We start from the raw sequence: 72,089 nt of genomic DNA, 5'->3' as shown, positions 1-72,089 counted from the left end.
AATCGCTTGAACTCGGGAGGCAGAGGTTGCAGTGAGCCGAGATTGCACCACTGCACTCCAGCCTGGGCAACAGAGCAAGACTCTGTCTCAAAAATAAAATAAAATAAAATGAAATAAAATAAAATAAAATAAAATAAAAAGAGAAACAGGGGAGATGGAGGAATTGCTAATGATATTTAGCGTGGGATGATAGGTGCTACCAAACATTTTAGAGTGCTCAGGACAGCACCGCACAATACAGAATGATCTGGCCCATAATGTCAGCAGTATCAAGGGTGAGAAACCCTGTTCTGGAAGTTTGATGTGATGATTAAATGAGTCAATCCACTGACGTGCTTAGCCGTGGCCCTAACACACAGTAGGTGCTTAATAAACTGATCTTTATCCTGGGCTCCTTCAAAGCCTGACCTTTGAGCCCTGGTGGGTCCCTCCCACCACACTTTTGTTTCCTGGTTGTGTTTCCCCAACTTAAATTGCTGTGGTACGGTGGAAATAGATATGTTGATAACTCTTTCCAGGTAAGTTGTGTCTCAAATTCCTAAAAGTGGAATAGGCAGGGTGTGTCCGTGCACTGTCTGAGGAAGGGAACTGGACTTCCGGGTACTTGCCTGTCCCCAGAGGGTAGCCTTAGGATGCTGAAGATTCAGCAAAATCCGGATAGAAAACATTAGAGCAAGGTACTGTGCAAGGTGCCACTCTCTAATCATTGGGAGAGAACTAAAAGCAGTTTGTGAGAGTAGTTTCCACTAACTGATCACTTTCCCCTTAAGCTGTAAACGAGGCTTAACATTTTTAACTGTGTATGATAGCAAAATTCCCATACTTCCTTTGGTCCATTCAGCAGAACATTCTAATGGATTCATGATCATAATTATAAAAATAAATGATCACTCTGAGCATAGCCCCCAGCCCTGTGAAGGAGGAAAATGTTATTTGCCCCTTCACCAAATGGTTTCATTCTATTGTAGTTTTTTGAGTTCTTGTGTCTATCTGGTACTCACAATCCACTATATTAAGTTACTCCAGATGGGAAAACCAGATGACTGAGTTAATTTGAATTATGTCTAAATCCATGAGCATTAAATAGGTTCTTGGAGAAAGCCCCTCTTCATGGATTTTGTGCATAGACTTGTGACATCAATTCTGACTGTTTTGATGGTTTTTTTTTTTTTTTTTTTGCCACACTTCAGATTGTACAGGTTGTTGAGAAATTGCTTCCAGATGACTAGGGTACACTTAGAGTGTGTACATTTTGTAAACCAAAAAGTATCTGAGACAAGTCGCAATCCGTTTAGGAGTTTATTTTGCCAAGGCTAAGGACCTGTGCATGAAACAGCCTCAGGAGGTCCTGAGAACATGTGTCCAAGGTGGTCAGGCTACAGCTTGGTTTTGTACATTTTAGGGAGACATAAGACATCAATCAATACATGTAAGAGGTACGTTGGTTCAGTCCAGAAAGATGGGGCAGCTGGAAGCAGGGACTGGGGAGCGTGTGGGGTGACTTCCAGGTCTTAGGTGGATTCAAAGACTGGCAATTGGTTATTATCTAAAGACCTGAAATCAATGTCTAAATTACAATAAAGGGTTGTAGACACTCAGGTTTTATCATGCAGATAAAACCTCTAGGTAGCAGGCTTCAGAGAGAATAGATTGTAAATGTTTCTTATCAGACTTAAAGAGTCTTTTCTGGTTGGGCACAATGGCTCACATCTGTAATCCCTGCACTTTGAGAGGCCAAGGCGGGAAGATCACTTGAGCTCAGGAGTTAGAGACCAGCCTGAGCAACATGGTGAAACCCCATCTCTACCGAAAGTACCAAAAAAAAAAAAAAAAAAAAAAAAAAAATCCAGGCATAGTGGTGTGCACCTGTGGTCCCAGTTACTTGGGAAGCTGAGGTAGAAGGATCACTTGAGCCTGGGAGGCAGAGGTTGCAGTGACCTGAGATCATGCCACCGCACCTGGGTAACAGAGCGAGACCTTGTCTCAAAAAATAAAAAAAAGAAAAGAAAAAAAAAGAATTAGTTCTATCAGTCTTAAGATCTGTCTTGATGTTAATGGTGGCATGTCTGACTTCCCCTTCCCATCACAGCCTGAACTACCTTTTCAGGTCACCTTTGGAATGCCCTTGGCCAAGAGGAGAGGTCCATTCAGATGGTTAGGGGGCTTAGAATTGTATTTTTGGCTTACAATATCCAGAAATACATTAGTGACTACATTAAAAGGAGTCCCCCATAACCATCAGTAGGAATATTTGGTGGCAGTACTTTACAACAAAATTTTTAGTTATGGATGTTTCTAAAGAGAACGAATTTAGGAATGTGATTATAAGGAATTGGTTTCATTCACAGGTTATTAAATACTGCAAATTTTATCACCAATTAGCTATGTGACTTTGTTTCCTTACTTATAACATGGAGAGGGCTGGGTTATCTGATCCACTGTCCCTACGCCCCTTTCTGGATTCTACATGTTTAGTCTTTAAAAAAGAAATCTGTAGAAACAGGGTCTTGCTATGTTGCCCAAGCTGGTCTCAAATTCTTGGGTTCAAGCGATCCTCCCACCTTGACCTTCCAAAGTGCTGGAATTACAGGTGTGAGCCACTGCACCTGGCCCCTGACATGTCTAGTTTTAATTCTCTATGTTCTCCAACACACTTCTTAGAATTTACAGTGATGGCAATCTTGATATTCTCCCAGGCAACTTTTCTAATAGAAGTCATGAGTTATCTTCAGCTTCACTTTATTATAATTTGCATTTAGTTTTTTTTAAGACTGTTAAGATTGCCATAACTTTACCAAGTGATTTGCAAGTTCCAGTGCCTGCTAATTAACTCAGATGGCCATGGCAGAAACTGCCTCCCATCAGAAAGGCTGAATCACTCAAGCGCTCCCATCTTTCAAGGGCCAAGTGATTCACCAGCCAAGTTACTCTACAAATTGGGATGAGGAGCGTAGGATATTAGACTTCCTTTTAGTTTTCGTCCCTTCTGGCGACTTACATGTGGATTCTCTAATGGTGACTTATTTTTCCTTTGTTTTCTTTCCAAACTAATATGTACTTGCTGTAAGAAGTTCAAACTGTACATACTTATATGATACAGAAAGTGGAAATTTTCCTCTGTTTCCCCCTTCCCAGACAGAGCCACTCTAAACAGTGTGGTGAACATCCAGATATTGTTTTCTTTACGTATATTAACATTCTTTTTAACAAAAAGATTGTGCTTACATATACTGTTTTGTAATGTGCTTTTGTCTCCTAGCAATATGTCTTGGAGATTTTTCCATTTCACATAGATAAGTCTGTCTCATTTTTAAAGGCAACATGGATTTCCGTGGTATTATTACTTCAGAAGTTACTTAATTTGTTTCCTCCAGTCTTATTCTAGGTAACTCCCAAAGACAAACTTAATGACTTGAGCTCAAGTAGGCTACTAGGAGGTGACCTCAGGAAGCTTGAGTAAGGGAATGGCAAATGAGACAGGAAAAGGAGGAAAACGAATCAAGGACGTTTGACGAGTGGATATCTGCAGTATGGGGGTCTTCAAAATCACCCTCAGGTTCAATGATTCACCACAGAACTTGCAACCATTCTCATGGTTACAGTTTATTACAGAAAGAGCATACAGATTAAAATCAGCAAAGTGAAAGATTGCTGCTATGGTCTGAATGTGTTGTTCCCCCCAAAGTCTTATGTTGGATCCTAATCCCCATGTGGAAGGTGATTAGACCATGAAGGCTCTGCCCTCATGAATGTGGTTGGTGCCCTTATAAGAGAAACCCAAGAGAACTGCCTTGCTGCTTCTATTGCATGAGAAGGCACCACCTATGAAGGAGAGCAAGCCCTCACCAGACACCGAATCTGCTGGTACCTTGATCTTGGACTTCCTAGCTTCTGGAACCATTAGGAAATCAATTCCTGTTGTTTATAAGTCTCCCTGTTTATGGTAATTTGTTATAGCAGCCCAGCAGACTAAGAAAGGGGAAAGAGTCCTCTTTGTCATAGGAAAGAGTCCAAGAGAGACAGGTGCAAACTTCCAGTTGTTCTCCTCAACTGGAGTTATATGAGCAGTGCCTGATTCTCCTTGCAAGGATGTGTGACAACAGACTCAGGGTATTGCCACCCAAAGAAGGTCACCCGAGCATTGGTTTCCAGCATAGTTAGAGGAGGTCGGTCATATAGTCATGGCTGACTATCTGGGTAGCTGAGCCTAGTCTCCAGCTCCTGCAGAGGTCAAGCTAATGTTGAGTGGCCCAAGGTCCTCACCATAAATCACAGTTAGCATAGACAAGCTGGCGTGGCTCAGGCAGGAAGCTGCAGGTGCTTGAGGTAGGACACTATGCACAGAAAACATGAGCAGCCTCCAAGGTGGGCTGAGGGGTAGGCAGGGCACCACCAGCTCCAGCTACACTCCCTCAGGGACAGTCTTGTCATTTCCAGTTTTTCTTTCTTATAAACAATGCCCTGGTGCAGGGGTCAGCAAACTTCTCTATAAGGAGCAGTTTTTTTTTTAATTGACATAAAATTCACATAACTTAAAACTCACCCTTTTGGTGTATATGATTCAGTGCTTTTTAGTATATTTTCAAGGTTGTGCAACCAACACCACTATCTAATTCCAGAACATTTTTATCACCCCAAAAAGGAGCTCTGTGCCAATTAGCTATCACTCCCCATTCCCTCTTTCCTCTATCCTTGATAACCACTAATGGTAATTTCTGTCTCTAAAGATCTGCCTATTCTGAACATTTCATATAAATGGATCATAATGTATGACTTTAAAAAGTTGGTACATAGGCCAGCCATGGTGACTCATGCCTGTAATCCCAGCATTTTGGAAGGTTGAGGTGGGCGGATCACCTGAGGACAGGAGTTCGAGACCAGGCTGGTCAATGTGGCAAAACCCCATGTCTTCCAAAAAATACAAAAATTAGCTGGGTGTGGTGATGGGCGCCTGTAATCCCAGCTACTTGGGAGTCTGAGGCAGGAGAATCACTTGAACCCAGGAGGCGGAGGTTGCAGTGAGCCAAGATCGTGCCACTGCACCCCAGCCTGGGTGACAAGAGTGAAATTCCCACTCAAAAATAAAAAGAAAAGAAAAAAAAAAACTTGTTCATAAATGTTTACGGTAGCATTATCCATAATAATAGTTAAAAGGTGGAAACAACCCAAATATTCATCATCTGATGAATAGATAAGCAAAACATGGCATATCCATACAACAGAATGTTAGCTGGCCGTAAAAAGTAACACTACAACATGGATGAACTGGACAGATAGCAGATATGTGAGGCTTTGAGGGCCACATGGCCTCCAAATTACTCAGCTGCTGTGGTCAGTCTGAATAGTTGTCCCCCACCCTGCCAAATTTATATGTTGAAATCCTAACCCACAAAGTGATGACATTAGGAGGTGGGACCTTTGGGAGATGATTAGGTCATGAAGGTTGGAGCCCTCATAATTGGGATTAGTGCCCTTATAAAAGATGCCGCAGAGAACTAGTCTGTCCCTTCCACCATGTGGGGACTCAGTGAGAAGATACCACCTGTGAGGAAGCAGCTTCTCACCAGACACCGAATTTGCTAGTGTCTTGATCTTGAACTTCCCAGCCTCCAGAACTGTGAGCAATAAGTTTTTGTTGTTTATAAGCCACCCAGTTTATGGCATTTTGTTACAGCGGCCTGAATGGACTAAGACATCAACTCTGCCCTTTTTGCACAAAAGCAGCATTATGTAAACAAATGGGTTTGACTGTGTCCCAATAAAACTTTATTTACAAAAACAGGTAGTAGTCTACATTTGACTTGGAGGCTCTAGTTTGCCTACTCCTGCTATATAAAATATCCTTGTATGTATATTTTTGTCCAGTTGTGCAGAAAATTCTATGGAATCAATTCCTAGAAGTGAAATACTGAGTTATGAATTATGATGTATTTATTTTGAACGGATGTTGTAAACCACCCCAAAATTTGATCTAACTTGCTTTTCCACCAGCAGCACATGAGAGGACTTGAGACTGAGTTTCTCTTTTTTTTTTTTTTTTTTTGAGACAAGCAAGGTCACTTTGCTACCCAGGCTAGATCCAAGGCAGTGGCACCATCACTGCAGCCTTGACTTCCCCAGGTTCAGGTGATCCTCCCACCTCAGCCTCCCGAGTAGCTGGGACTACAGGCATGCACCACTACATCTGGCTGATTTTTTTGTATTTTTTAGTAAAGGTGGGGTTTCTCCATGTTGCCCAGACTAGTCTCAGACTCCTGGGCTCAAGCGATCCACCTGCCTCAGCCTCCCAAAGTGCTGGGATTACAGATGGGAGCCACCGTGCCCAGTCAGAATTTCCTCTCTTAAATCCCTTTCACAAAGAAGTAGAACCCATACCCATTTACAAGGGAAGTTTCTGTATTGTCTTGAACTTTGGAGAGGAAGAAGAAGATAGAACATTTTGCCCCCAAAGAAGAAAACCAAATGGGACCTAAAGTGGCCTCATGATAGTATCTGATTTTAGATTTGAGGCTTGCAGGGAAGGGGACTTTGGTAACTTGTCCTCGTTTGGTGAGATCAAACCTTACACTGGCCACTGAGTGTCATTCCAAAAAGCCTTGAGTGTTATCTATTCATTTTTTTTTTCAAAGGCCGAGAGCTCCTTAGCAATTTCATTTATTAAGCAAAGCTTCCAGTCCTATTATTTCTTTTTATAAGTAATTTGCATGTAAATGAGGTCCACCTATGCATACTGAACATGTTACCAAATGTACAAAAAGTATACACGGTCCATTTTTTCTCCACAGAGCTGACAGGTACCCACCCCTCTTGATGAAGATGACATAGTATTTCACGTAGCCTGGTTTTCCCTAAGTCTTTTTGGCTTTTGGACGATGGATGGAGTTTTTGTTTTTATTTTTCCATTTTTCTTTTTCTCCCTCATTTTCACCATTTGGAATTCGTGGTGTGAAATCCACAGGGGAGAACAGAGGCTTGTTAGCATTCAAGCTCTGTTTTTGGATGCATATTTTAGTTGGTTTATATGATATTCGGCATCCCTCCTGGGATCTAGCCCGCCTTTGCTCGGCTCACGCTGGGTGAATCTGTGATATTCCCCATTCTGTAGCCCTTCCTTTATAACACAGGCGTAGCCTGCTTTCCCATTAGTGAGATGGCATGCCTGGACTACCCACACACAGATACAGAATTAGGCGGAACTTGGCCAGGAAACTAAATCAAGTTAACCATCTCATTAGGCTTGAAAGACACAAATTAAGCTTAAGTTGGGATTAACAGAGAAGCCTTTCAAAGAGACATGCAGCACAACAAGGGGTGGAAGAAACTGCCATAGCCATTACTCTCAGCAAACTTCCACCATTTAATGGAACAGAGGAGACATGAGGTCTCTTTTATAAAAGGTCAACAGACAGAAATTTAGGATCGAAATAGCAGTGTAACATTTGTTGAGCTCTTACCACTTGCTTGGCACTGTGTGCTGAGAGCTTTACACATATTTCATAGCAATTGCACATTGACCTATGAGAGAAGCACTACTAAAATTCCTGTTTAACTAACAAAGAAACTGAGGCTCAGAGAGGTTACTTCGCCTGCCTCGGAGTCCCAGAGCTTGGTCAAATGACAGAGCCAGGATTCGCGCCCAGGATATTTGGCCCCATGGACCATGGCTTAACCTAGTGGTTCCCATTTGGGATGCACTGGTCTCCCCAGGGGACATTTGGCTATGTCTGAAGACATTTTGGGTTGTCACAGCTGTAGAGAGAGCTGCTATCAGCATCTAGTAGGTAGGTACCAGGGATGCTGCTAAACATCCTACAATGCACAGGACAGTTACAGCAAAGGATTATCCCGCCCATAATGTCAACAGTTCCGTGATTGAGAAACCCTTGTTTAATCGCTCAACTGGACTACATTGACAGGCTCACTGTTCCACTAGAACTATCCACTTACAGAGCTCTATATGCAGTGTGGTGATGCTGTGGGACATACGTTTAAGGCTGCATATTGCAGGCGGTGCAGCTATCTGGCAGAAGGAACAGCCAATGCCAAGGCTGAGAGGTAAGAATCTGGCTGGCATGGGATGGCAGGAAGCCAGGTGCAGCTGTTGCAGAGACTCGCAGGAGGATGAGATGAGGGAGTTGGAGTTCTCACCGAGGAAAGGAAAAAGACAACGTGCCCTAAATGATGACCGCCAAGTTTGCACTTGACGAATGTGTAGACTAATGGCCTCTGTCTTCTCTCTGCCTTTCTGTTCTGTTCCCCTCCTTTCTCTTGCCTTTCTCCTGCCCTCGACCCTCTGACTCCCTAGTTTTCGGCCATAACATGAAGAGCAGCAATGACTTCATCGGGAGGATCGTCATTGGCCAGTACTCTTCAGGCCCCTCTGAGTCCAACCACTGGAGGCGCATGCTCAACACGCACCGCACAGCCGTGGAGCAGTGGCACAGCCTGAGGTCTCGAGCTGAGTGTGACCGCGTGTCTCCTGCCTCCCTGGAGGTGACCTGAGGGCTGCAGGGAAGGCAGCTTTCATTCGTTTAAAAAAAAAAAAAAAGATGGAAAAAAATGTGTCACATACTATTACATCCACACCTGCATACACACTCACAACATGTCTACACATGTCCACACACACAGACACACAGACTCCCCAAGTCCTCTCAGAACTGAGAGGAAGCAGACTATTGGTCACAAAATAGCCGCCCTCAGTCAGTGAGGCCTGGGAACTTTCCAGAAGCCCCATCCGTAGTAGATCACAAGCTCAGTGGGCTCTGCCGTCGGACTTATTGGCACTGCCCGTTCTTGTCAATATTCCTGCCCCAAAATGCACTTTCAACCCTCAGGCCAGAGAAAGGACCTCCCAAAGGGTGCCAACCTCCATCAAGACTGTATTATTTACCAAGAGTTTGGCCAGTGTGTGGGAGACCTGACCACTCCCCACTCCCAAAACACACGCCCACTGGGTAACTTCTGAACAGGCTGCTGTTCCCTGGGGTTCTTCAAACCTGATACTTTTCTCTAAAGGTGTAAGTATCTTTGTCTTCTCCTTAGTAAATGTGATAACTAGATTATGGACCATTTGGAGAAGCCAAATGGCAACCAAAACCATGCCAGTGTCAGAAGCCTCTCCTGGCTTAATGGAATTGTCCTTGTGTTAGCTCATCCCAGGAAACTCCCTGTGGGTATATATGTGTATGTCTTCGTGCATGTGCCCTCACAGGCGAAGACGTGTGTGCCTATGTGTCCTCTTGGAGAGCATGGCGATGGGCTGGGACCTCAGCCCTGAGCACTGCCTTCTCTCTGTCTCTCCTGTCCAGTGAGAGTCCAACCAGTGTCCTCCTGTCTGTCAGAGACCCCACCTTGGATAACAGTAATGTGTGTGTCAAGTAAATAGGATATGATAGAGCAAAAGTAACATTTTTTGACCGAATCATGGTGATTGTGACCCACAAAAGACATACAAAGGACCTGATACATGGATTAAAATGGCTATCACACCCCATCCATGATGATCTTCTTCCTTAGTCATACTCTGAGGATACTTCTGTGTTTGTCTGTGAACCAATGTCATGTCTCTCGTGCTAAGGAATTAGTGTAGTTAGAATAGGTCTTCTCTCTCTCTCTCTTTCCTCTCTCTCTGTTGGATGCTTCTGTATCTTTTCCCACAGCATAATGGCTGGTGTGATGGGGAGCTATTTATTGAAATTAAAGATTATTTATTTGTGCCATGCATTCGAGTTATCTTTTTCTTCATGAACGCAGGACATAGAAGGTGGGAGGGCATTGCAGCTAGTACTGCTGTGTACCAAACCATACTGAACAAGTCAAAACAATGATTTTTTTTTTTTTTTTTTTTTTTGAGACAAAATCTCACGCTGTTGTCCAGGCCAGAGTGCAGTGGTGCAGTCTCTGCTCACTGGTGCAGTCTCTGCTCACTGCAACCTCTACCTCCTGCATTCAAGCAATTCTCCTGCCTCAGCCTGTCGAGTGACTGGGATTACAGGTGTGCACCACCATGCCTGGCTAATTTTTGTATTTTTAGTAGAGACAGGGTTTCACCACGTTGGCCAGGCTGGAACTGAACTCCTGGCCTCAAGTGATCCGCCTACCTCAGCCTCCAAAAGTGCTGGAATTACAGGCATGAGCCACCACACCCAGCCTCAAAACAACGATATTTATTATACTCATAGATTTTGAGGATCAAGAATGTTGAGTATTTGCAATACATCTGTTTGACTTGAGCAGTGTACTAATGCCAATTATTCCAGCTTTGCTCTTCTCTATAAAACGTTTCACATCCTCAGGGCAAGATTCACAGTTTATTTAGCTTTTTATTGGGCAGGCCCTGCTAAGGGCTTGACTCAGGTAACTGCTCCAAGGGCCAAAATGGCTTCACCCCTCGGGCTACATTGGGTATTGCAGAGAGAACCTCATGGGGTCTCCCATTCTGGAGTGGAAGTGTTGTGGCGGTCAAGGGGGAGAAGCAGGAAGGCTAGGTTAGGTTGATGTGTTCATCCATTTTGCATTGCTGTAAAGGAGTACCTGAGACTAGGTAACTTATAAAGAGGTTTATTTGGCTCATGGTTCTGCAGGCTATACAGGAAGCACAGTGCTGGCATCTGTGTGGCTTCTGTTGAGGCCTCAGGAAGCTTACAATCATGGTAGAGGGCAAAGGGCGAACAGGTGTGTCACTTGGCAAGAGAGGAAGTGAGAGTGAAAGAGGAGGAGGTGCCAGGCTCATTTAAACAACCAGCTCTATTTAATAGAGTGAGAACTCACTCGTCACCAAGCCATTCATGAGGGATCCACCCCCATTACCCAAATACCTCCCACCAGGCCCCACCTCCAACACTGGAGATCACGTTTCAACATGAGATTGGAGGGGAAGAAACATCCAAACGATATCAGTTAAGTTTTCAGAAAAGAAAAGGAGAAGTGTTTTCCTTCTCTATGAAATGGCTTCATTACTGTGGTTTACAGAAGAAGATAAAAGCATAAAAGAACAAACAAAATTAGTGAATATAGGTACATAATAAGCATTTAGAACTAGAGGTAGAGTCATTGGTGATGAGGCCCAAGAGCTCTGGGCCTAAGAAACCATAGTTCAAATCCCGGGCCCACCACTCCTTAACTGTGTACTGGGGCACAAACCATGTAAATCTTCTGAGCCTCAATTTCCTCGTTGTTCTAGGGTGCCTCAAAAACAGACCTTGACATGAGGACTTGGGTGCAGACCACCCCGGCAAGCATAAGTGAAGAATAAGGGAAAGGAGAAAAGCAAAAGGCTTCATGAATTAGTACTGTGAGCTCAGTCATGTTGAGGACCCCTGTAGAAAACACTAAAGAATGATCATTATGCAGAAGCTGGAGTATTTAATTACTGGCCCTTGTCCCTCCTCATGGCTTAAAGGCTGCCCTGAAAGCATTAAATGTTGGCACTTCAGGATTGTCCAGCGTGGTCCGTATAAGCTCCCATAACATCAGAGAAATCTCTGGGCAGAGGAAGAGGCACATGTGCTTGATGTGGTCAGCTGTGTATGTGCACAACACAGCTCTCTACAGCCACAGGGGAGCCAGGTGGACTGAGGGATATGAGGCAGGGCATCCCCAGCATTTGCCACCTTCATTAGTAATAACAAGAGGGCCGACTAGCACCACTCAAGGTGCCAAACATCACATTTAAGCCTCATGCAGCAACCTTCAGGGGTGTAAAAGAGATGTTAATCTCCTTTTATAAATGGGGAGGCCAAGAATTTTTTCATTTTGCTTTGTCTCTGAGGCAAGGACTTGCTCCATCTCCCAGGTTGGAGTGCAGTGGTGGGATCACGGCTCACAGCACTGGGCGCAATCCTCCCACCTCAGCTCCCCCCGTAGCTGGGATCATAGACCTGGCTAACTTCTTAATTTTTTGTAGAGATGAGCTCTCATTATGTTGTACAGGCTGGCCTTGAATTCCTGGGCTCAAGTGATCCTTCTGCCTCGGCCTCCCATAATTCCAGCCACTGCGCCCAGCTGGAATTCAAGACTTAGTAAGTTTAAGTGTCAAGTAACTGCAATAGAGATAAAAAGCCAGCCCAGGGCCAGCTGCCTACCCTGTTACGGGTTGATGATTTGCTGGATTCCTAACCTCAGAATGTGGCGTTATTTGGAGAGAGGGTCTTTACAGAGGTGATCAGGTTGAAGTGAGGTCATGAGGTGAGCCCTCATCTGATATGACTGGAGTCCTTATAAGAAGAGGAAATTTGGCCAGGCGCGGTGGCTCATGCCTGTAATCCCAGCACTTTGGGAGGCCAAGGCAGGAAGATCACTTGAGGTCAGGAGTTCGAGACCAGCCTGGCCAACATGGTGAAACCCTGCCTCCACTAAAAATACAAAAAATTAGCCAGGCATGGTGGCACATGTTTGTAATCTCAGCTACTTGGGAGGCTGAGGCAGGAGAATAGCACGAACCCAGGAGGCGAAGGTTGCAGTAAGCTGAGATCGTAGCCTGGGCAACAGAGTGAGACTCTGTCTCAAAAAAAGAAAGAAAAAACAAGAGGAAATTTGAATGCAGAGACAGACACAGAGGGAAGAAGATGTGAAGAGACAGGGAGAAGAAAGTCATCTACAAGCCAAGGAGAGAGGACTGGAACAAATCTTCCCTCACAGCCCTCAGAAGGAACCCACCCTGTTGACACCTCAATCTCAGACTTCCAGCCTCCAGAACTGTGACACAATGAATTTCTGTTGTTTAAGTCCCAGTCTGTGGCACTTTATTAAGGCAGCCCTAGCAAACTAAGTCAGAGTCAGTGTAAACTAAACACTGCGCTGGGCTGTGTCATCTAAAAATAGGATGACAATTCTGTTTTTTTTTTGTCTTATTTTGAGACAGAATCTCACTATGTTCCCAATCTGGTCTCGAACTCCTGGGCTCAATCGATCCTCCTGCCTCAGCTCCCCAAGTAGCCGGAACCACAGGCACTCACCACCATGTCCGGAAATAGGGTGACAGTTGTTACCCCTTAGGGTTGATTAGCTGGGAAAATGCCTGCGGAGGATTTGTTTGTTTAGTTGTTTTTGTTTTGTTTTCTGTTTTTTGCCTGCAAAGTTTTACCATAACCCTTGGCACACTGCATGATGGTGATGATTGCTAGCACACATCAGGCAGTGTTTGCTGGATGATCAGAGGTAACAGTGGTGGACAGATCAGAGCCTTTCACATCTCCAGGAATAGAGCTCCTCAGGAGATGAGACGGATGTGTTGAAAGGTGAAGGAAGGACCGAGTTTCTGTAGAAACCTGCGCCCAAGGTGCCCTGTTGTGGGCTGCCCACTCGTTTTCATTGGCTTCCTCCCCCTCTTCAGGTAGGAAGTGGGAAAAGAGATACACAGTCCACTTAAACACCCTCTTTGGAATGGGAACTTGAGTTCAAAGAAAAAAAGCTGGGTTGGGGATTTTTAAACTCACTTCTACTTTCCCAGGACCATCCAAGAGTCCGCTCACCTTCTTGGGTGAGGCAACATCCCCCTCTCCCTCCTTGGCAGTGACTCCGAGCTCATGGCTGACTCCAGGGCACCCCAGGATTCCAGCCCACACCTTGGACTTGGTAGAAGCTAATGACCCCTGCCCAGCTCTGCTCACATAGGGTGGGTCCCAGGGTGCTGGGAGTAGCTATTTCCTGGGCACTGATATTTCACTCCTAGAAAGCTGGGAATCACTGCAAGAAAATTCCTCTCCTCTCCCCTTCCCTCCCCTCCCCTCCTCTCCCCTCCCCTCTCCTCCCTTCCCCTCCCCTCCCTTCCTTTCCCTTCCTTTCCCTTCCTTTCCCTTCCTTTCCCTTCCTTTCCTTTCCTTTCCTTTCCTTTCCTCTCCTCTCCTCTCCTCTCCTCTCCTCTCCAGGTGGACTGTCATCCACTGGCAGTGGGATATCTGCCCTTTTTATGATCAAAAATACCATTTAAAAATAACTCTGGAATGATTTGTAGGTAAAAACCGAAAACTTACGCCTAGAAAAAAGACTGGATGGCAGTGCCCTATAGGTTGGCAGCAGCGGTCCTTTGGGTCATTATTTTACTATCTAACTGTATTAGGGCTCCCAGAGAGACAGTACCAGTAGGAAATATGGAAGGGGATTTAATTAGGGGGAATTGGCTCACATCATCAGAGAGGCAGAGAAATCTCAGGATAGGCCAACTGCAAGCTGGAGAACCGGAGAAGCTAGGAGCGTGGCTCTATCCCAGTCCAAAGCCTCATAACCAGGGAAGCCAATAGTGCAGCCCCTAGTTAGACCCAAAGGGCCCCTGAATGATGCTGGTGCAAGTCCCAGAGTCCAAAAACCGAAGAACCTGGAGTCTGATGTCCCTTTAAAGGCAAAAAGAGGAAAAGTGTCCCACTCTGGAAGGGAGAAAGAGATCAGAAAGGGCCAATCCCCCTTCTGCCCATTTGTTCCAGCCAGACCACCAGTCAATCGGATGGCGCCCACCACGCTGAGGGCATCTCCCTCTCTCAGCCCACTGAGTCACACGTCAATATTCTCTGTAAACGATCCCCAAGACATACCCAGAAACAATGCTTCCCCACCTGTGTAGGGATCCCTCAACCCGGTCAAGCTGACACCTAAAATTAACCCTCATAAGCCTATCCCTTGTCAACCTGGCACCCTCGCATGTCTCCTTCAACCATACTTAATCTCCAAATAAAGACAATTACAGAGTCATGCTTCCACCTAACATGATACAGCTATCCAAAGTACAACCAAAAATGCATGAATCCCATCCCCAGAAGAGGAGGTAAAGTTCTTGAGTGATGTTTACTCTTCTCCCAATAGTCCATAACTGAAATACTAGGATGTAAAATTGACAATGCTTAAATGCTGATATAAAGTTGATAAATCTGGCTGGGCAGGGTGGCTCACGCCTGTGATCCTAGCACTTTGGGAGTCTGAGGTGGGCTGATCAGTTGAGGCCGGGAGTTTGAGACCAGCCTGGCCAACATAGCAAAGCCCTGTCTCTACTAAAAGATACAAAAATTAGCCGGGCATGGTGGTGCACGCCTGTAGTCCCAGCTACTCAGGAGGCTGAGGCAGGAGAATTGCTTGAACCCGGGAGGCGGAGGTTGCAATGAGCTGAGATGGTGCCACTGCGCTCCAGCCTGGGAACACAGCGAGACTCTGTCTCAAAAATAAATAAATAAAAATAAAGTTGATAAATCTTATATTAAATGATAAAAGAATTAGACAGAAGAGAAAACAAAGATATTTGCTTAATATATGTGTACATATGCACAGGGGATTGAGAGATGCCCTGTATATATAGTGGTTTCTTAACCAAGTAGGGAGGAAATGCTCATATAATTATAACCCTCATTTCTGTAACTGGTGCAGGTCATAGCTGATGTTCATAACTACCTTCTACTACCCATTCTGTATTCCCTTTGCTTTCAGCAAACACCTCAGCTGGTCAAGATTTTTTCATTTTTGTTTCTGTTTTGTTTTTATAGAGACAGGGTCTCCCTGTGTTGCCCAGGCTGGTCTTGAACTCTAGGGCTCAAGCGATCCTTCCACCTCGGCCTCCCAAAGTGCTGGGTTATAAGTGTGAGCCACTGTGTCAGCCTGCTCTTGGTTTGTTATGAAGCAAGGTGACCCAAACTTTCATTTCTGAAGGGTCTGGGCCATTCATACTTCTGCCTAGACTGTGTTATTGTAGTTTCCCATCGTCCTTAATTACAAGGCATGGTAATACTACAAGACATCCTATGGGATCTCCTGTATTCTGGACATATTTTCCCTTTTCTCCATTGTAGAGTAGTATAAAGTTTCCCCTTGGTAGTCCAGCTCAATCACCCTACCCAACACCATAACTCCCTTCTCAGCCTGTAGACTCAGAGCATGAGCAGCCCAAAGTGGCCAGGTGGCAGTCTTAACTTTCAGGTCAATAGAATCACTATTGTGTCTCCTGGTAGAAGCATTCCTCCCTCCGGAACTAAGACTTCTAGGGCAGCAGAACACAATGTCGTGGAACAGGAAGCAAAAAAAAAAAAAAAAAAAAATTGCTAGTGGATCACTAGGAGTAATGGTGAGTGGAGCTGCTCTTATGCTCACTCCTTGATTCCTGGACCCGTGAATACTAGCTATCAGAGAAAAAATACCATCTCTGATTCACAGCATATACAGCCTTCTGGAGAACCTTGCCCCACCCCTATAAAGTATTGTTAACTAGCTGGCTGTGATTTCAAAAGACCATTCCACTGTTCCATCAAGCCAGCTGCTTCAGGATGGTAGAGAACATGGTAAGATCAGTGAATTCCATGAGCATGAGCCCGCTGCCACACTTCTTTGGCTGTAAAATGAGTTCCTTGGTCAGAAGCAATGTTGTATGGAATATCATGATGGTGGACAAAGCATTCTGTAAGTCCACACATGGTAGTTTTGTCAGAAGCATTGCGTGGAGGGAAGGCAAATCCATATTCAGAGTCAGTGTCTATTCCAACAAGGACAAAATGCTGCCTCTTCGATGATGGAAGTGGTCCAATATAATCAAACTGCCACCAGGTAGTTAGTTGATCACCCCAAAGAATGATACCATATTGGGTGCTCGGTACTGAGTTCTGCTGCTGGCTGATTGAGGACTCAGCAGTGGCCACCTGTAGCCAGGCCAGCCTTGATGAGTGGGAGTCAATGTTGCTGAGACCATGCATAACCTCCATCCCTGCCACCATGGCCACTTTGTTCATGATCCCACTGGGCAACGATGGGGTGGCTGGCGAAAGAGGCTGCCTGGTATTCACAGAACAGGTCATCCTATTCACGTGATTATTAAAATCCTCCTCTGCTGAGGCCACCCTTTGGTAAGTATTTGCCTAGGACACAAATACTCACATTTTTTGCCCACTCGGAGAGGTCTATTCACATACCTCATCCCCAAATTTCTTTGTTACCAATTTTCCAATCATGTTCCTTCCAAGTTCCTGACTATTCAGTCAAACCATTGGTTATAGCCCATGAATCAATATATAATCACATGTCTGGCCACTTCTCCTTCCAAGCAAAGTGCACAACCAGGTGCACTGCCCAAGGTTGTGCCAGTTGAGAAGATTTCCCTTCACCATTATCCATTGGAAATGTCCCAGAAAGTGACTGTACTGCTGCCGCTGCCCACTTCTGGGTGATGCCTGCTTATTATGCAGAAACATCTGTAAACCAGACCCCAATCTTCTCTTTTCTTGTCATCTGATCATAGGGTACTCCCCATGAGCCCAAAGGTGCAAGCTGGGAGAGAGAAGATAGTGTAGCAGGAGTGGGGATCTGGGCATCTGGTCCACTTCTTCTTGTAACATACTTGTGCCTACAGGACCTGCTCAGGCCTGATCACATATACACCACTTCCATTTGATGAGGGAGTGCTGCTGTGCATGTCCAACTTTATGTCTTGGTGGATCAGATAACACCTAATTCATGATGGGCAGCTCAAGTGGCATGAGAGCTTGGTGACCCATAGTCAAGAGTTCAGTTTCTACTAAGGCCAAGTATCAGGCCAAGAGCCATCTCTCAACAGGAGAGGAATTATCTGTGGATGATACAGGGCCTTGCTCCAAACTCCAAACAGCATCCCCATCTGCCACTGACACCTTAGGCATCATTAGATCTGCTGGATCATAAGACTCAAGTGGCAGAGCAGCTTTAAAAGAAGTCTGGACCTGTTACCAAGCGTTTTCCTGTTTGGGGCCCCACTTAGAACCAACGACTTTTTGGGTCACTCAGTGAATGGGCCAGAGTAACACACCCAAATGAGGAATGTGTTGCCTCCAAAATCCAAATACACCCACAAGGCATCATGCCTATTTCTTGGTTGTAGGAAGGGCCAAATGCAACAACTTATCCTTCACCTTAGAAGGAGCACCTCAACAGGCCCCTCACCACAGGAATCCTAGAAATTTCACTGATGTAGAAGGTCTCTGAATTTTAGTTAAATTTATATTCCACCCACTAATGTCTTACCAATAAGTTCAGAGTGGTCGCTACTTCTCACTATGTCCAATTAGCACAATGTCACCAATGTAATGGACCGATGTGACACTTTGTAAAAGGGAAAGGCAGTCAAAATCCCTGCAAACAAAATTATGATATAGGGCTGGAGAACTGATGTATCCCTGAGGTAGGACAGGAAAGGTATATTGCTGGCCTTGTCAGCTGAAAGCAAACTACGGTGGATCCTAAAAAATGCATTCGCCAGGTCAATAGTTGCATACTAGGTGTCAGGAGATGTATTAATTTGCTCAAGCAATGAGGCCACATCTGGTACAGCAGCTGCAATTGGAGTCACCAGTTGGTTAAGCTTATGATAATCTACTGTTATTCTCCAAGATCCATCTGTCTTCTGCACCAGCCAAATAAGAGAGTTGAATGGAGATGTGTTCTCCATCCAAACTGAACACTGAACGGAGAATCACCATTCCTGTGTCTTTCAAGCCCTTGATGATGGCACTAATCTCTGCAATCCCTCCAGGGATGCAATATTGTTTTTGATTTACTATTTTTCTACATAGAGGCAGCTCAATGGCTTCCATTTGAACTTTCTCTCCATAATAGTCCTCTCTCCATAAGTTAGGGGGTCCATGTGGGGATTCTGCCAGGTGCTAAGTATGTCTATTTCAGTTAAGCATTCTGGAACTAGGGAATGTTTAATAACCATGGGATGGGTTCCAGGACCCACTGGACCCACTGTAAGTTGGACCTGGGCTAAAGCCCCACTAATTACCTGACCTCTGTAAACCAAAAAGTGTGTGAGACAGATCTCGATCAATTTAGAGGTTTATTTTGTTAAGGTTGAGGATGTGCCTGGGAAAAAGAGACACATGTTAGAGTAGAATCTACAGCCTGTGCTTTTTCCCAAGATAATTTTGAGGACTTCAATATTTAAAGGAAAAAGAGGGGCAGGAGGGAAAGGAGGAAAGAAAAAAAGAGGGGGAAGATACACAGTGAAGGGAGCGGTCACATTCTTGTGAGGCTCTGACCAGTGCTCAGTGAATCCACATTTTACATGTGAAAAGGAATGAATGAGAGGAAAAGTCAATTACGTATTCATCTCACACTCAGTAGATCTACATTTTACATAAGATAAAATAAGCATGTGAAGTTATAGCTATCTGGTTAGGAACAAAAGAAAGGCAGTTTTTGCATTACTCAGTTCCCAAGCTTAGCTTTTCTCCTTGGCATAGTGAGTTTGGGGTCCTTAGATTTTAATTTTCTATCACACCTCCAAAAGCCCCTACTTTGACTGGAGGACCACAGTGCCCTTTTTGGGTTTCCTGGAATCAATGTCAGTTAGAGCCAGTGTTGTAGTCCCCAAAGTTCTGATGATTTCCCTTTCCCCAGTGCACAGTTACCTATGGTAAAAGGCCATAGGTCCCTCTGGGGAAGGATGGGAAAAGATTAACAGCTTAAATCTTCAGTAGTGTACCAGGGTCCTTCCTCAGGGAGACTCAGCCTCCCCTTCTTTCAAAGGGTTCTGGGTCTGTAGGCTGACTCAAGTCTGGAAATTAATTGAGGGACCATGATTCCCTGTTTTTATGATTTAAATTACTTTTGTTCACTTGACTTGAAAGTTTTCTGCTTACATAGATCAAATAAGAATGTAGTAGACTTCCAGGGCCAGACAAGGTGACACACATCTGTAGTACTAGCTACTTGGGAGGCTGAGGAGGGAGGCTCACTTGAGCCCAGGAGATCAAGGCTGCAGTGAACTGTGATTGTACCACTGCACTCCAGCCAGGGTGACAAAACAAGATCCTGTCTCTTAAAAAAAATTTTTTTAGTAGCTAAAAAAATTAAAATTTTAAAAATAAAAATAATTAAACAAATAAAAGAATGTGGTAGGCTTCCCATCTATTTCACTTCTAGGATCACTATGATTAATTAGCCAATGCCAACAGGAACACGATGATTAATTAGCCAGTGCCACAGGTCAATAGGAGGCCAACTATTCTGGTTGTCGCTTTGCCTTTGTGATCCATTATGGTAACCTCGCCCATCTTGCCTTTGATGGTTAGTGCTGCTACTTGGCTCCCGCTACCCCAGAATCAATTATTCCCATTGCATTTAAGTTTTCCAGTTGAGTGACTGCAGTTCCCACTGTAAGGTCTGGCCTACAGAGAAGAACAATCACAGAACTCTTCAAGGATGCTAGTGTTCCCCTCACAGATCCATTTCTCAAGCATTAGTCAAAGGCATATTTTCTGGTCCCTCCCAGTGTGAGTGAGTAGATTTTATGTGACAAATCTACTCGATCATCCCAATCTCCCTACACCTTTAAATCTCTTCCTGCATTAAACCAGGGGAGATCAGGCATCACCAGCTCCATCATGGTGGGCCATCTTTTGATCCATGTTTCAGCCAACCAGTCAAGAAAACAAACTATTAACATCTTTTCTAACTCCCCAAGCTGCAACACTAATGCAGACTCTGCTTAGTGAGCCTATGTTAGTAAATTAGGCCTGATCCAACTTTCTGTTCCTTCCACCATTATCCCACATCCTGAATATCCTTTCCCACACATGTTCTCCAGATTTCTGCATGTATAAATTAGAAAACTCATGTAGTTCTTTTGGTGGGTAGCGTACCTTCTCATGGGTCATATTTTGTGCCTCACTTTTATGGGCCTGCTGGGATTATAGACAGGTTATAGGTCTAGAAGTAAAAAGGGGTGGTGGAGCTAGATCCAGAGGAGAATCCGCATTGTCTTGCCTGGCAACTGCCTTGGAGGAGGCCACTTCTGTTTCCTCAAGCAATGCAGGGTTTAATCCCCCTAGACAAGGGGGATTAACTTATAAGACCTGTAAGTGGTATAAGACCTATACCACTGCGGACAGTGAGGCCACTTCACTTGGGAAACAAGATTCATCAGAATTTAAGAGCTCAGTGCAGTAAGCTGTGATTGTGCTGCTGCATTCCAACCTGAGCAACAGAGCAAGACCCTGTCTCTCTTTTTGAGATGGAGTCTTGCTGGATCACCCAGGCTGGAGTGCAATGGTGCCATCGTGGCTGACTGTAACCTCCACCTCCCAGGCTCAAGCAATTCTCCTGCCTCAGCCTCCCGAGTAGTTGAGATTACAGGTGCCAGCCACCATGCCTGGTTAATTTTTGTATTTTATTTTATTTTATATTTTTTGAGACAGAGTCTGGCTCTGTCACCCAGGCTGGAGTACAGTGGCATGATCTCAGCTCACTGCAAGCACCGCCTCCCAAGTTCACATCATTCTCCTGACTCAGCCTCCCAAGTAGCTGGGATTACAGGTGCTCGCCACCACCCCCAGCTAATTTTTTGTATTTTTAGTAGAGACGGGGTTTCACTGTGTTAGCCAGGATGGTCTCAATCTCCTGACCTCGTGATCCACCCACCTCGGCCTCCCAAAGTGCTAAGATTGCAGGCATGAGCCACTGCGCCAGGCCAATTTTTGCATTTTTTAGTAGAGATGGGGTTTCACCATGTTGGCCAGGCTGGTCTCAAACTCCTGACCTTCAGTGATCCGCCCCCCTCAGCTTCCCAAAGTGCTGGGATTATAGGCGTGAACCACCATGCCCGTCCAAGACCCTGTCTCTTAAAAAAAAAAATAGGGGTTCAGTATTCCAGCCTCACCAGAATCCTCCCACACATCCCTCCCAACTCACAGGGCCCATTCTTTCCCAATCAGTACCCTCACCTTAACAGTAGACACTCTGAGGGACTGAGTTTACCTTTCAGTGTAAGTCAGCCAATTGCAGGATGAGGGCTTGTGTTTGATTTTCAGCACTTTCAATCCTATGACTATACAGGAGAGAAGATTCTGCTTCAGGGCACACTTAGAAGCTTCCAGGCTCATTGTGTGTATCTAGAGCTGAGAAATTGAGTCCCTGTCCTCATTCTTTTCTTTCATCACTTTGTCTACGGATGTTAGGAGCAACTAACCCACATCATTCTATGCCTTGGCTTTCTACAAATGCTCAAAAGTATCATGCACAGGGTCACTAAATTCCTTGCTTCTTATTAGTAGTGAACTAGGAGTATCAAGTGCATTTATTTTGTGTATCTCTATTAACAGTTCACGCCATGGACTATCAATGCTCTCTGTACTATGAGAAGTAGAGTCTTTAGCATTTTGGGATTTAATCAGATTACAGAGCCAATTCCAGCAACCCCAAAACCAAGTAAGGAAATTCATTCTTAAAATTGTTTCTGTAAATGGACGGGCACAGTGGCTCATGCCTGTAATCCTAGCACTTTGGGAGGCTGAGGCGGGCGGATCATGAGGTCAGGAGTTTGAGACCAGCCTGCCCAGCATGGTAAGACCCCATCTCTACTAAAAATACCAAAAAAAAAAAAAAATTAGCTGGGCAGGGTGGCATGTGCCTGTAATCTCAGCTACTTGGGAAGCTGCAGCAGGAGAATTGCTTGAACCTGGGAGGTGGAGGTTGCAGTGAGCCAAGATCGCGCCATTGCACTCCAGCCTGGGCGACAGAACAAGACTCCATCTCAAAAAAAAAAAAAAAAAATTATTCCTCTAGAACTACCTCCTGGTACCAAAATCTGTTTTCGCGTTCTCCAGAGAGACAGCCAGTAGGATAGATGGAAGGGGAATTATTGAGGAGGAGTTGACAAACACAGTCACAAAGGTGAAGTCTCAGGATAGGCCAACTACAAGCTGGAGAACCAGAGAAGCTGGAGTGTGGTTCAAAGCTGGGAGCATGGCTCAGTCCAAGTCCAAAGCCTCATAACCAGGGAAGCCAGCAGAGCAGCCTCCCGTCAGACTCAAGAGCCCCCAGAAGCTACTGGTGCAATCCCTAGAATCCCATTACTGAACCTGGAATCCAATGTCCAAAGGCAAAAAGAGAAAAAGTGTATGACTCTGGAAGGAAGAGGGAGAGCAGAGACAGGACCAATCCCCTTCCTTTTGACCATTTTTTTCCAGTTGGCTCCCTGCCAGTTGTATGGTGTCCTCCCACACTGAGAGCAAGTCTTCCTCTCTCAGTCCCGACTCCCGTGTCAATCTCCTCTGGCGACGCCCTCCCAGACACATTCAGAACCAATGCTATCTCCGGGATTGAGGCACCCCTCAATCCAGTCAAGTTGACACCTAAAATTAACCATCACATCAACTTGATACGTTCCTATACAGTATTTTTGAAGGTTATAAAGTGATCTAATGGTGGCTCACATATATAGGATGCTTATCATGCGACAAACATTTTTCTAAGCACTTGTATGAGGGAAGTATTGATTTCTTCCCATTTTGCAGTTGAGAAAATTGGGGGTTAGAGGGGTTAAATAATCACACAACAACAGGTCTGGAGTCTGAACAAGAATGCATCTGAATTGAAAGCTATGAAATGAACTGGCATCTACTGCCTCTTTTATAATTGTGGTGAAGGGGTAGGGGACTTTGTTTAATCGATAAACAACATTTTTTAAAAGCTAGGAAATTAAGGGAGATAGATGATTGACAGATAAATAGATGATAGAGATTAGACAGACAGACAGAAGGAGAGAGATAAATGAGAGAGAGAGGGAGAATCTTCATGGAACTTCAAGATGCCATGAACACAGTGTATGTACTGGGGGAGAGGAGAGATAGGCCACCACTCAATAAATACAACTGTAAGAAGCCAGGAATACATACAGTGTAACAAAGAGATGCCTACAACCTCCAAATGACAGCAAAGAACATATTCGTTAAGTGGAGAAATTGTCTACTTTCTGGCCAGAAAACTTGAGATTTAGAACAGGGATTGGCAAGTGACAGCTCGTGGGCCAAATCTGGCTCCTTGCCTATTTTGGCAAATAAAGTTTTATTGGCCCACTGCCTGGTCCATTCCTGTATTTCTGGCAGAGTTGAGTAGTTGTGACAGAGGTTGTATAACCCACAAGTCCTAAAATATTTACTGTCTAGCTTTTTTTTTTTTTTTTTTTTGAGATAGAGTCTCACTCTGTCACCCAGGCTGAAGTGCAGTCACGATCTTGGCTCACTGCAGCCTAAAACTCCTGGGCCCAAGCAAACCCCCTACCTCAGCCTCCCAAGTAGCTGTGACTACAGGTGTGCACCACCACATCTGGCTAAGATTTTATTTTTTAAGTAGAGATGGAGTCTCACCCTGCTGCCCAGGATGGCCTCAAACTCCTGGCCTCAAGCGATCCTCCCACCTCAGTGTCCCAAAGTGCTGGAATATAAGAATAAGCCACTGTGCCTGGCCTGTCTGCTTCTTTATAGAAAAAGTTCCCCACCCTGTCGAGAGCAGTGTTTCATAAACTTTAATATACACACAACCCACCTGGGGAGCAGAATTGACTCAGCAGGTCTGCGGGGCGGTGGGGGGCCTGAGATTCTGCATTTCTGATGTGCTCCCAGGAGATCCCTGTACTGCTAGTCCATGGACCATACTTGTGTTTGAGGAAGTAACAACTATCTTGTGTGTCTCCATTCAGAGAGGGCACATAAACTGATTTATAAAAACCTTCAGATGTCACAATACAACACAGATAATTTAGGAGGTTTATTTGCCAAATCAAAGGATTCTCCACTTATTAGAAGGATTTCCAGTGGCCTGCTTTGGACCACTCTTCTCCTCCCCATTTAATGTGTCCACACTCAGAGAGACATTGCTATGGTTTGAATGTCTGTCCCCTCCAAAACTCACGTTGAAATTTAATTGACATTGTGATGATACTGGGAGGCGGGACTGGTACTGAGCAATCAATGGGCTTGCTACCCAATGTGCACAGAGGCCAATATCATGGCACCGGCTTTTAAGAAGAGAAAAGCTTTATTGCTAGTCGACTGGCAAGGAGACAGGAGGAATTGCTCAACTATGTCCCCAAGCTGGGGTTTGGGTTAGGTTTTATAAGCGTAGGGTAATGAGGTATGATCTGATTGGAGCTTGCAAAGAGATGATGGGGGAGGCATGATCTGATTGGATCCTGCCATAGGGTAACGTCAGAGCTCAATCCGATTGGATTCTGGATCCTGCCATGTAGTGTCTGCTTCTGATTTCAGTCCCTCCTCCTCAGTCTGAGCACTTAGGTTCCCCCTGTGGTTGCACACTTGGTTCATCTGGGCGTGCTCAGGTTACGTGACCTTCAATCTGAGGGTCCGTGGCAAATGAAAAACAACTCACAATTTTATTACATAAAAGTTGAACTAGACTGGTCCGATGAGGTTACAGGACTTTTAAGAGGTGTCTGGGTTATGAGAGCTCTTCCCTCATTCATGGATCAAAGATGTTATCACAAGGATAGCTGAGGTATGGCAGGAGTGGGTTCATCCCCTCTTTAAAAAGCTCTCTCTCTGTGTCTTGTCTCTTACCCTCTCACCTTCCACCATATGATGACTCAGCAAGAAAGCCCTCACCAGATGCCAACACCTTGATCTTGGCCTTCCCAGTCTCTAGAACTGTGAACCAATAAATTCTGCTCATTATAAATTACCAGTCTCGGATGTTCTAGTATAGCAGCACAAAACAGACTAAGATAGACACTTTTAAATTCCAAGCAGCACCCAGGAACCTGACAGCAGGAGCCCCCAAATTTCAGCTTGCAAGATGATAGGGAGTAGGGAGAAAACATCCAAACTTTCTTCCATATTTATATCTTTTATCGACCTTTAATAATGTCCCATGTGGGGGTGTGTGTTTTATAACAGAAATAATACACTAGTACAGTGAGTTGTACCTGCACATCACTTATAAACATGTAATGAATATATCCCATTTATAAATAAGTGAGTGTGCGTGCTCTGGGATATGCACCAGTACACTAGTTTTGAGACAACTGATCTACCCGAGGAGGCATCCTGTAGGTTGAAGCTGAGCCTGAGCTGTGCTCGTATTCTGAGTCAGACCTTGGCAGACTTTCAGCTCCGGTGCCAGCAGGCAAAGCAAGCTGTGTGGGCACAAGTTAAGTTATTCCTCACAAGCAGAGCAGCAGGTGTTCCAGAAAGAAGACTTGGAAGCCAAACAGACACATTCCAGTCCTCCCTGTGAGTGCCAGCCACATGAGGTGTCAGGGCACCTGGCTGAGCATTTCTGGAGAGGAATGAGGGAGTGCAGGGGCAGAGGATGTGGGTAATGCCAAGGAAAGCCTTGCACTGGATCGATGACAACAATAGCAACTGTTGCAGTCATTTATTGAGTACCTACTACTTGCCAGCATCTATGCCAAGTTTTAGAAACAAATTACTTCACTTAATCCTCGTGAGGTAGGTACTCTACTTATCCCCCACTTTATAGAGGAGGAAACTGAGGTTCAGAGAGGCAAAGTGACTTGCCTAAGGACAGGGAAAGTAGGGGAGAAAGACTCTGGTTTTTAGAAATATTGATTCTCCAAAAGTGCGATGAGATCCCAATGAAAACACTAGGGGTTTTTAAACATCGCATTCTGAGCAAGCCACACAATAGAGCTATGCACTAGTGATGACACTTTCACCTCTTTGTGGAGCACTTATTCTGTGCAACACTCAGTTGAACCTTCTACAGATGCCTCCTTTAACCCCCGGAGGAACTCTGAGAGACCCTGAGAGGTAAAGGGAGAGGAAAGGAGACTGATTCAACAGGCTTCCTGGTGCTTCCTCAGCAGTGGATGCTGTCAGGATCAGACCCATGAGGTGGGGACCTTGGTGAACTGAAGCTCAAAGAGCCTGGCTGAAGGACATGCTCTTTCTCAGCTCCATGCAATTGTTGCCCTGTAGAGATGAGGGCTATGTTTTGTTAGATCTTCCGATTTTCCAATAGAAGGCAGAAATCCCGACTTATACCTAACACCTCTTGGTTTTATACCTTAACAAATTTTTTAGAATTTAAAACACTGCAGACCAAACAAACGACATCCATGGCCCAGGAGACCTCTGCACTCAATGCTGACTTGCAGTATTTTTACCTTTTGGTACATATTTACTCTGAGGGAGGTGAGATGCTTTGTCTCCTGTGACAGGCTGGAAAGTGAGTTTCGTTACTATCCCATTTTACAGAGGAGGAAACTGAGTCTCAGAGAAGTGCTCACCCAAGGCCACAGGGTGGCTCAGAGACAAGACTGAGAGCTAAAATTTCTTTTGGTTCAGGGGCAAGACTGGGAGCTAAAATGTCTCTTGGTTCTTTGAGGGGGGCTGGCCTAGGGCTGCTTTGCTTTCAGCTGTCATTCTGAGCTGTCTCCAGCAGTGTGAAGAGGAGGGAGGAGAAAAGGAAGAAAAGAGGAGGGGACTGGAGTCCATCCAGTCTGTCCCAGCTCCTGCCAGGCTCCATCTGACCTTAGGAGAGCAATCCTGGACCCAAGCTCCAGCCAAAGAGCCTCTCTCATCTACTCAGGCTGGGAGGTTGCTTTCTAGGAGCTCAGGATGCAAAGGTGGACACTGTGGGCTGCAGCCTTCCTGACCCTCCACTCTGCACAGGCCTTTCCACAAACAGACATCAATATCAGCCCAGGTAAGTGCAGGGACCAGGGCTGGGAGCAGGTGGAGAGGTGTACACTCTCAGGTACTTATTACATCGGTGAGGCCTGGCTGCTTCTGTTGGAGGGTTGGGGTGCCCTGATCTGAGTCTCCTCATAGCTTTCCCCCTACCACCTTTATCATGGGCACTCTTCTAGGCCCAGACACAAAAAGTCCTGGGTTTAAATCCCAGTTTTGCAGTTTACAAGCTGTGTAACATAGAAGAAGTTTCTTAACCTCTCTGAGCCTCAGCTTCTTCTAGAAAGTCGGGTCACAATGGCATTCTCTTTGCACTACTGTGCAAGGCAGATGAGATAACATGGAGAAAGTGCTTTGCACGGTGTCTGGCGCTACAGAAAGGTCTGAACATGGTAGTTTTGGGAGGGATCTGGGCCCCAGCCCCACCTTGGCTGCGACAGCCTTCCCAGGGAGCTTTCAGAGCTGCTGCTGTTGCCACCAGAGGTTAGGTGTGCAGGGAGGGACACTTGTCCCTCTAATGGCCTCCCTGGAGGCCTGGCCCAGCAACACCAAGCCTTGTGGGGCATCCCCAGGGATGAGAACCTGTTGGCCTTGGGAATGTGGCCTCCCAGTGTCCCATATGGAGGATGAGGGTCTTCAAATGAGCTCAATTTCTTCCACTTTGCAATAGGAAGGCTGGGGTACTCATTCTGGGGGACCCTCATCTGGATGAGAAGAGTTCTGAATCCCATAATTTGGTGGCCGAGAGTCTTGACTGTCACCTCTACCAGGTTCTATCCAGTCTTGTTTAAAAATCATAATATTAGCAATATCAATAACAACAACTAAGACTTATATGACCCTAGTTATGTGCCAGGCACAGTTCTAAGCCCTTTTCAGATATGAATTTATTTAATCCTCATAATAACCTTCATATATGGATTTATTTATCATAGCAATGGCAGAGATATAATTTTTAAATCCCCATTCAAGTAAAACTAATAATGAAATACCAAGATGGAGATTCTCATAAGGCCAAATTATTAGGTTGTGATACTGTTAGGGTGAATTTAAACAGTGGGTCGATAGGGTTGCCAGATAAAATACCAGTAAATAAATATTAATAAATTCTTTTTTAGTGTAAGCATGCCCCAAATATTACATGGGATGTATTTATATTAAAAATTATCTGTTGTTTACCTGAAATCAAATTTGACTAGATATCCTTCTTTTCTTTTCTTTCTTTCTGTTTTAACTCTAGCTTCCTTAGTGGTAACAATAAGGGATAGTCTTAGTTCATTTGGGCAAGGGGTTTCAGGTCTGTCCTAAACTCTCTGAGTGTATTCTTCAGCTCAGGTTGCCAGAGCAAAATATCACAGACTGGGGAGCTTAAGCAACAAACATTTGTTTCTCACAGTTCTGGAGGCTGGGAAGTTCAAGATCAGGATGCCGGCAGATTTTGTTCCTGGTGAGGACTCTCTTCCTGGCTTGCAGATGGCCGCCTTCTCACTGTACCTGCACATGGCAGAGAAAGAGAAAGCTCTGGTCTCTTCTTCTTATAAGGGCACTAATCCCATCACGAGGATGGGATCCCCTCTAAATCTAATCACCTCCCAAAGGTTCCACCTCCCAATACCATCACATTGGGAGTTAGAGCTTTAACATATGAATTAGGTGCAGGGAAGAGGAGAGACACAAACATTCCATTCATAACAATGACTTGCATCCTTACTCTTGGACCTCAGTTTCCTCACCAGTGCAATAAGCAAGCAGCAGAGAAGATGAACAAAATATTCTTGCAGGCTGCCTTGTATATCCCAAGATCTTGCCTTTCTGCCCAGCAAAAGTGGGAAGGGGCCAAGACTGAGTTTGAAAGCGGGAGTAACTAGGGGTGTTTTCTGTCCTTCACTAGCTTGTGCCCATGGGACCTCTCTGAGACTCAAGTTTCCTCACCTTTCTGAGCCCCAAGTGGGGATAGCAAGGGTCCCTATCAAGGGTTTTGGAGATCTTCAATGAGCTCATGCAAGTGAAGTGCCTAGCACACAGTAAGCACTTGAAAAATGAGTTATTAACATTACTATGTTTGTCACCGTGGTTGTTGATGTTATGCCAGAATTGGCCAGGAGACAGTTTTCTGTTCTGACAAAAGTCTTCAACATTGAAAGGAACTTCTAAACATCAGTCCCCAAGCCTCATCCCTACTCTATAGATAAGGGTACTGAGATTGTGTCAATCTCAGCTACCTGGGAGAGCTCAGAGTGTGGAATTGGAAGGATGGGTCTTAGAAATCCACTCAGCCCAACCTTTCTATATTGCGGCTATGGAAACTGAGGCTACAGAGGCCAATTGAGCCAACTATGGTCATCACTGTCCAAGAGGCAGTTCTACTGCTTCTCAGGTTCCCAGCCCTACAGAAAGCCCAGTTTCAGCCTATGCAGATAGATTCTCTAGAGGAAAGTGATTTCAACACAGAGGGAATGTGTGTGAGTTTATGGGTGCATGTGAGCAGGAGCATGCATGTTGGTATGTTGTAGGGAGGATTTAGGGGTCTCTGTGGGCCCCGGCAGACCATGAGAATACATGCACCTCCAAGGCCCTCCTTATTGAGAATGGGCTTGGTTTTTCATCTTCTTCTGTGTACCCCCAGCCTTTAGGTACAATGCATAACAGGGCACAGGTCATGGGTCATTCATCTCACTACTCCAGACCTTTCATCACCCACTCCCTGCATATGCAAACATATGCAAATAGCACAACTTGGCCACCCCCTATGTTTTGGAGGAAAAAAAAAAACTCTTTAGACATCTCTTAGAGACTTGGGAGGATTTAGACAGACTAAATCCTTTTCCCGAAACCTTTTCTCTGAACCTGCCTTTGATCTCATTGTTTAAGTGGATTAATGAATGTAAAGTCCTCAGAACAGTGTCTGGCACAGAGTAAGAGCTACGTAAACATTTCTTATTCTTCTTCTACCATCAAAAAGTTTCCTTTCCCTGACTCCTGAGCCCAAGAACTCTCTGTAGCAAAGGAAATTTATAGCAGTGTTTTGAAGCTCAGGACCTGCTTCTGCAGGGCTTCAGAAGCATAGATGGGGAATGAGTCAAGTTATGTAGCCTCTCCCTCACCCATCCAAGAGCCTGGCATTGCACTCTCAGCTCTGGGAAAGGTTCTGGGACCCAGACTGTTTCTACTGTAATAATATCTAATACTTACTAGAATCCCTACCTCTGAGCTGGAACTGGCTTTTCTGTGAAGTAGGCACTATGATCATGACCATTGTACAGATGAGAAAACTGAGGCACAGAGAGCTGAGTTTCCCACTAGGACCATCTGACTCCAGAGTCCAAGCTCTGAACCTGGAGCATAGAGACCTAGGCAACAGTGTTCCTACCTCCTAGAGCAGCCCATATCCTAAAGTGTCCCTTGGACATTCTGTCCAGTTGCCACTCCTCTATGGTCACAGAGCAAGCACTTTGTACATACTTCTAGAATACTTAGTATGCGATGACTCTGCCATGTGCAAGTTCCTTCTTCCAGACTGGGAGTAACCCGAGGACACAGACCTCAAGCCAAATAGGCACCCAGGAAACATCGACTTATTTGCTTAATTAATTGTTACATTTGGTGTTTAATAGATTTATTTCACAAATGAGAAAACAAAGACTGAAAAGAAGATATCTTTTAGAGGCGCTAGTCTGTTCAGGAGTTTCTGAATCTGTCAGACTCAAGTCTCGATACAGTCTCAATCATGGCTCTGCCACTTTTGAGCCAAGAGAGTAAGTGACTTACTCTCTCTGAGCCTTAGTCTCCTCATCTGTAAAATGGGGATGATATCGATACTCCCTCCTAGGCTGATCTCAAGGAGTCACATACCAAACACCCAACGAATGGCTGCTATAATTAGCAATATAAGAAATTGCCTAATGCTTTTCCCCCTGTTTCATGTGGTCTCAAGAGTGGCTCACAGAAGGGGCAGCAAAGCTTAGACAGGAGAGACCTGGGGCCACCAGTTTCACTTCCCAGAGCCAGGGCTCACTGTGAAGGAGCAGTGGAACCCATAGGACAGCAGGAGGGCAGCGAGGGTGACTGAGTCCTCAGAACGCAGCAGCCACCTTCTGGGAGTCTGTGACACTCTTTCGGCCCCCGGGAGTGTCTGGGGCCCAGTATGGGGACCTGGTGGACAAATGTGGCCCCTAAGCCTCCCCACCTCCCCTCCTGGCTGGGTCCCAAGACTCATCTGAAAAGGCGGCAGCAGGGTAGTGCGTTCGTGGGTGGCTGGATTGGGGCCAGGGGAGCCAGCAGCCAGATTGAGTAGGAAGGTGACAATTTATTCCTTTAAAAAGAGTGGGGGTAGGGGGGAGCCCTGAATTCCACTGATGTGTTTTCTTTCCCTAACAAGCTCAGAGCTCCCAAAGGTTTTGACCGCCACCCCAGCTGGGGGACCTTGGGGCCCTCTCCTGCTGCTAATTGAAGGAAAAGACCAGGTGGTTTGGCCTCCTGGTTTCCAGAGCAACAGCCCCTTTGTGCATCTCCTCCCCTCTGCCTCTCTCCCTCCACTTTCCCTCCCCCACCGCCAGTCTCATCTCTTCCCTCCTCTCCTTCTCAAGTTCCCAGCCATGCTAAACCATTTCTAATTCTCCAGTGCTCCATTCGCTCTCACACCTCCAGACCTCTGCACACACCGTGCCCTTCCCCTAGAACACTCTTTCTCTAACACTTGTTCATCCTCCGGGTCTCAGTTGAGACAGCACCTCCTCTAGGAAGCCTCCCAGATCTCCAGGTCAGGGTTGTGTTCCACTTTTAGGGGTTCCTGTGGCAACATCCTCTTTTCCCCCATCCAGGAAGGGAACTCATGATGCCTTGTCATAATCACCTGTGGGATCCTTGAAGATGGGGACAGGGCAGTCACCAATTCAACTAGGGAGAGAAAGTGGCCAACAACCAGTTTCCAAAATAATCGAGGGGGCTGCTCCCTGAAGTTTTTGCTGGCACGACACACATCCACAAATTACATGTTAATGACATCTTTATTTTTGCACTGCTTTTTCTTTCTTTCTTTTTTTTTTTTTTTAGAGACAAGGTCTTGCTCTGTTGCCCAGGCTGGAGTATAGTGGTATGGTCATAGCCTGCTGCAGCCTGGAACTCCTGGGCTCAAGTGATGCTCCCTCTTCAGTCTGTTGAGTAGCTGGGACTACAGGCATGTGCCACCACCTATGGCTAATTTTAAAAAAGGTTTTTTGGTAACGGTGGAGTCTTGCTACACTGCCCAGGCTGGTCTCACACTCCTGGCCTCAAACAATCCTCCTGCCTTTGCCTCCCAAAGTGCTGGGATTACAGGCATGAGCCACTGCACCTGGCCTGTGCTTATTTTTCTTAATTTTGGTCTTCATAGACCATAAGGCTCATGAGGTCAGAAGGCACATCTGTGTAGTATACCGCACAGTATCTTCAACTTGTAACCTACTACCTGAGACCAAGTAGTTGCTCAAATAGTACTTGTTGAATGGATAAAGGAATTAATGAAGGACCAGACCATCAAGATTGGTGTAAGGAAATGGGCTTACATGCAGTGGGACTCTCTAGGTTTGGGGGTAGACAGGCTGGCTTCAAATCCCAGCTGGGAGCTGTGAGATCTTGGGCAAGTTAGCCAACCTTTCTGTGCTTTGGTTTCTTCATCTGTGAAGTGGGGGTGATAGTGGCACTACCTGGTAGGATGTGTGAAGACTGAGTGCATTTTTCTGTATCAAGCATTTAACACAATGCCTGGCACACAGTGAATGCTGAGTCAGAGCTGGCACTGGTTGTTGTGTTGCCATGGTTACCTGACTGTCAAGCTCTAAAGCTAAAGAAATCCCTTCACAAGAGACAGATTAGCAGAGGCTGGTTTGGGGTCAGGCTGATGAAAGGCCTTCTATTCCCAATTCCTTAAACCCAAGAGGTAAAGGAGGAGGGGGAAGTGCCGTGCAGGTTGGAGTTAATGATCATCTCAGCGCAAGCCAGCGCTCTTTTCTGCCTCCCAGGTCCTCCCAATTAAAGGCCTTTGCCTGCCCTGTTGGAAAGGGGAGTAATTGAGCAGTGACCTGTCACAGCCCCATTTTCTGGTATATTTCACCCCTGGCATCCATAACCACCATTTACTCGATGGAGAAAACCTAAAGGACCAGAATGGGGAGGCGGGGTGTCAATGGTTCAAGGAGCTTGTTTTCCACTCTGGGAGGAGCAGACAGGATTGGAGGCCGGGGTTCTTTTTGAAATATCCACAGTCTTTAGGACCAAGGACCCTTTTTCCCTTCTCACTCCACTCAGCCCCTTTCATTTAATTAATTATTAATTCCTCTTTGCCAGGCTCTATTCAAATGAGAGAATGAATGAATGAATGAATGAATGAGTAATTCTACAGGCTCCATCTTTCAGTCTGGCACACTGTAGACCAGGGCTTCCCAGAGTTTCACGTGTACAAGAATCACCTGGGGCTCTTGTAAAAATACAGACTCTGATTTGGAAGGCCTGGAGTGGGGCCTGGGAGTCTGAAGGTCCCAGGGGATGCTGAGGTTGGCCTTCGCAGCAATCGTTGTCCTAAACAATATGCAAAACCAGGATCTGGCAACCTCTGATTTCAGGACTTGGTTAAAAAAAACTCCAGGAACGCCATCGCAGCGTCAGAACCCCTGGTTTCAAAGGCATGAGTTATGCACACAGCCTTCTCACTGTTTTCCCAACAGGTTGCCCTCAAGAAGTGGTGTTTGATTCCCTACATATATTTATGCATTCAAGCCTAGTCATTGTGCACTTACTATGTGCCAAGGCACCAGGGGGAGAGGAACGATCACAACAGATGCTGATGGGGATAGAGGAGGAATGTGTGAATGTTGAGGTGCAAGGGGCTCTAAAAGCATCTATCAGAGGCTCCTACCTCATCTTCCCTGAATAAGTCACTGTGCAGCAGAGACTCAAAGGAGAAACAGAATTGGCTGCAGTCAGGTTAACGGAATGATCCGCAAAGGTCTGAACGTGTCTTTGAGAAATGGCGAAAGTGTGGGCAAACCTGGGGCACAGAGTAAGGAGGGGGCGGATGACGGAGACTAAGCGAGGGGCAAGCAGTTCCCAAGGGCAAAGGGAACACCTGCAGGGCTTCAGGGAAATGAGGTCAGGCTGTGCCAAGGAGGAAGGATGCCTCCGGACCTGGGAGGTGAGACAAAGCAGGAAGAACAGCGAAAAGGTGTTGAGAAAGGTGTTGAGAAGGTCTTCATGGAAAAAGGTCAAAAAGAATGCAGAAGGAGAAGAAAGAATGAACTGAATTTAGGAGACGGAATAGACATGACATGAAAATTGATGGGTTGTAAGGAGAGGAAAAAAGAGATTATTTTTGGCAAATTATCCAACATGCTAAGAAATTCTGAGCAATGCCAGCCAATTCTTGTCGATTTTGTCTGATCCCAGCCAATCCTAGATAGAGTAGTTTATATCAAAAAAAAAAAAAAAAAAAACATGCAGGTAGAGTCAATGTAACAGACATCCTAAGTTGGATCTGAGCACAAAAAAAGGAAAACACTGAGTAACGTCTGGAGTTTAGGTAATCATGTTGTGCCTGTGTTCATTTCTTAGTTTTTTAAGATGTTAACATCAGGGGAAACTGGGTGAAAGGTATACAGGAAACCTCCACACACTATCTTTGAAACTTCTAATTTTTTTGTTGTTGTTGAGACAGGGTCTTGCTCTGTCACCCAGGCTAGAGTGCAGTGGCACAATCCCAGATGACTGAAGTCTTAACCTCTTGGTTTCAAGTGATCCTCCCACCTCAGCCTCCCAAGTAGCTGGGACTACAGGCACATGCCCCCACGCCTGGCCGATTTTTGGTAAGAGACAGGGTCTCATTATGTTGCCCAGGCTGGTCTCAAACTCCTGGGCTTAAGCGATCTTCCCACCTTGGCCTCCCAAAGTGTTGAGATTATGGGTGTGAGCCACTGCACGCAGCCTAATTTTTTATTTTTATGGGCCATAGTAGGTGTATATATTTACGGGGTACATGAGATATTCTGGTACAGGTATACAGTGTGTAATAATCCCATCAAGGTAAATGAGGTGTCCATCACCTCAAGCATTTATCATTTCTTTGCGTTACAAACACTCCAACTATATTCTTTTAGTTTTTGTTAAATGTATAATAAATTACTGTTGACTGTAGTCACCCTGTTGTGCTATCAAATACTAGATCTTATTCATTCTATCTAACCATATTTTTGTACCCATTAACCATCCCCACTTTTCCCCTGCCTTCCCCACTAACTACCCTTCCTGCTTCTGGTAACCATCATTGTACTTTCTGACAACTTTTCTGGAAATCTAAATTTATTCCAAAATAAAAAGTTCATTTTAAAAAAAGAGGTAGAAGACAAAGAGAGCGGAGACTACACAATATGGTGATTTTGAGACTACGAACTCTTCCCACTACCGCCCTGCAGAAAGGTCACGTGAACATCTGCAAACATCCTGCTAAAGTTAGACTGGACTTCCAAGGAAGTGAGGGGGGTCCCCAGGGGCCAGAAACCAAGATAGAGATAGAGAGTAAAGCAAGCATATTGCTCCAGAGCCCTGAGTAGGGCATCAGCCTCCATAATGCCTGGACTGGGGTTTTAACACCTGCACGGGATGGGAGGTGAAGTCAGAGCTATCTGAAGCAGGAAATTGAAACTCGAACCCTTTCTTAGTGCAGAAACTCATGTAGAGTTTCATCTTCAGTGGAAGGGAAACCAGGGGGAAAAAAAATCCTCCTACGGTCAGAGAGAGATGACAAAGAAGTTTACTTCATTCTAAACTCAGGGGAGAAAGTGCTAGACTTCCCTTCTGCAGACTTCTTTAGTGAGGTCCATGTTGTTAAATTTAAACACAATGTTAAAGCAATGTCTTCAGTACTTTTAAGCCATGGGCTAGGATTAGTAATACATTTTAACTCTAAAATTAGACAAATGGCCCACACTATACTTCTCATTAGTTGCGGGGGCTGTGTCTTAATTTTTGTTAAAGAAAATAGGAACAGGCTAAGAAATGTGAATGTTTGCTGTGATGTTTCGTGTTGCTGTGCTGTGGGGTTATTTTACATTTTTGGAGTCCTGCCTTCCATCTGGGGAAGGGTTTCTCAATCCTGGCACTTCTGACATTTTGGGTTGGATCATTCTTCGTTGTGGGGAGTTGTTCAATATAGGATGTTTAGCAGCATTCCTGGCCTCTACCCATTAGATGCCATTAGTACCACCACTTCCAGTGGTGATAACCAAAAATGTCTCCAGACATTGTCCAATGTCTCCTGGCAAGGGGCAGGGATAAAATTCCCCCTCACGGTTCGAGAGTGACCAACCAATTTCAGTTTGTTGGGAACTGTGGGGGTACCGAGGATGTGGGACTCTCAGGGTTATTGTTGTTGTTGTTATTTTGAGTCAGGCTCTTGCTCTGTCATCCAGGCTGGATGGAGTGCAATGGCGTGATCATGGCTCACTGCAATTTTGACCTTCCGTACTCAATCGATCCTCCCACCTCAGAGTAGCTAGGACTACAGGCACACTCCACCACTCTTGGCTAATTTTTGTATTTTTTATAGAGACGGGGTTTTACTGTGTTTCCCAGTCTAGTCTCGAACTCCTGGACTCAAGCAATCCACCCACCTCGGCCTCCCAAAGTGTTGATATTGAAGGCATGAGCCACCACACTCAGCCAAGACTCTTGATTTTAAAACTGGGATGGTCCTGGGCACACTAGGATGGCTTGGTCACCCTACTTTCATCTCTAATATGAGTATTTAGGGTGCCAAGTAATTTTAGGACAGGTGGGAGTATCACCAGCAAATACTGAGTCATCCCAGTCACTCCTGGACAAACTTATCCAAGTTCTCACGGATGAGTGTCCTTGGTTACTGAGTGGAAAGAAGGTAGAAATGATTTGCTGATTCTCATCCATGCTAACGGAGAAACTGCTAAAAAAGTGAACCCAGGCAGCAATTCGGTGTAGCCTTTTTGTGTTGTAGGCAGTGCTCAAAAGTCCCCACAAAGAGCTCAGCAACACCCAGTGTTACAAAGGGTCCATCAACTCTCTTGGCCATTGGCGCTTTAATGCATCAAGGTGATGTCCTCCTAGACCAATGCTCTCCATCAAGAAAGGAGGGACCTGAGTTCCAGAAAAGGGTAGGGACAGGCCAAGGTGCTGTGCCCACTTACCTCCCCAAGCAGAGCTCCTTCTTTTTGCCATATAGAAGAGGATTAAGAAAGCAAATTCTGAACCAACAGGCTCCAGTTTGGATACTGGCATGTATTGAAAGAGAGTTGGCCAGGATTGACCAGGAGGGGTGGGGAGGTACCCCTGGTCAGCACAGCTGCTGAGGTTGGGGAGAGGCTGTTCTGGTCAAAGGGGAAAGGCCAGTGGCACTGACCAGGCCTGAGAAGCATGGCCTGGAATCTACCTGCCTAGCATAACTATCTTGATAAAAGCAACTGTCCCTTTCTTTCCCCAGAGAAATGCACAGAGGTGCACACACACTTTTAATTTTGTATTTGATTTTGGGAAATTCGCTGAATCTCTGCAGCCCATCAGTCTTGGTTATAAAACCCTGAGCTAATCATTAAGAACCAAACATTACGTAATCCATATATCCCAAGTATTTGGTGAATTTATTTGGCCCAATCAGTTGACTCAGTAACTCCATGAAGCAGGTGCTATAAAGACCATGAACTATTCTTAGGCCTGCTAATTTCTCATCATGAAGCATCATGCCAACTTTATGAGCAAGAACTTTGGAGTCAGGAAGCCTGGGTTCAAATCCTTACTATGCCACTTACCTGCAGGATGATCTTGGGCAAGTTACTCAGCCTGTCTTAGCCTTAGTTTCCCTATATGTGCTTGGCTTACAGGTAAACTGTAACAAATGCTCAATGAATGTTGTTCACTACTTTATTACTTCATAAGCTCAGCCAACCACTATAGTGGCTTGAAGGCAAAGATTCCACTAAAGGGTGACCTTCACCCACCCTTGAGTGGATGGCTACAAAAGGGACCCCAGAATAGTTTGAAGGTCAAGGTGGGAAAGAATGGGCCAGCATCTCACAGCGGGTCACATACAGAGCTGGGGGTAGAATCCAGCCTTCTCAACCCCAGTCTAACAGATTCCACCCCCGCCCACTGCCTGTCTTCATGGATAAGCCATCCAACCTAGTATGAGAAAGGTTCTCAGCTTGCCTGTGTCCTCTCGCCAGTCATCCTGAGTCGTGGTTTCCAAAAAAAGTATCTCTTAAGAAGCTTTCAGGGGGGCTGAGACTTGAGAGAACTTCACTGTCTCAAACATGGGGTTTTTAAAAATTTGTTTCTTTTTAGAATTAAGAACAAATGCTGAACTCCAGGAGTTCAATGGGCAAAGTTATAAATAGTCTTGGCTATAGCTTGGCAATAAACATGTGGAAAAATGTGCAGTCTTGCCAGATAGCCCAGCATTGCAAATTGAAACAAGATAACCTTTTTTTGCTTATAAAATTTGCAGATTGCCATGAAAGTGGTAACACTGAGCTCTGGCAAGGGCAAAGTGAGATGGGCACTCTCAAACATTACCGTGGGAGGATAAATTGCTTTCAGGAGACAATTTAGCAAATTATATTAAAGCCTTAAAAAATCTCTCCTCAGAAAATCAGCAGAAATGCCAAAAAAGCTTTATGCACAAAGCTGCTCATCTCAGAATTATTTGTAATAGTTAAAAAAAATAGAGACGCTATCTAATTATCTAAAAATAAGAGAATGATTAAATAAACTCTAGGAGAGCCACTCAGTAGAGGATTCAAGAGCTATTTAAAACAATGTTTATAAAAGTGTATAATAACATCGAAGAAATGCTTATACTCTTTAATTTTTAGAAATCAGAATACCGACCGGTATGCAGAGTACCATATAATCACATTACGTTAAAACATCACTACATACAAATGTGACGTGAGAAAAAACCGTATCAAAGCATTAACATTTTCCAGGTGTTCTATGATGTGCATGTATTATTTTTATAATTTAGTAAAATGTAGGTATGTATATGTTTTTTGAACCCCAAGCATAGAATTGCATAGATCGGCCGGGCGCGGTGGCTCAAGCCTGTAATCCCAGCACTTTGGGAGGCCGAGACGGGCGGATCACGAGGTCAGGAGATCGAGACCATCCTGGCGAACACGGTGAAACCCCGTCTCTACTAAAAAATACAAAAAACTAGCCGGGCGAGGTGGCGGGCGCCTGTAGTCCCAGCTACTCGGGAGGCTGAGGCAGGAGAATGGCATAAACCCGGAAGGCGGAGCTGGCAGTGAGCTGAGATCCGGCCACTGCACTCCAGCCTGGGCGACAGAGCCAGACTCCTTCTCAAAAAAAAAAAAAAAAAAAAAGAATTGCATAGATCATAATGGGACATGTTTTACTTTCATTCTTAAAAGTATGTACAGGCGGCCGGGCGCAGTGGCTCACGCCTGTAACCCTAGCACTTTGGGAGGCCGAGGAGGGTGGATCATCTGAGGTCAAGAGTTCGAGACCAGCCTGACCAACATGGAGAAACACCGTCTTTACTAAAAATACAAAATTAGCTGGGCACAGGCCTGTAATCCCAGCTACTCGGGAGGCTGAGGCAGGAGAATCGCTTGAACCCGGGAGGCGGAGGTTGCAGTGAGCCAAGATCGCATCATTGCACTCCAGCCTGGGCGACATGAGCAAAACTTCATCTCAAAAAAAAAAAAAAAAAAAAAATTATGTACAGGCAGGGCTTGGTGGCTCATGCCTGCAATACCAGCACTTTGGGAGGCTGATGCAGGAGGATCACTTGAGCCCTGGAGTTCAAGACCAGCTTGGTCAACATAGTAAGACCTCGTCTCTACAAAAACAAAACAAAACAAAAATCGAAAAATTAGGCAAGCATGGTGGGGCACACCTGTGGTCCCAGCTACTCAGGAGGCTGAGGTGGGAGTATCACTTGAGCTGGGAGTTGGAGGCTGTAATGAGCTATGATCAAACCACTGCACTTCAGCCTGGGCAACAGAACGAGACCCTGTCTTTAAAAAACAAAAAAAAATTAAAATTAAAAGATTGTAAAGAAAAGAAAATAGGTACTAAGTTATGGAAACAATGTCAGCACTGCCATCCTTCCTCCCAGTCTGTTTCCTCTCTGCCCCCAGCCCTGCCAGAGCTGCCCCAGCCTTCCCTGTGCCCCCTGTTCTGGATGGAGTTCAAAGGACACTGCTATCGATTCTTCCCTCTTAATAAGACCTGGGCTGAGGCCGACCTCTACTGTTCCGAGTTCTCTGTGGGCAGGAAGTCCGCCAAGCTGGCCTCCATCCACAGGTAAGTGGGATCCCCAGTCCCCCATAGTTCAACTAAGCACCTCTTTGGGAAATGGGATGGAAAATGGTATTTCCAACTGGCATTTCTCTTTGGTAATTGAAACTATTTGAAAGAAGTGGAGATGGAGTCTTGCTCTGTTGCCCAGGCCACTCTCGAACTCCTGAGCTCAAGTGATTCTCCCCGCTCACCCTCCCAGAGTACTGGGATTATAGGCATAAGCCGCAGTGCCTGGCCAATTGAAGCTACTTTTTAATCCAACCCAATTTCTCGCTGAAACCATCCTTGGCTATAGAAGGCAAAGCATTCAGCAGGGGTAGCAAACAGCATGCTGGAAGATCCACCTTTATAAGTGTCAATCTTGTGCTGTCCTCTGCTCTGTATCCTGTGATACAACTGATATACTACATATATAAAGAATATGATGTAAGGAATACAAGAAATCATAACTGACACTTATTTGCTACATGTTTTATGTACATCATCACATTAAAGCTCCCTCAAACTATATCATATAGGTATCTTCATTTTACAGATTAGAAAGGTGAGGCTCGGAAAAGGTAAGTAACTTGCTCAACATGACACCGCTCTTAAGTGGGAGAAACCAGTTTTGAACGTGTGGAGTCAGATTCCATAGCCCACCCTCCAAGGCCTCCTTCCACATTCCTCTGTCTCCGAAGCCCCAGCCACACTGACCATCTCAGAGTTCTCCAATTTGGTCCAGCTCTTTTACTTCTGCATACTCTTGGGCATTCTATTCCCCCTGCTGGGAATTCCATCCCTATCTTCTCCAGGTAAATACCTCCTCAACCTTCAAGACAGCTCTGACAATGTCTCTTCACTAAAGTCACTTAATTACACTCATTGCCCAGCTCTCCTGGGACACTCCCTTGATCACAGCTTAGCTACCTTTTTTGCATCTGACTTCCCTGCTGATTTGTGAGTTTTCTCAGGCCAGGTGTGATGTGTTCCATTGGCACCCAAGCTACAAATCACAATCTTACCTCTGTTCTTCAAGAATCTCAGAAACTACTGAAAGGGGGTTGGTTTTTTTATGTGTAGAGCCATTGGCTTTTGTTAAGAATAAGGAAAGGGGGCCAGGTGTGTTGGCTCATGCCTGTAATCCCAACCCTTTGGGAGGCTAAGATGGGAGGATTCTTTGAGTTCAGAAGTTCAAGACCTGCACAGGCAACGCAGCAAGACCCGTTGCTACAAAAAAAAATTAGCCCGACGTGGTGATGCACACCTGTAGTCCCAGCTATTCGGTAGTCTAAGGTGGGAGGATCACTTGAGCCCAGGAGGTTGAGGCTGCAGTGAGCCATGTTCACGCCACTGCACTCCAGTCCAGGTGACAGAGCGAGATCCTATCTCAAAATAAATAAATAAATAAATAAATAAATAAATAAATAAAGAAGGGGTTCTTTATCTTAGTTTCCAAATGCATCTTGAATCCACACATCTCTTCCTCCAACAGATGTGTTGAACAACCAGTGCATTTTCAGTGGGGCTGAGAAATATACTGAGACAGTCAGGGTCCAACCAGGAAAACCAGAACCACTACATGTATCTAAAACAGATAATGCAGGCAAGTATGGAAGCTCAGAACTTAAAAGGGAGTAGTGAGGCAAACTAGAGACACATAGGAGCAGAAAGCCAATTCCATGCCTCAGTTGGAGGGCAGGCCAGTCCTATGGGTGCTGGAGCCATGGAGGAGAGGCAGCCTCTGCCAGAGACTCCCAAGCAGAGGGGGAAAGAAATACTCTAGTTTCTCCCTCCTACCCATCTGCCAATGACTCATAGTGCCTTCCATTAACTGAAAGCCAGCTAACATGGAGTCCTATGAAAGACATTCTTCAGGGATCAAATCTGCTATGAGAGCACAGCACAGTAGAGAGTTGGCACCTGTAAGGACAGAAGACATCAATTCTCAAAGAATTCCTAGCCTGCAGAGGAAAATGAGATCTATGCAATAAAAAGCGAATGCAGAAGTGATTTCAAATCAAGGCTTTTCTCTAGACAGCCCTCGTTGAAATTGCAACCTCAATTGCATCAGAAAGACCTTGAACATGGAGAATCAAACTAACCAGCCAGCCCCTGGGGGAAGAGGAACTTTGGGCTACAGGTGGTCAAGCATTGGATAGAAGATATTCATGGAAACTTTCCTGGAAGTACTGGTCCTGGATCAGGATCTTGAAAGACTGGGAAGCTTAGGGAATGAGGGCAGCAGATGTTCCAAATGAAGAAAGCTGTGGGGGACCGTATGAGCATGGATTAAGGTCATTAGAGTCAGGCAGTTCCAGATTCTAGTCCCAGCTCCATCTCTTCCTACCTGCACGATCTTGACCAAATCACTTAAACTCTAAGCCAAAGAATTCTCAACTTGGAAATAGCAATAATCACACTGATCTTTTAAAGTTGTGAGGCATTAAAGGTGATCATGCATCTAAAGTCTTTATACAGCTTTTGGATAACTCTCTGCCCAGCAGTGGGAGTCATTATTATTTTTATTAATTACAATACATTATAATTCTGCCTCGAGGAGGCCAGTTTTTTTTTTTTAACGTTCCATATCAGTTCATCTCTCTGAGAGTGAGCAAGGCTTGTCTCCCTCTTCCTCTTTCCTTCCTCTCTTTTGCCTTTCCTTTCCCCCAAGAGTATATGTCAAGTAACTCCCTGCATGTGACTGGCTGGAGCACTGTGTTAAGACAAATTCTGAGTGCCAGAATTCTAAGCGTTTCTAATCTGGAATTAATTGGCCATCAATTCCACTTCACTAACACAAAACTAAAGAGAGTAAATATGGGTGCTTTGATTTACTACCAATGCCTCAAGAAAAAAGAAACCTTCTAATGGTGGGTATTTTAGATTAGGTGGCAGTCTTCAGAGAGCAGTCATTTGGAAGAAGCTGACGGGAGCAGATACACCTTATGGCAACATAAAGGGTACCTCAACATAGTCCTGTTTGGAAGTGAATTATTGAAGTTGATAAGAGAAGATACACGTTGTTGGAACACAAAAGGTACATCAACATGGCCCTGTTTTGAAGTGAAGTATTAGATCTATGGCTGGTTATTATCATTCTGTATTGACTTCTTTGACATACTAAAGTTCATCTTTTAGTGGCATGTGGAAGCCAATAGTGGGAATCATCTGTTCCGTGGGATCTGTCATCTGGATCTGTGAACGATTTGAGTGAAGTGTGCCTACCACTTGTCCATTTGCTGTCACATCCCTTGCCCGTTCTTCTAACCTCTACAAACTACCTTTTTCAGGCTCATTGATATGGGCCCTGGATGAGAAGTTGTCTTGGCTTTCCTTCAGCATCTTCAATGCAGCAGCTCCAAGTTTTGTGTCCAGACATGGCTACAACCTAAGGAGAAAGGGCAGTGCTAGAAACTTGGGTCTTCTCTGTATACCTCCCTCCTTTCATCATGGAGAAAAATATTTCCAAGATGTCCCCACAAACGTTGCCTTAAATCTAACTGGCCATGCTTGGTCATATGGCCAGTGTTAGCTGCAAAGGGAGCTAGGAAAATAAAATTTGGCTTTTCTGGGTCATAATGAAGGCAATGGGGTAAGGGATTAGGAATGGCTATGGGATAGACAACCAGTAGTATCTGCCCCAGTGACTGTTTGTTGTGAGAATGAAATTAAAATTAGTTCATGCACATAAAACACTCAGCACAGTACCTGGCGTGAAGTCAATGCTCAAGAAACATTTTAATGACAGGATGAAAATAATTTTGTGTTCATTTCTCTACCTCTCTATCTGTTTATCAATCTGTCTACTCATCTATCCATCCATGTATTCATTCATCCACCCACCCATCCACCTATCCACCTACCCATTCATCCATTTGTCTGTCTATCTATCCATTCATCCATCCATTCATTCATCAATCTATCCATCCATCTCTACTTCTTTGTTGTTTTTGGCAGTGGACTGTCACCAGGGTCCTCCACTGATTCCTTTGGATGGGTGAATTATTTGATAAGCTCTTTGAAATAGAGGATAAGAATCCCCTCAAAAGACACCCATGACTTCTAAGGATGGTGGGTTGTTAACTGAGGGGCTTGGTTTTGCTAAGTGGGCAATGCAAGTTGAAGCCTAGAACTGAGTTTCCCAGGAAAACAGAGATTTTGGAGATGGTATGTGAAAAAAGACTAGGAGAGAAGGGGATATATTATAAAACGGCAGTGTAAGGAGGGTCTTTGAGAGAGAACAGAAATGACTAGTGGAAACTTTTATTTATTTATGTAACGTGTACAATGCAATATCAACTCCTTTCATTATCCCTACATGATATCTTCAATACAATCCACTTCATTTGCTAGTGTTTTTGAGACAGATTTAAATTTTAAGGGATGGGTAGCAGTACTGAGTCCTTCTTTGAACTGGCATAGGTCAAATCCAGAGATGCCCATGTAGGACCGGCCACATATGGGTGACTTAATGAAAAATGAAGGCCAAATTGGATTATATCATCTATTTACTTTGGTCCAGGAAGGTAAACAAGGATTGCTTTCAATTTTTGACTCTATTCTATGAAAAGAGGCAATGAGGAACTAGCTACTATGTTTCTTAAATTCACAGCTGGGAGGAGAATGTCTTTGTGTATGACCTCGTGAACAGCTGTGTTCCTGGCATCCCAGCTGACGTCTGGACAGGCCTTCATGATCATAGACAGGTGAGAAAGCAATGGCCATTGGGCCCCCTTGGAAGCTCCAACCAGAATTCTATTTTGATTTAATAAGCTTTTCACATTGGTGCCAGGTCACAGCTATGCACACAGCACACAGAGAGAAATCAGACACCAAGACGCCGCAGTTAGAGCATGATCAATTTGTGAAAGACATTTAATGATGTCCTACTAAATGATGGGAACAGATAGCATGGTCAAAGAAAACCTGTTTGGCTAGGATTCTCTAAAAAAAAAAAAAAAAAGACACTAGGCGGAATGTGGTGGCTCACACCTGTAATCCCAGCACTTTGGGAGGCCGAGGTGGGCAGATCAAGAGGTCAAGAGTTCAAGACCAGCCTGGCCAACATGGTGAAACCCTGCATCTACTAAAAATACAAAAATTAGCTGGACACGCAGTGGTGGGCTCTTGTAATCCCAGCTACTCAGGAGGCTGAGGCAGGAGAATTGCTTGAACCCAGGAGGCAGAGGTTGCAGTGAGCCAAGATTGTGCCACTGCACTCCAGCCTGGGTGACAGAGCAAGATTCCATCTTGCGGGGGGGGGAAAAAAAAGACACTAAAACGTGATTAGATGTGCAAGAGATGTTGGAGGGGAAATATTTGTGAACGAAAAGGAGGAAGGAGGCATAAGCAGGCAGGGAAGGACATTGGACAACGCCGTGGGTCTAAGATAAGTGAAAGGAGACCAGAGAGAAAGGACTGGGTAGGGAGAGCCTCAGGTCACAGCACAGTGCTGAGAAAGTCTTGGCTAGGCCAGTGGGGAGTCCCCAAGCAAAGATGCCCAAGACTGGACTCCTGCGCTGGGCAGGAATGCGCCAGCACCATTACCCCGACATGCTGAGTCACTCACTGGGAACAGCCTGGAGGAAGCATGTCTCACTGTGAATGCAATGGTAGCTCCAAAGAGGCAGAGGCATGTCCTTCTCACAAACAAGGCAGTGAATCCAAGGTGGCAGGAGAGCTGGAGCTCTGCTTTCTGCTGGTCCTCCTGAAGGTGATCTGGGCAATGTACTTCTGTGGCTGCCACAGCCTTCCTGGGTAAGAGATATTTAAGTCAGTGTCTAATGGGTAAATAGGAGTTAGCCAGAGAGAGTATATTCCAGGTAAAGGGAGCAGCATGGGTCAACATCCTAAGGAAGGGGAGGTCGTGGCACATTCAAGCAAGTTAATTAAGGAAGACCATTGTGGTTAGGGCACAGAGTGGGGTAGGGGTGGGTGTATAACAAGGCTGAAGAGAGTAACTTGAACCAGATCTCTGCAATGTCATAGCAAACTCCACCTGGAGATTTTTGTCCTCAAACTTTTCCTGGGCAAACTGCATACTGAGTCTGTATTTTGCATGCATGCTTCTTGCGTTGCTCAGGGCACTATAGGGAATAAGGTTCCAGTGCCAGTTCCTGTTCTGCCACTTACTGGCTGGTAGGTGACTGTATGCAAATTAAAAAAAAAAAAACCTCTCTGAGCCTCAGTTTTTGTGTCTGTAAAATGGGGATGAAAATAACAGTGCCTTGTGAAAAGAAAAACAAGTGAGCTAATGTATGTAAAGAGCTTACCGTGGTGCTTAGCATACTAAAAGAACTCATTAAGGATGATGAAAATTGCTGTTAAAGTAGCAGAAGTAACAGTGTGCTCAGACCTAACATTTTTTTTTTCTCGAGACGGAGTCTCGCAGTCAGACCTAACTTTTTTTTTTTCCTTGAGACGGAGTCTCGCTCTGTTGCCCAGCTGGAGTGCAGTGGCACAATCTCGGCTCACTGCAAGCTCCACCTCCCGGGTTCACGCCATTCTCCTGCCTCAGCCTCCCAAGTAGCTGGGACTACAGGCGCCTGCCACCAAGCCTGGCTAATTTTTTGTATTTTTAGTAGAGATGGGGTTTCACCATGTTAGCCAGGATGGTCTCGATCTCCTGACCTTGTGATCCACCTGCCTCGGCCTCCCAAAGTGCTGGGATTACAGGAGTGAGCCACCGCACTCCTGTCTTTTTTCTTGAGACAGGGTCTTGCTCTGTTGCTCAGGCTGGAGAGCAGTGGTGCGATCACAGCTCACCACAACCTTGAACTCCTGGGCTAAAGCAATCCGCCCAGTCTAGGCTCCAGAGTAGCTAGTACTACAGGCAGGAACCACCACACCTGGATTTTTTGTTTTAACTTTTGGTAGAGACAGGGTCCCACTATGTTGCCCAGGATTGTCTCCAACTTCTGGCTCCAAGTGATCCTCCCACCTCAGCCTCACAAAGTACTGAGATTACAGGCATAAGCCACCATGCCTGGTGATGTTTTAAATCAATAGACTTCAACTGGCCAGAACACATAGAGAAGTTATAATTTTAAAAACACTAAAATGTCCATTTATAATAGCAACTCTAAAATTGGATTATAACTACATTAAATGAGAGTTAAAGAAACTTGTATTAAAAGACCTAATAATAATAATAATAATAATAAATACAGGAAAATTGCTTTTTTTCTTATTTTCAGAGCTAGGCACCATGTGTCAGGCATTGTACTAGTCCTTCACGTGCTTTAATTTGTTCAACCCTCACAACAACTCTCTAAAGGACATATTAATTCCACCATACAGATGTGGAAACTGGGGCTCAGAGAGGTTAAGTAACTTGCCCAGGTTGCAGAGCTAGGCAGCGGATGGACATAGGACCACAAACTCTAGTCTCTCTCTCAGAAGTAGCATACTGTTCCCATTATATGACGTGAGCTCTGTAATCATCAGTGCTGTGGGGATACTTTTCTTAAAACTTAAATAAATGGAGAAATGGCTCTTGTTCCTGAACAAGTTGCAAAGATGTAGTTCTTTCCACAGTTAATTTGCACATTTATTGCAACACCAATCAAATTCCCAACAGGACTTTTCTTGCAATTGGACAGAGCAGTTCCACCTTAGGCAAGAAAAACACGGACTATTTAGACAAAAAGAAAACAGATGGAGAGTGACTCCCATCCACTGGCAAAGTGTAGTAGTTAGGGGTCTTGGGTACTTGACTCAGATAGACCTGGGTTTGATTCCCAGCACTAATACTTTATTTGCTGTATGAATTTGAATAGGCCAATCTGAGTCTCAGTTTTCCTATCTGTAAAATGGGGCTGATGATGCCTGCTTTTCAGAATGGTGAGGATAAAACGAGTAAAGTGCCTGGCATGGCACATAATAAGCCCTCAACAAATGGCAGCTAGTAATAGTAGTAATAAGAGCAGTAGTATCAGATTGGTAGCAGTAATATCAGATAGCAGTAGCCTCAGTGAGGACATCTGTGCAGAGGTGTTAAAAATTGAGTTGCTGAGATGTCTGAGCTGGAGCTGTCTGGCTCAAATGCCCGATCTTCTTCTCCGTGGAACCCTCCCAGGAAGGGCAGTTTGAATGGACTGATGGCTCATCGTATGACTACAGCTACTGGGATGGCAGCCAGCCAGATGATGGTGTCCACGCGGACCCAGAAGAAGAGGACTGCGTGCAGATATGGTACAGGCCTACCAGTGGTGGGTACCCCTGAGACGAAGGCTCTTGCAGGGGTGCTTGGGAGGCACCACAGGTGGGGAGGGCGAAGAAGCGCCTTGGGGGAAGAGGAGCACCTTCCCCCAAGGCGCTTCTTCGCCCTCCCCACCTGTGATGCCTCCCAAGGCATCACAGGGCCTGAGACTGGCAAATTGTTCAGCACCTTGGAGACCAGTTGAGGTCACTAGGGTGTTGGGGGCATGGCCATTCTCCACAGTGGATATGCTTTAAACAACATTAAATGGGGTTTGGTTGACACCTAGACTCCAACTTGGATGAGAAGACATTATAAATAGAAGCATGGGGGGAAAAAGACTTGCATAGAGAGTAGTCAAGGGGTGGCGCTTCCATGTCAGCTCACCAACACACCAAAGTGCAAGCCCCTTCCCCAGGCTTCTGCTACTGAATATTAGAAGCAAGCCACACCTGGGGTGGCATGAAGGTGTACGTAGTGACAAGAGTGTAGACCTGGATTCAAATTCTGGCCTCATTGCTTTCTAGCTCTGTGTCCTTGCAGAGAATCCTCTCTGAGATGGTTTCTTCTTCTATAAAATAGGCTTAATAATTTGTCCTACCTGCAGGACTGCTGTGTAGATTAAAGGAGGCACAGTTGATATAGCACTGTGGCAAGACCATGGACTTGGGAGTTGACTGCCCTTGTGTGAACCCCCGCTCCACCCTTAATGTGTAGCCCAAAGAGAATGCCTTAACCTCTTGGTGCCTCAGATTCTTCATCTTCAAAATGTGGCTAATGATACTTAACTCACAGGTTAATGTGAATAAAAAAAGAAGATAGTGTTCATAGAACAGCTGCCATGCTCAGTATTCGGTATTAGCAATCACCAGCATCATGATGAATCATCACTTTCATACCAGTCTTAATAGAAACAATATTCCCATTTTGCCGATGAGGAAAATGAGGCTCAGAGAAGTTCAGCAACTTGTTCAAGGTCACACAGCAAGCTAAGTAGTAGAGCTGGGTTTCAAACCTAGATCTACAGAGCTCCAGACCCAGACACTTAATTGTTATTCCCTCTTTGCTCTTTTTTCTTTTCCTAATTAGGGGAGGGAGGTAGAGAACAGCTTATTTTCCTGGGAGCCCTCCCGGAGCCTGGTAGCCAGAGCTGGGCCAAGCCTCTGGCTGAAGTTCGTCCTCCCATCCAAGGTGACAAGCCGGGATCAGCTTTATGCAAGAGTAAGGCTGGACACCAGGCTTGTCAAGTATCAGCAAGAAAGGGCTGCCAGTGTAGACACGAGGCCTACTGGGGAGGGCTTTTACCTCAGAGGAGTGGTGGGATTATTTTATCTTGGCGGATGGATTTTCACCCAGACTCTCTGCTTCTTTCCCTCACAGCTCTGAGATCGTGGAATGATAACATCTGCAGCCGGAAGTTCCCCTTTGTCTGCAAAATCCCATCTCTGACCATTCATTGATCCTGTCTCGTTCTACTGGTGTGAGGGCAACTCCAGTATCACCTTGTAGCTGTAGCCAGTGTAGAACTGACATTGAATACATGTAAAACAAACATGGGAGGTTAATCTCTTGGACAGAGATTTTAAACAAGCAGATCTTAATTATACAGGGTGGTCGCTTGGCCAAGTGACGGGAAAGCCAGCTCAAATTGGCTTAATTAATTTTTTTAAGTTTTTTTTTTTTTTTAATTGACCCAAGTAACAAAAATCCAGGGGTTGTTCTGATTCAGAGTTGAATCTCACTGGCCTGGCTCAGGTCACATGCCCACCCTGAAGCAATCACTTTGGCATATGCTAAGTGACTAGCTCCTGCTTAGCTGCACTTCTTTGGAAAAAATGGGGTGGGAGTCACATCATCAGAGGGGCTGGGAGTGGGGGAAAATGGGAGGGGGTGTTGGTCAAAGGATACAAACTTTTGGAAACAAGATTAATAAGTTTGGGAGACTTATTGTACAGCGTGGTGACTATAGTTAATAATAATGTATTGTATTCCTGAAATTTGCTAAGAGGGTAATTTTTTTTTTTTTTTTTTTTTTTGAGACAGGGTCTCACTTAGTTGCCCAGGCTGAAGTGCAGTGATGCAATCACAGCTCACTGCAGCCTCAACCTCCCGGGCTCAGGTGATCTTCCCACCTCTAGTCCCTGGAGTAGCTGGGACTACAGGGCGCTTAGGCGTGTGCCACCACATCTGGCTAACTTTTGTATTTTTTTAAAACAGAGAAGAGGTGTCATCATGTCGTCCAAGCTGGTTTCAAACTCCTGGGCACAAGGGATCCACCCACCTCTGCCTCCCAAAGTGTTCGGATTACAGGCATGAGCCACTGCGCCCAGCCAAGAATACATCTTAAATATTCCCACCACCACATGGGCTCAAAGATGAGGCTGGTTCTTCAAAGGAAAACAAAAATATTACCAAACTCATAAATTGCTGGTGGGAAGGTAAAATAGTGAAGCCACTGCAGAAAAGTTTGTCAGTTCCTCAAAAAGTTAAACATAGAATTACATCTGATCCAGCAATTCCACTCTTAGATCTAGACCTGAGAGAATTGGAAACAGGTATTTAAATATAAGTGGTTGGCCGGGTGTAGTGGCTCATGCCTGTAATCCCAGCACTTTGGGAGGCTGAGGAGGGAGGATCACTTGAGCCCAGGAGTTGAAGACCAGCCTGGGCAGCATAGTAAGGCCCCATCTCCATAAGAATTTTTTTTTTTTAATTAGCCAAGCATGGTAAGGCACATCTGTAGTCCCACCTATTTGGGAGGCTAAGATGGGAGGATCACTTGAGCCTAGCATATCAAGGCTGCAATGAACCATGATTGTGTGACTGCACTCCAGCCTGGGTGACAGAGCAAGACCCTGTCTCAAAAAACAAAAACAAAAAAATACGATCACAGCAGCATTATTTTTTTTTTTTTTTTTTTTTGAGACGGAGTCTCGCTCTGTCGCCCAGGCTGGAGTGCAGTGGCCGGATCTCGGCTCACTGCAAGCTCCACCTCCCGGGTTCACGCCATTCTCCGGCCTCAGCCTCCCGAGTAGCTGGGACTACAGGCGCCCGCCACCTCGCCCGGCTAGTTTTTTGTATTTCTTAATAGAGATGGGGTTTCACCGTGTTAGCCAGGATGGTCTCGATCTCCTGACCTCGTGATCCGCCCGTCTCGGCCTCCCAAAGTGCTGGGATTACAGGCTTGAGCCACCGTGCCCGGCCCACAGCAGCATTATTGATAAAAACAAAAAAAAATGAAGACAACCCAAGTGTTCACCAACAGATGAATGACTAAACAAATGTGGTCTATTCATAGGGTGGAATATTATTCAAGCATGAAAAGGAGGGAAGTAACCATAGATACTACAACCTGAATGAACCTGAAAAACATTATGCTGCCAATCACAAAAGACCACATGTTGTATGATTCCATATATATGAAATATCCAGAATAGGCAAGTCTGTAGAGACAGAAAGTGGATTAGTGGTTGCCAGGGAATGTGTGGAGGGGGAATAGAAAGTGAGTGCTAATAGGTATGGGATTTCTTTGTGGGGAGACAAAAATTCTCTGCAATTAGACAGTGGTAATCATTGCACAATATTGTAAATGTACAAGAAGCCACTGAACTGTACATTTTAAAATAATAGTTAAAATGATAAATTTTACATTATATGAATTTTTTTGTTTTATTTTTTGGACACAGGGTCTCATTCTGTTGCCCCGTCTAGAGTGCAGTGATGCAGTCTCCTGTCACTGCAGCCTCGACCTCTAAAAACTCAAGTGATCCTCCTGCCCCAGCCTCCCAAGTAGCTGGGACTACCAGAGCACACCACCTCTCCCAGCTAGGTTTTTGTATTTTTTTTGTAGAGACAGGATTTCCCCATGTTGCCCAAGCTGGTGTCAAACTACTGAGCTCAAGTGATCTGCCTGCCTCAGCCTCCCAAAGTGCTAGGACTACAGGCGTGAGCCACTATGCCTGGCCCATTACATGAATTTTATCTCAATTTTTTAAAATGTTACCAGAAGAAAGAATGCATGCCAGGCAGGAAAAACAATAGATATTTATTAGCAGAAAGAACATTGAACAGAGAGGCAGGAGGCCTCCGTTCCATTTCCAATTCTGTGAGCCTTGTTTCTGCTTTGGTATGGACTGGGGTTGCGGGGAACCTAAAAATCTGGGCCTTCCAGGACCAAAAAGGAAGCACAAAGAGATTAAAATACACACCAAAAAAAATCAGTTGGCATTTGGTAAATTGTGCAGCTTCTCAGATTTTTGCAGGAATATTCTTCTGAAAAGGATGTTAAAATGGGACTTTCCTATTGCTTCAGAATTGGTCCTGGGACCTACAGCTGAAAGCAACAGGTACTAATTACCTCTCATTCTGAAGAGAGCAATGAACACATGAGACCGTTCAACTACCCTTAGAGCTTATGTAACGGTTTGCAGACCTGGCCTTACTATAATCGACCACATGAGTAGAGAAAGACAAACAGTGGGATCCTTGGCCTTGTGGGGAACACAGCGCCCACAGTGAAAAAGGTTTTTACCTTTTCTTCCTATGAAAGTAGGAGGGGTTGCTTTCTCTCCATCACTTGACATCTTCACGGTGTCAAGTGAGCAGAGCTTTAAGAAATTGCTCATACAGATTGGGGTGCCTGTAAGAAAGATGCACTGGCTTCTCACTCCCCAGCAAAACGCTGGCTATGCTGTTAAAAATCCTGCCCTCCCCAGTACTACACTGGAGAGGAACTGGGTCAGAGACTTCTCAAGAATGCTTAATGCATGCAGACATGGTGGCTCATGCCTGTAATCCCAACACTTTGGGAGGCCAACACAGGAGTACACTTGAACCCAGGAGTACGAGATCATTCTAAGCAACATAGTGAGACCCCACCTCTAAACAGAAAATAAAAATTAGCCAGGTGTGATGGCATACACCTGTAGTCCCAGCTACTCTAGAGGCTGAGGTAGGAGGATTGCTTTACCCCAGGAGGTCGAGGCTGTAGTGAGCTGTGATCATGCCACTGCACTCTATCCCGGGTGACAAAGTGAGATCCTATCTCATTTTTTTTTTAAAAAGGATGCTTTATGCATTTATCCCTCAGAATTTAGCAGTGTAAGGAGGAAAACTTTTCCTCTATCCTCTTATGTTCCTTTCTGGTGGCCTGTGAATCAAATTGTCAAAAGACAGATTAACCAGAAGAAAACGCATAAGAGTTGTGTAGATGTTTTTACATGGAGAGGGACTTCGTAGAAAAGAAGTGAAAACCTAAAGAGGTGGTTAGACTTGGGGGCTTATCTACCATTTTAACAAAGGGGGATAAGTCGTGGAGAAGTGACTAGACAAGGAAAAGAGGGTTGGCTTTCTAGAGGCAGCAAATTGTGGGAAGGTGACTAGGAAATGGATGGTAGATTAAAATTGTTTAGTAAGGTTTGTTATGTAGACTCAAGTGATCTCCAGGGTCATTCACCTCTTCCTGGTACAGGAGAGGGGACCACCTTTACAAATGGAAATTTATGTTACATTTACAAAGGGAAATTTATGCTCTGCTTTTAGGCAAATGTGGAGTCCTAATTAGGGAAAAGGAGTCAGGCTGGTAGGACCAAGGGAAAGCAAAAAGAGAAAGCTGATTAACTCTAAGTCTGCCTTTCCTCATGGTCCAGGACACAGCTTTCCTGCACAAAAAAGCTCACAATCTTCCTGTACCCAGCACTCACCAGACACCTGCAAGTTAGCTCACTGCAACCCTGGCATTATCAGTGCTGCACATAGCACTCTTCAGCACAAGCACCATTCTATAACATCCCCAGCAAGCCTTCGTTTCCTTGCAGACAGCTCCTTCTCTGCTGTGCTGCCCATTGCAACCTTGCAACATACTTTCATAGTTTCTCTAATAAATCTGCCTTTCTTTACCTACAACTGTCTTGGTAAATTCTTCTTACCCCTGCACCACTGACCCAGAGAGTTGCCAATCACCTGTGACAGCAATAGGGGGAGGACAGAGAGCTCTTCTTTTGTCTGCCATTTATTTTTATTTTTTGTAGAGATGAGGTCTCACTATGTTGCTCAGACAGTTATCAAACTTCCAGCCTCAAGGGATTCTCTCGCCTTGGCCTCACAAAGTGCTGGGATTACAGGTGCGAACCACTGCACCTGGCCTGGCATTTCTTGATTGTCTTTAACTCAAAACAGTCCTGATGCCAAAGTGGCATATTTTGGGATATCATATTCTGATCCCTCTTAGGGGCATCCATGAACAGATTCTGATGCCTACTGGGACCCCAAGTTAGGAAGCTTCTTGTAATTTCCCAAAGCAGAGAGGGGAAAGAGGCAGTGGCAAGTGGGACTGGAAAGAAAAGGATGGACACATGAGCCTGGATGGTTCAGAAAAGGATGTTAGTGGCTCTCCCTGGCTCCACGAGAAGAAGCAGAGAAGCAGAGTTCCAGCTCTGTGCCTCAGCTGCCCCATCTGTAAAATGAGGACAGTAAGTACGTACCTCATCAAGGTCAGAATTCAATGAAATAATATATGTGGAGGCTTTGAACAATGCCTGCATATAGAGCTATGTAAGTTAGGTATTATTCTTACTGTATTGGTTGGCAAGTGCTACAAAAGTGCCATAGAACAAGCCACCCAAAACTCAGTGGCTGAAAACAACCATTGTTTATTATAACACATGCATCCCTGTGGGTCAGCTGGGATTTGAATGACCTATGCTGGGCTCTTCTGGGCAGCTCTGTGACTCATTGCAAACCTCAAGGATAGCCAGGGTGCCTCTGCTTCACCATGTGTCGGGGGTGCCAACCTCGGTCTTGGGCTGGCATTACAAACTGCCTTAATTAGAAGATTAACTGCCTTTGAAGTTCAGCAATCTGAGTTCTGAGCTTGTGTTGTGCTAGACACCTAATGACTCCAACAGGGGTGGCACCATGTCCGAAAGGCCAAAGAAGAGACCCAGAGCCAGTGAAGGAGGCATAGCATTTATTGGGACTTACGTACAGGGTGGTCTAGAAGTGTCAAGCTGAACAGGAAAAACGCTATCACCATCCTTGAAGGGGGATCTGGGTGGTGCATCTCCATGTTACCACATCCGGAACCAAAAAGACATGGATTCAAATGCCACCACTGACACTTACTGTGTGAGCTCAAGGAAGTGGCTTAACCTCTTCAGAGTTTTGGTTTCCTCTGTAAAATGGAGACACGGTCCCTTCCAGCCCTGACTGTGATTTATCTGGCAGCTTTGGGACATGAGGAGCTCTGCATAGGTGACTTTTTCAGAAAACTAAAATTTATTCCTTGAGCATTACAAATATCTCTATTTTTACATTTTGGATGGAAATCTTTCTAAACCATGTTACGCATCTCCCTGCCTCCTTAAACAGAAGATCTTCAAGGAAATTCACCTTTTCTTGATTCAGGGTAATATGCGCTGCATCTGCTTCAGGCATTTTTGTCTTCTGTCATATCTGGGTGCCACTGTGCCAGTCTCTGACAGCCCACAGGACTCACAGCCTTTCCTAGATTGTGGCTTCTGGGCCGCTGGGGGCAGGCAAGCTAGGCAACCAAGCCTGAGAACAACTCCAGACAGAGAGAGAGAGAAGGAGGAGGAGAGGGGAAGAAGGAGGAGGAGGGGAAGAAGGGAGAAGAAGGAGGAGGGGATGAGTGGAGGGGGAGGAGGAGAGGAGAGGAAGAGGAGAAGGGGGAAGAAGGGAGAGGAAGGAGGAGAAGGTGAGGGGAGCGGGAAGGAGAAGGGGAAGGAAGGAGGAAGGGTTGGGGGGAAGGGGGAAAAGGAGGAGGGGAAGGGGAGAGGGGAGGAGGGGAGGAAGGAAAGGAAAGAAGGGAGGAGGGGAGAAGGGAGGGGAGGAGAGAGAAAATAGATGATAGGTGACAGATTAATAGTAAATGATAGATAAATGATGGATGGATAAATGAAGATGATATATATTGTTAGAGATAGGTGATAGGTAGATAATAGTCTATAGGATATGGTAGCCATATATCTGTCTATATATCATATCTATATGATAGTCCTTGGATAGTCATATATGGATAGATAATATATAGTCTCTCCCTTAGGGAAAATAGACGGATAGATGGATAGGCAGGTGATCATGACTATAAATATATGTCACCTATACAACTATTGTAAACAAAGCATAGGACCACATTGTGTGGATGCATCAAAGGATTTAACTATTCTTGTATTGTTAGCTATTTAGATTGCATCTAATTTTTCACTGTTACAAATAACACAGTGATAGGCATCTCTGTACACAAATTCAATTATATTCTCGGGGATATATTCCTAGAAGTGGCATTGGTAGTTCAAAATGTATGTACATTTTAAAACTAGAATTGCTTTTTATTATAAAAATAATGCAGGTGGCATTTGGAGGTAATGAATATGTTTATCACCTTGATTGTGGTAATGGCATTATGGCTGTATGTATGTGTCCAAACTCATCAAATAGTATATGCCTTCAACACTTGGTTTTTAAAATATACAATTATACCTCAATAAAGCTGATTTTTAAAAATGCATGTGGACTACAAAAAAAGGGAGGGTTCTGTGTGTGTGTGTGTGTGTGTGTGTGTGTGTGTGTGTGTATGTCTTCTACAATCCCACCAGCCAGAGATAACCACTACTGACCACAGTAGTGAACCGTTTTCCGGCCATGTATATTGTGGTGGCCATGAGAATGCACCATGCAGACCTCCTACTACCAGGGGCGTGATTGACTGAGGGCCCCAGGTTTTGTGTTTGAAATTCATCACTTCCTTTGCATTCCCAGATAATGACTGAGCGACATGGAGTAGTAAGGCAGGAATATTCCTGGGATACACAAGATTCCTTTGGTGGTGAACTTGGCTGAAGGAGGCCCCAGTAGGCCTGCTGGACTTGCCTTAGACTGCCGGATGATCCAGGATGTCTCCACCCTCTCCCTCACAGGGCATCACACTTGCATCATAGTCTGACTATAATAGGGAACATTATGTCATTTATGTTCATAAACTCCCACAGAATTACACTCTATATTTCTATAAATGCATATGTCTGTAAATAGAGATTTAAAGGCCTGGAAAGATACACATGAAACTGATAACAGAGAGGACTTCAGGGATTGCGGGAAATGGCCTCAAGGTAGAATTTTAGATTTGTCCGTAATGCTTGATTTTTTTTTTTTTAACGACGATCATGTATTCATGTATTATTTGTGCAGCTAAAAATACCGAGCTATATTTAAAATGAAACATATTTCAACCCAATTCTCTCTTATAACCTTTAGGGCTAGGTTTGACTTGGCCACAAACCCAGGACCAGCTGCAGTGGATTGGGACAAAACACGGACATGTCTAGCATAATTATTGCCAAAATGCTTTCAAGAAGCGATGCCAATGTACACTCTAATCTAGGCAAAGATGACAAAAATAATAACATTCATTGCCGGTTCTGGTTTTAATTGATGATTCTTTGGTTGTTACTGAAGATGAGCAATTTTTCCCATGGCATTTTGGCCATCTTCTGGACGTGGTAGGGAGAGGATGCCAATTTTTCCACTTGCTCCTAGGCTGGGAAATGCCCACCTCCCACAGCCTAGGGACCGTTTAATGAATGCCTGCCCCACCCCCTCTAGAACCGAACAACAATCAGATGTTCAGTGAACTCCGCCTCCGCAGAAACCTGTACTTTACCCCGCATCCACCGGAGTCATCACTATTTGCTTTACAATAGAAAGAATCCACCAGTCACATGGGCCTGTCAAAGCCAACCATTCTGGGGTGCATTGGTCTGCATTAATAACACCACAGATCCGCGAGGGCGAGTCTCCAGCTGCGCTGTAAGCGTGGATGCCAGGAAGAGATTGGGAGAAGCCCTGCAGGAGCCCTCAGAGACTCCATATACCCCACTCCCCCCACGTAGGCCTTGGCAGCTTGATGTGAGCTGGCACCTCCTTGATAAGCCTTGCTGTGCCTCATCCACCACCAGTGTGATTAACTCATTACCTTTCATCCATGCAGGCCAGACCACTGCCAGCCCCGGCCATTGGCCTGCACCCTCACCCTCCATGGGCTGTCTCACGGAGGAAGGTGTTGCAAAAGAGGTTGCACTACAACCCGGTCCTGCTGGGAGAGTCCTTTCCTGCTCTGGGCTCCGCTCGAAGCTGACAAGCCTTCATGCTTCCTGGACGATGTGCTGGAGCAGCATCCCTAGGTGTAGAATTTGCTGCCTCCAGCCTCCAAAGAGGCCTGCCAGTCATTGTGCTTCTTTCTTTGCCAAAACCCTGTCTCTACAAAAAAACTAATAATAACAAAAATTAGCCAAGCATGGTGGCGTGGCTCCGCAGTCTCAGCTACTTGGAGACTGAGGTGAGAGGATAGCTTGAGCCCTGGACCGGGGGTGGAGGGTACAATGGGTTGTGATTGTGCCCATTGCACTCCAGCCTGGGTGACAAAGTGAGACCTTGTTGTCTCAAAAAAAAAAAAAAAAAAAGGAAGAAAGAAAGAAAAAAGAAAAAAATCTGAAATACCAGTTCGAATGTCTGTAAATAAAGCCTTATTGGGTTACAACTACACTTTAGCTGTATTCCAATAAGATTACAAGACATGATAATTTGTCTTTTACCTTGGAGTAGATGTACCAGCATGCTCCTGATTCTTGGACTCCTAAAAAAGTTTTTGGGTTTTGTTAGTTTGTTTTTAATTGAGACAGGATCTCACCCTGGCACCCAGGCTGGAGTGCAGTGGCATGATCATAGCTCATTGCAGCCTCGACTTCCTGGGCTCAAGCAGTCCTCCAACCTCAGTCTCCCAAGTAGCTGGGACGATAGGCATGCACCACCACATCCAATTTTTTCTTTCTTTCTTTCTCTCTCTCTCTCTCTTTTCCTTCCTCCCTCCCTCCCTCCCTCCCTTCCTCCCTTTCTTCTTCCCTCCCTCCTTTCTTTCTCCTTCCCTCCTTTCTTTCTTTACTTTCTTTCTTTCCATCTTTCCTCCCTTCCTCCCTTCCTTTTTCCCTTTCTCCTTTTCTCTCTCTCTTTCTTTCTTTTTCTTGAGACAGGGTCTCTTGTGTTGCCCAGTTTGGTCTCGAACTCTCAGTCTCAAGTGATTCTCCTGTTTTGGCCTCTCAAAATCCTGTATGTCAGGATTACAGGCATAAGCCACCATATCCAGCCCTTAAAAAAAAAATGTTTTTTAGGAGTCTAAGAATCTTTTTGTTGTTGTTGTTGTTTTGAGACAGAGTCTCACCCTTTCGCCCAGGCTGGAGTGCAGTGGCACGATCTCGGCTCGCTGCGACCTCCACCTCCCGGGTTCCCATTATTCTCCTGCCTCAGTCTCCCAAGTAGCTGGGATTACAGGTGACCACCTGGCTAATTTTTGTATCTTTTATTTTTCAGTAGAGACGGGGTTTCACCATGTTGGCCAGGTTGGTCACAAACTCCTGACCTCAAATGATTCGCTCGCCTCGGCCTCCCAAAGTGTTGGGATTATAGGCGTGAGCCACCAGGCCTGGTCCAGGAATCTATTAAATTTATTATAGTAATAATAGAGTGGTAGGAGAAAAATGGTAGGCACCAGAATTTCTCCTGAGGACAAAACTGCGTTTATTTAGGAAAACATCTTGATACTACACTTGATGCGAGGAGAAGAGCCAAGGGAACAAAAGAGGCGGCCAAACTGCATATTCAAAAAGAACTGGAATTTGGGAGAGAAGTGAACGGAGAAGCTAGCTCACAAGGATTTCTGTGACGTGCATCCAAGTATAATTGTCAGAAAGTTAAAAAATAACTGTCATACAAATACATGGTGAACATGTATCAAAGACTTATTTAACCCATTAATGAAGGAACCAGCAGGAGGGTAAACTAGTTCAGAGATAGGAAAACCAATGCACACGCCCCACACATTTACACACACACCCATGCACATACATTTAGTGGGACCAAAAAAGGTGGAATGAATGTCTGAGTTAAATACAAAACTAGTTAGTCATCTACAGAACAATAAAACCTTTAGGCTAATCCACCATCTGCCTTTGTATGGCCCATGAACTAAGAATTTTTTTAAACAGTTGACAAAAGAACAGTATTTTGCAGCACATGAAAATGATACGGTGCCAGGTGTGGTGGCTACGCCTGTAATCCCGGCACTTTGAGCCCAGGAGTTCAAGATCAGCCTGGGCAACATAGCAAAAACATGTCTCTACAAAAAAAAAAAAAAAAAATTAGCCGAGCATGGTGGCATGGCCCTGGAGTTCCAGCTATTTGGAGGCTGAGCTGGAAGGATAGTTTGAGCGCTCGACAAGGAGGTAGGGGCTTCAGTGACTTGTGATTGTACCACTGCACTCCGCCTGCGTGACAAAGTGAGACCTTGTTGTCAAAAAAAAAAAGGAAAAAGATAAAAAAGGAAAGAAAATAATATGAAATACCAGTTCCAATGCTCATAAATAAAGTCTTACTGGAATACAGCTACACTCATTCATTTATGTGTTTTCTGTGGTTGCTTTCACATTGTAATGGCAGAGTTGATGGCAACAGAGGCGATACAGCCCACAAAGCCTAAAATATACATTATCTGTCTCCTTACTCAAAAAGTTTGCTGGTCTCTGTTCTAGGATAATGACATGTCAATAATCTTTGAGGTTGCTGTCTTCTCTACTGGACAGAAATCGGTTGCACCCCTACAGGACAAAACTCTTTTGCAACCTCAATTTTCTACAGCTTAACATCTCATGTTATAGAATCTGGGCCCTAATCAATAATAAAATCAACATGACATCCTGTAGAGAATCAGAAAACCCTTAGGCAGACAGTTTTCTAATTTGATTTGGAAGTTACACAGCTATCTTTTTACTTTATTCCAAACTTTCAGATAATTGGTCCTCACACTTGAAACCAAAAGATCAGTAATACAGACTCCATGGTCTACAATTTGTGATCTAGAAGGCCACTTCCTCCACGGGACTTCTCTGAATTAAAGATCTGAAAGCCCTTTTAGGAAATTAGAATGCTGAGGCTTCTCACTGAGCAGAGGACAATCAGGTCTGTTGAAAACAGGAGGGACCACAGAAAGAAGGTGGCTTGCCGGGCGCGGTGGCTCAAGCCTGTAATCCCAGCACTTTGGGAGGCCGAGACGGGCGGATCACGAGGTCAGGAGATCGAGACCATCCTGGCTAACACAGTGAAACCCCGTCTCTACTAAAAATACAAAAAATTAGCCGGGCGTAGTGGCGGCGCCTGTAGTCCCAGCTACTCGGGAGGCTGAGGCAGGAGAATGGCATAAACCCGGGAGGCGGAGCTTGCAGTGAGCCGAGATCGCGCCACTGCACTCCAGCCTGGGGGCAACAGAGCGAGACTCCGCCTCAAAAAAAAAAAAAAAAAAAAAAAGAAGGTGGCTTGAAGGTTGAAATGTGTGAGCCTAGATGCATGGTGCCACCCTCAACAGGTGGCTAGGGCCAATGGCTGACTGGTGTGGAGGTACAAGAACTCTGTTCTCTTGCCTCAAATCACAATAAACTCTGGGGTGTAATTTAGACTCTAGAGCTCACCATGGCATCAGGTTGAGGGTAGATTTCTCTTTCTTACTTAATTTATTCCCAGGCTTTCTTGCTTCTCTTCTTTCCATACAAATTTCTCTGGTGAGCCCTCCCTCAATACGTCACATACATCTTTGTCTTAGACTCTGCTTTTAGGAAATGTGAGCTCAGAGAGCAGGAATTCCTGAGCATCTGGGAACCGTACCTGTTAAGTGCTGGTCTGGGGGTTCTGAGTAGATGATAACGACGCTCCATCCCTCTAGGAACATGTGTTTATGTTTCCCAAATGTCAAATTCTAACACATCTATCTTATAAATTCAAAATATCCCCAAGCCCCTTAGACATTTCTGTATTGATAAGATATAGGAAAGAAGGGAAGCAAAGGTCGGGTGTGCTATGGCACCATATGGTGACTTCACCCCACCCTCATGATCCCATCTTAGAAATATGTGGCTAAGAGGTAGAAGGCAGGGGCTAGACACAGGAGAAATATGAACTGGCATAAATATTCCAATGGGATGAAATCCCAACATTAGCACTTGTACTTTGGGGTCCAGCCTGCTGGGAACACACTGTGAAACTCCCTGGGTGGGCAATGACTCTGTGATGTATTGATAAACCTAAGATCCAGAGTAACCCACAGTTAAATATAAAAACCCACCTACCCCAGGGCTGGTGAGGTGGGGGTTGGAGGTGATGGCTAAGGAGTCCAGGGCTCTCTATGTGGGAGCATCTCCACAGGCTGCTTGGACCTCCTCACAGCATGGTTGCTAGATTCCAAGAGATAGGAAGTAAATGCTAGGAATCAGTTTCTTTCTTTCTTTCTTTCTTTTTCTTTCTTTTCTTTCTTTCTCTTTCTTTCTCTTTCTTTCTTTCCTTCTTTCTTTCTTCTCTCTTTCTCTTTCTTTTTTCTTTCCTTCTTTCTTTCTTTCTCTTTCTTCTGTCTCTCTTTTTCTCTTTCTTTTCTCTTACTCTCTTTCTCTCCTTCTCTTCTTTCTCTCCTCCCCTTCCTTCCTTCCTTCCTTCCTTCCTTCCTTCCTTCCTTCCTTCCTTCCTTCCTTCCTTCCTTCCTTCTTTCTTTCTTTGGTACAGGGTCTCACTATTTTGCCCAGGCAGGCCTTGAACTCCTGGCCTCAAGCAATCCTCCCACCTCTGCTTCTCTAAGTGCTGGGACTATAAGCATGAGCTGCTGCATTCCACAGCTGTGAGTTTCCTGAGGTCTGGGTCTGGAAACTGGCATGGAGTCACTTCTGCCATATTCTTCTAGTCAGGTGGTCATAGAACCCAGATTCTAAAGAAGGGAACATAGTCCCCTCTCTCTCTCAAAGGGAGGTGTGCCAAACAATTTGGGAGCCATGTTTGAAAACAGTCACACAGGATAAACACGGACAAGGAGAAATGAGTGGGTTCTAACAGAGGTCCTGGCTGGGTGCAGTGGCTCATGCCCGTAATCTCAGCATTTTGGGAGGTCAAGGTGGGAGAATCTCTTGTGTCTAGGAGTTCAAGACCAGCCTGGGCAACATAGCAAGACCCCATCTCTACAAAAAATGAAAATAAAAATTATCCGGGCATGGTGGCATGCATCTGTAGGCCTAGCTACTCAGGAGGTCAAGAGAGAAGGATCACTTGAGCCCAGGAATTTGAGGCTGCACTGAGCTATGATCGTGCCACTTGTACTTCAGCTTGGGTGACAGAGTGAGAGTCCCATCTCTAAATAAATAAATAAAGAGAGATCCTGATTCAGTTTATCAATCCCACGTAAACTAGAAAGAAAACAGCAGAAAATGTATGGGTGAGACCTCTAGTGATGGTTAATTTTTTGTCAATTTGGCTAGGCCACAGTATTTGGATATTTGATCAAATACATTTGGATGTTGCTGTGTAGTTTTTACATGAGATTCACCTTTATATCAGTAGATTTTGAGTAAAGCAATTACCTTCCTAGGATGGTTAATTTTATGTGTCAATTTGACTGGACCATAGGGTGCCCGGATATTTGGCCAAATATCATTCAGGGTGTGTGTCTCTGAGATGAAACTCACATCTGAATCGGTAGACAGTAAAGCAGACTGCCCTTTCTAATGAAGGTGGCCTCATCCAGTCAGCCGAATGCCCGACTAGAACAAAAAGGTTGACCCTCCCCTGAATAAGAGAGAATTCTTCTTGCTTGACAGCCTTTGAACTGGAACATCAGCTTTTCTCCTGCCTTTGGACTCACACTGAAACATCAGTTCTTTCTGGGACTCAAGCCTGCCAGCCTTCAGACTGGAACTATACCAGCAGCTCTCCTGGATCTCAGGCCTTCATATTCAGGCAGGAAATATACCATCGGCTCTCCTCTTCTCCAGCTTGCCCACCCACCCTGCAGATCTTAGGACTTGCCAACCTCCATAATCATGTGAGCCAAGTCCTTATAGTAAGTATATCTCTTCTCTCTCTCTCTCTTTCTCTCTCTCTCTCTGTGTGTGTGTGTGTGTGTGTGTGTGTATGTGTGTATCCCACATCCTATTGGTTTGTGGGTGGGCCTTATCTAATCCATTGAAAACCTTAAGAAAAAGACTGATCTCCCCCAAGCAAAAGGGAACTCCACCAACAGACTTTGAACTGCAGCATCAATTCTTCCCTGGGTCTCCTGCCTGCCTACCCTGCAGATTTTGGACTTGCCAGCCCCTCTACTTGTGTGTGTGCCAATTCCTTAAAATAAAAATGTTTAAATATTTATTTATTCATTTATTTAGTGCACATCCTGTTGGTTCTGTTGCTCTGGAGGATCCTGACTAACAGGCCTTTCAATGAGGAGTGACTCTGGCCATTAGTCATCATGGCCTCATCAGTGACTTGTTATCTGGCCAAAGTAGCAGCTCATCTGCGAGAAGAATAAATAGAAAGGGGTGAGCAAAGCGTCAGGCAGAATGTCCACCCCGCTTAAAGGAGAAAGCTTTAGAGGGTCCAACGCAGGTGGTGAGACCCTTCAGACTGCCCTTCAGATTCTTCCACCCACCCAGCAACGTCAAGGGCATCATGGACCCAGAGGTCTTTCTCAATGTTGTCCTCCCAATGTGACTGCCTGTACAGCCATTGCAAAGTAGGACACAGAATTGCAGGAGGAAGTGGATGTGCTGGGATTCCTTAACCTTGTCTTTGGGGCTGTTGACTGATCAAGGAAAGAGAGAACCTCAGAACACAGCAGAAGGAGGGCAGGGCTAGGAATCAGAAAGCCCTAGTTCTTGCAGGAGTTCCAACACTTACCATTTCTGTAAGTTGAGCCCATTACTCAAGCCTCTGTCTGTTCTTCAATAAAATGGGGATAACAGCATCTCCTCTGCCTAACCCTGGACCAGAGTGTACACATTAATTGAGCTAACAGGTCTGAGCATCTGCACATCAGTCAGGGCTGCATTTCAGTCAAGAGAGGCAACACCACCAGGAGATTCATGTCCTAAAAGATTTATATAATGATTTGACCCTACACAATGGTGGGAACTGGGGGCACAGCCCACATGAGGACATTGCTTCTGTGTCTTGTGCTAGAACCAGACATCCATGGGACACACAGGCAGGAAAGGATGATGGAAATGAAGTGGAGGATTGCAGGGACAAATGGGAACCTGAGAGACTGAGCTGGAACTAAGAGGACAGGCCAGAACTCACATAGGTCTCTCACTGCCTCCAAGTCTCCAGCATCAATGATGGGAGAATCCTGCAGCAGTAGCTGGTGCTCTTCTTTGTGCAGTTTAACATGCATCTGAGCCAGGAGTGGAGAGAATGGAAAGAGGATCCAGGAACTGTGGGCCTGGCTGCTTCCCCAATCAACCAGGTGAACCAGAAGATAAGGGACAATGCGTGTGAGCTGCACAGCCCCCTGCAGGCTCCGGCCTCCCCAGCACAGAAAGCAACATAGTTGCTGCCCCACATCCACCTTCTCAATCTTACTCAAAATGTGCCTGTGGCTCACGTCAACCTGGAACTCTGCACGGAAGTGAGTTCTGAGAAATGCAGTTCAATTTTCGCTAAGCTGGCACAATACAAATCCATCACAATTTGTCACATCCAAATTACCAGGACAATAAAAGGGGAGAAAAAAATCCAAAAAGCTTCTTTCCAGCAGAGCTCATTTAACTGGAAGCATATTGGGGCCATGAAATAGCTTGGTGTCAAGCCAGACCCCTATTGACTCTAATAGGTTTGGCACCATGTCCACCAGGCCAAAGGAGATACCCAGAGCCAGTGAATAAGACACAGGGTTCATTGGGGACTTAAATACCGAGCAGTCCAGGAGTGGCAGGCTGGACAGGAGGGCCACTACCATTTGTAAAAAGCATGCAATTTATATACCAGTTTTCACTTAACATCCTCCACCAGCAATCTCCACTTAGCAATCTCCATTTAACCCAGAACAAAGGGCCTCGATCCCCCAGACAGCCTGCATTCCAAGGGATAAGCCAGAAATTCAGATGCCCTTCATGGATAAGGACTGAATCTTCAAATTGGCCACTCCCAGATTCCTTAGCTCCGAAATCCAAACACACATTCTTCTTAAACCATAGGATCATTCTCAGTGTATGCTTGAGTTTTCGCTGTCAGATGGGTCTGTCATTCACTTGGTTACGGACAACTCTCTGTAGAGTGGAGGTAATAATATTACCCTAATAAAATTACACACAAGTGACTTTTGTTTTTCCCCATGCAGTTGTTGAAGCACTTTGGAAAACCCAAGGCCTACACTTTCTTCATTTCTTCTATTAAAAATAGTTAAGAGGCTGGGCCTGGTGGCTCATGCCTGTAATCCTAGCACTTTGGAAGGCCAAAGCAGATGGATCACTCGAGGTCAGGAGTTTAAGACCAGCCTGGCCAACCTGGCAAAACGCTGTCTCTACCAAAAATACAAGATTTAGCTGGGCGTGGTGGTGGGCACCTGTAATCCCAGCTACTCAGGAGGCTGAGGCGGAAGAATCACTCGAACACGAGTGGCAGAGGTTGCAGTAAGCTGAGATTGCACCACTGCACTCCAGCCTGGACAACAGAGTGAGACCCTGTCTCAAATAATAATAATAATATAATAAGGAATATTATTCAGCCATAAAAGAGAATGGCGTTCTGATGCATGCTACAACACAGATGAAGCTTGAAAACATTATGCTAAGTGAAGTAAGCCAAACACAAAAGGACAAATATAGCACGATTCTACTGAGAAGAGGTACCCCAAATAGGCAAATTCATAGACCAAAAGCAGACTAAATAGACCAAAAGCAGACTAGAAGGGCTAGGGGGAGGTGGGAATGGGGAGCTAGTGTTTAACCAGTGAAGAGTTTCTGTTAGGATGGATGAAAGAGCTCTGGAAATGGCCCGGGAGTGATGGCTCACGCCTGTAATCCCAGAACTTTGGGAGGCCAAGGGAGGAGGATCACCTGAGGTCAGGAGCTCAAGACCAGCCTGGCCAACACGGCGAAACTCTGTATCTACTAAAAGTACAAAAATTAGCCAGGCATGGTGGCATATGCCTCTGATCCCAGCTACTCGGGAGGCTGAGGGTGGAGAATCACTTGAACCGGGAGATGGAGGTTGTAGTGAGCCGAGATCGAACCACTGCACTCCAGCCTGGGTGACAAAGTGAGACTCTGTCAAAAAAAAAAAAAAAAGCCACCAAGAAGCAAAAAAAGAGAAACACTTCTGGAAATGGATAGTGGTGATGGTTGCACAACATTGTGAATGTGCTTCATGCCCTGAATTGTACATTTAAAAAATGGCTAAGCTGCTCACTTCAGCAGCACATATACTAACACTGGAATGATATAGAGAAGATTAGCATGGCCTCTAAAAAATGTGATAATAAGAAAAAAATGGCTAAGCTTGGAGGAATACTGAGAAGATTGTCAAAGGGTACAAAATCTCAGACAGGAGGAGTATATATTGTTTTGAGTTCTATTGCACAGTGAAGCGAATATAATTAATAATAGAGTATTGTACATTTCAAAATTGCCAAGAGAGCAAATTTCAGATGCTCTCGCCACAAAAGCATGCTAAGTATTTGAAGTGATGGATATGTTAACTAGCTTGATATAATTATTCCACATTGTATTCATAAATCATAGCATCACTTTGCACCCCATACATTTATGCAATTATAAATTATCAATTTACAATAAACAACTTTTAAGTTTAATGGCAAACTTAAAGTTAATGGTAAAGCTAAAATGGTAAATTTTGTTGTGTGCATTCGATCACAATTAAAAAGTAAATAAATGAGTGGGTACCTACTATGTGCCTGGGAAATCTCCATTCTCTCCTGTGGTGTCTGATTTAAAAGAACTTCCAGAGCCCAAATCCAGAGGATTTGCACAGAGGAAAAAGAACCAGTTGCTGGGAGCCTCTGCTATGTTTCTCAACCCTGCCTCTTCCATGGAGGTGCCAATAATCCAACTGGACAGATGGAGGGCCATTTTTACCCCAGTCCCAACAGAACATTCTCACCAAATAAAAATAGCCTTGCTCAGAGGGTTTCCTCTCAACCAGGCAGGTTTCTTCCCATCCAAATAGGGAGGGATCCCCACTGATTGTGACACTTACCATGAATTCCAGGAAGCCAGAAATAGGAATGAGCCTCTGAGCCTCTACACTGCCGTCCTTTGCTTGCAGCCCTGTTGGCTTCTAGAAAGGGCCTGTACAATCCGCCCACCTACATCTTACCTATCTTCAAATGATAGCCCAAGTTTCGCCTTCTCCAGGAAGTCTCTCTCACTGCCCAAGCCTGGAGTCTGCAAAAGGCTGGAGGAAATTTCTCTTGTTTCCTGTGGTCAAAATATACCTCCTATTTGGTCATATTGTTTCCTTGATTTCCCCATTAGATTTAGGCAGAAAATTTTAATTCTAATGGTGCCAATGCCATTTATGAAACTCTTACAGTGTACCAGGCAAGATGCCACCCAATTTACATTAACCCTCTCATGTATTCCTCACAGCAATCTTATATAATGAGCCTTACACTTATCTCCATTTACAAATGAGGAAACTGAGGTTCAGAGAGTTTAAGTAACTTGCCCAAGGGCACACAGTCAATAAATAGAAGCAGTGGAATTGGATCCAACTCTGACTCTGGAAACTGTGCACAGAACCACTAAGCCTTGGCTTCCACACTTTTTAGACAATGACCCTCAGGAAGATGTACATTTTACATGGTGACCCAGCACACACCCACATGTGCACAAATGCACAAACACAACAAAAAATATTTCACAAAACAACACTTATAGTATCTATTCTAATTATTATTTTTTGAATAACACATTTTATGTGTTATTGGTGAAATGCACATAACATAAAGTTTATCATCTTAACCATTTTTAAGTTGACAGTGATATTAAGGATATTCATATTGTTTTGCAACTATTATCATAATCCTTCTCCAGACCAGATCTCTCTCTCTCTCTGTTATAAAATAGTTACATCAAACTATATATATCAAATATATATACACATATATATATATTAATGATAAGAAATAAATGTAATAGTAAGAAGAAATAAATGGCTAAGCTTGGAGGAATGCTGAGATGATTGTCAAAGGGTACAAAATCTCAGACAGGAGGAGTATATATTGTTTTGAGTTCTATTGCACAGTGAAGTGAATATAATTAATAATGGAGTATTGTACATTTCAAAATTGCCAAGAGAGTAAATTTCAAATGCTGTCACCACAAAAACATGTCTATATGGAGAGAGAGAGAGAGAGAGAGAGAGAGAGAGAGAGAGATGAGGTCTTTCTTTGTTGTCCAGGCTGGTCTTGAACTCCTGGCCTCAGGCAATTCCCCCACCTCAAATTACAAGCATGAGCCACCACACTACACCTCCAGAAATGTTTTCATCTTGCAAAACTAAATCTCTGTGTTCATTAAACAATAACTCTCTATTCTGTCCCCCCGCAACCTTCTCCCCATCCAACCAGCATTCTACTTTATCTCTATGAATTTGACTACTCTGGGTACCTCATGTAAGTGGAATCACAGTATTTGTCTTTTTGTGACTGGCTCGTTTACAGTCACTTTGCTCTCTTTTGGTTACTATTTGCATTGAATATCTTTTTCATTCTTTCACTTTCGACCTATTTGTATCCCTAGATCTAAAGTATCTTGTAGACAGCATATAGTTGGATGTTGTTTTTTCAATCAATTCATTCTGCCAATCTCTGTCTTTAGATTGGAGAATTTAATTCATTTAAATTTAAAGTAATTACTGAGGGACTCAGTTTTTGTCATTTTGCTATTTGCTTTCTATATACCTTAAGCTTTTTTGTCCCTCATTTCCTGTGCTCCTGTCTTCTTTTGTGTTTAGTTGATATTTTTGCAGTGACATGTTTTAATTCCCTTCTCATTTCCTTTTATGTATAAATGTATACTCCACAGCTATTTTCCTTGTGGTTACCATGGGGATTACATTTAACATCCTAACGTTATAACACTCCGATCTGAATTTAAACCAGCATGACTTCAATAACGTACAAAAACTCTGCTTCTATCAGCAATGTCTCCATCCCTGTTTAGTTATTAATGTTGCAAAGTTGCATCTTTACACATTGTGTATCCAAAACCAAAAACCAATAATTTCTTATGCATTAATCTTTTAAATAGTGTAGAAAACAAAATGTACACTAAAACAAATCAAAGTTATGATAATACAAGCTTTTATAATTACCCATGTATTTATTTTTACTAAAATCTTTATTTCCTCATACAGCTTTATATTACTGTCTAGTGTTCTTCCATTTCAAACTGCAGGACTTCTTTTAGCATTTCTTGCAGGGCAGGTCTAGTGGTAATGAACTTCCTCAGTTCATTTTTGTTCATATGGAGATGTTTTAATTTCTCTTTTACTTTGGGAGCACAGTTTTGCCAGATACAGAATTCTTGGTTCACAATTTTTGGTTTGTTTGTTTGTTTGTTTTTTCAGTACTTTGACTATATCAGTCCACTGCCTTCTTGCCCTCAAAGTTTCTAATGAGAAATCTGCTGATAATCTTGTTGAGGATCCCTTATATGTGACAAGTTTCTTCTCTCTTGATATTTTCAAGATTTTTTTCTTTATCTTTCAATAGTTTTATTATAATGTGTTTTGGTATGAGTCTCTTTGAGTTCATCCTATTGGAGTTTATTGAACTTCTTGGATGTTTATATTTACGTCTTTCATTATTTGGGGAAATTTTCAGCCATTATTTCTATTAAAAAAAAAAAAAAAACCTCCCTGCCCTTTTCTCTCTCTTTTCTTGTGCTACCCCCCAGGGTTAAGGAGAGCATATGAAAAGAAAAAGGCCCTTTAAATCCCCTGGAAGTTGCTTCAGCCCGAGGGGGAAGAGCTTACAATAGCATAGGGAGGTGGGCAACAAGGGCTACCCACCATGTGTCTGCACTTTCATAATCAGGAGCAGCAATCACAATCAGAACACAGATCCCCAATTTTTTAAAGACAAGGCTCCTTTTGTTCACCCTGGCTCCCTTGCACCCTGCAAGCTGCTATAGGAACATGTACACAGTCCCCTGCCACCATGCTGACGATAGGTAACTGTTATCTTGCTACCAGCTGAAATTGACTGAAATTAACCACAGTTTACCATCCAAGCCTTCTTTTGGAAGTTGCAGTCCTTCAAATAGATGCCAGTGTTATAAAAGTGTTACATCAAA

At 44.7% G+C, this 72,089-nt stretch overlaps 2 protein-coding genes across 3 annotated transcripts in view; both read left to right on the top strand.

The window, feature by feature from the left end:
• The window catches only part of SYT17 (synaptotagmin 17), a 93,938-nt gene extending 84,212 nt beyond the window's left edge, over window positions 1–9,726 (top strand). For both annotated transcript variants that reach the window (XM_025370845.1, XM_025370846.1), the window contains exon 8: window positions 8,306–9,726. In XM_025370845.1, the coding sequence (XP_025226630.1) occupies window positions 8,306–8,502 (197 nt within the window). In that variant the 3' untranslated portion in view covers window positions 8,503–9,726. The remainder of the gene's footprint in view (window positions 1–8,305) is intronic.
• A 17,597-nt stretch (window positions 9,727–27,323) lies between these two features.
• CLEC19A (C-type lectin domain containing 19A) lies at window positions 27,324–50,357 on the top strand. The gene is made up of 5 exons (XM_025369402.1): window positions 27,324–27,411; window positions 40,553–40,718; window positions 45,310–45,403; window positions 48,775–48,907; window positions 50,278–50,357. The coding sequence occupies exons 1-5, from the start codon at window positions 27,324–27,326 to the stop codon at window positions 50,355–50,357; spliced, it is 561 nt and encodes a 186-aa protein (XP_025225187.1).
• Window positions 50,358–72,089: the final 21,732 nt, after the last annotated feature.

Source organism: Theropithecus gelada, chromosome 20 (genome assembly GCF_003255815.1).
Source record: "Theropithecus gelada isolate Dixy chromosome 20, Tgel_1.0, whole genome shotgun sequence".
Taxonomy (NCBI): Eukaryota; Metazoa; Chordata; class Mammalia; order Primates; family Cercopithecidae; genus Theropithecus; species Theropithecus gelada.
The sequence above is the reverse complement of the archived record's forward strand: the minus strand, read 5'-3'. Positions and strand labels throughout refer to the sequence as shown.

Coding starts and splice junctions, on each gene's coding strand:
- CLEC19A (XM_025369402.1), top strand. CDS start 27,324: ATGCAAAGGTGGACACTGTGGGCTGCAGCCTTCCTGACCCTCCACTCT. Junction 45,404..48,774: donor GCCTTCATGATCATAGACAG/GTGAGAAAGCAA, acceptor GAACCCTCCCAG/GAAGGGCAGTTTGAATGGAC. Junction 48,908..50,277: donor ATGGTACAGGCCTACCAGTG/GTGGGTACCCCT, acceptor TTTCCCTCACAG/CTCTGAGATCGTGGAATGAT.